This window comes from Adiantum capillus-veneris, chromosome 19, assembly GCF_014529385.1.
Source record: "Adiantum capillus-veneris isolate H3 chromosome 19, ASM1452938v2, whole genome shotgun sequence".
NCBI classification, from domain to species: domain Eukaryota; kingdom Viridiplantae; phylum Streptophyta; class Polypodiopsida; order Polypodiales; family Pteridaceae; genus Adiantum; species Adiantum capillus-veneris.
In genome coordinates this window covers 143,321,491-143,387,707 of record NC_140949.1, presented here as the reverse complement: position 1 = coordinate 143,387,707, position 66,217 = coordinate 143,321,491, and the positions used below count along the sequence as shown (strand labels likewise).

The following is a 66,217-nucleotide window of genomic DNA, read 5'->3' as shown; positions in this document are numbered from 1 at the left end:
TGTGAGTTCTTTTATTACTTCATTTATAAAATGAGTTCCATTGTCACTCACAAGTTCAAAGGGGCATCCAAAACGTGTGATAATGTTCTCAAAGAGGAACTTAGCTGTTGTTTTTGCATCCGCCTTTCGTGTTGCTTTTGCTTCAGCCCATTTGGTTACATAGTCGGTAGCCACAATGATATATCGTGATTGCGTGTTACGTGCAGCCGGACTAATCGGTCCTACAAAGTCTAAGCCCCACTTTTCAAATGGTTGGGTTACCTTGATGGGATGTAGAGGCATCCTAGAACTTCTTTGTGGATTCTTGAAGCGTTGGCATTCATCACATCCCTTTGCAAAAAGTGATGCATCCTTAAACAGAGTGGGCCACCAATAGCCTGACTGTAAGATCTTTCGGGCAGTCAACTTTCCTGAAAAGTGACCACCAGCTACGCCCATGTGTGCCTCTTGTAGAATATATAAATACTCATCCTCGCGGGCACAGCGTCTAAGAACATCATCTTTTCCTCTCTTATAGAGAGCTCCAGCCAGTAAGCAATAAGGTTCGCATTCCTTGATTAATTTTCGAGCTATATCTTTTCGCAGTTCTTTGGGTGGAAAACCATTAACTAAGAAGTTAACAATCTTTTCACTCCATTCAGGCATTGTCTCAACAATGAACAAAGGAGTATCAGGCAATTCATCATCAACCCCCGTAGGAGCTTCGCCATTAGGGATACGAGATAAATGATCCACCATGACATGTTTCCTCCCAGGCCTCACAACAACGGTGAAGTCAAACTCAAGAAGAATTAACAACCATCGTGTAATTCGACTTGTGGAACACGGCTTGTTTACCAAATATAGCAATGCTTGATGATCAACATAAAACACAATCTTGGTAGCAAGAAGGTAATAGCGAAATTTCTTTACTCCGTAAATCATAGCTAGACCTTTGCGCTCTGTAGTAGTGTAGTTCATCTCGGCATCATTTAATTGGCGACTTGCAAAGCTAATAGGATAGTCCAATTTATGTTCTCCTGGTTGAGTTAGAACACACCCAATAGCAAAATTTGATGCATCAATATGCACATGAAAAGGTACATTCCAATCAGGTGTTCGCAGGATTGGAGCACTTGTTAGGGCCTTCTTTAATAACTCATAAGATTGATGACATTCTTCCGTCCAGTGAAACTCGATAAGAAGCTTGTACAATGGACGCGCTATCTCGGCAAAGTTTAAAATAAACCTTCGATAATAACCAACATGGCCCATAAATCTTTGAACTCCTTTATAGTTAGTAGGTGGTGGCAAATCGGCAATGGCTTTAATCTTACTCTCATCTGTGGATATCCCGTTCTTGGACACTATATGCCCTAGAATGACTCCATGCTTAACCCAAAATTGGCATTTGAAAGGGTTCAATGAGATGCGATAAAATCTGCACCTTTCAAATATTTTTCGTAGATATAACAAATGCTTCTCCCAAGAAGAATAAACACAAAGGTCGTCTAGGAAAGCTTCACAAAACTCCCTTAGAAATTCTTTAAACGCAGTGTTTATTAATCGTTGGAATGTAGCAGGGGCATTTGTTAAGCCAAAAGCCATAACACGAAATGCAAACACTCCAAACTCTGTGATAAAAGCAGTTTTAGCTTGGTCCTCTAATGCAATTGTGATTTGATTGTAACCAGAGTACCCATCTAAAAAGCTATAAGATTCCTTGCCCGCAACTCTTTCAAGCACATGTTCTGAATATGGCAAGGGATAATGATCTCTCCTAGTGGCTGCATTAACTTTCTTGAGGTCCACGCACACTCTTAGTTTCCCATTCTTTTTTGGCACAATGACTATTGGAGAAACCCATTCTGAGTGCTCAATAGGGTATATGAATCCACATTGGATAAGTTTTTCAATCTCCTCTTGTACAATTTTGGCGTACTTAGGATTCATTGGATAGGGTCGTTGCTGGACGGGTTTAGCAGTGTCGATCATGGGAATTGTATGTTGCACCACAGAAGGTGGAACGCCCTTCATGTCATGATATATCCAAGCAAAGATATCCTTGTATTCCTTGAGGAGCTCCTTAAGTACAGCCTCTTCCGTTTCGGTAAGGTCTTGAGCAATAAAGACTGGTTTAGCCTCCTCACCTGGTTCTGCTAATTCTATCTCTTTAACTACCGCTGGACCATCATAGACTCCACTGCTTCCATTGGTAGGTATTCGTTGGGCTTTGGCATACACAACCTTTTGCTCCCCCGTGGTATAAGATTTAAAATGTTCAGGAGCCGTATGTAAGTCAGCAGGCTCTTGTCCTGACAGAGACCTTTCTTTTAGTTCTGCCTCCTTTTGTTGTTGAGCTAACTCTCGGTTTTGACGTCTCCTTATAGTTCGACTCAATTTCGGCTCTGTAACCTCCAATTGAGCGAGGTCAATGGGTCGCGGGTTGCACCACATGACACTCTGGAGATGTTCACCCCAATTGTCTACTAGCTTTCGATGAGCATCACATGCCCCTAGATAGCTAAGCCATTCTGCAGTAGATCTTTCCTTGTTTATCCTAGCTCTCACATTTGCTCAATATCGTCGTCTCTTATATGACCTTTGTTTCTTGTTAAGGTTTTGATTTTGGTAAATGTTTGAACTCGACTCGCCTGATAGGTCTTCGCTTGTATCTTCTTCACTCTCATATGAATTACCATAGATGGTCGTACTAGGCCTTGAGTGTTCAGTTTCTATACTTGGTTCACTCGATGTTTCCTCAGGTTCTGAATCCATTTCTTTCTGAGATTCCATTTTCGATGTGTATTGGCCTGAAGCCTTTGAGGAATCATCAATTTCACTCTCAGGTAGGTGTGCCTCTTTCTTATCATCGGATGTTACATGCGCTACACCTAACATGTTTACTGGTGCAATGTGTGGTATCTCTTCCCCATCTGGTGTTACCCAGGTTGTTCCTCTAGCTCCCCATGTATCTATAGTTGCCGCTAGGTGCACCCAATCGACATTGTCTGACTCAGCCATTCCGGGTAGGATATCCATATAAGGAGAGTTCTCCCCAATATCCGTGTCTTCGTTACATGTGTAACAATACTGTAATGGAGCTGAGTGAATTGTTGTGTCTGATCGATTATCAATGATAAATTTATTTCCTAGAGGATACGTTCGACCACTTAAAAGATCAACTCGAATGACAGAGTCTTGGAACTGTAAGTAGATGTGGTTTTTGGACCAGTCATGCACCATTTTTGCTTCCCTCATGAATGGACGCCCTAAGATCATCTCAAATGACATAGGATGCTTGGAAAAATCCATAACAATGAAAGTCTGCCTTACCTTGTGTCCCAAGACCTTGATCCTGAGATCCTTTAGCATTCATAGGCGTAGCAATCGATCCATTAGCCATTTTTACCACTACGCTTGTGGCTTCAAGGTGAGGTCGCCCCATAGACTCCCAACAACTCTTTGTCACCATGCTGACTCCCGCACCACCGTCAAGGACCCCCTTTACAGTTAATCCTTTAGTAGTGATTGGTAGAGTAGCATTAGATTCATCACCTTCAAAGTATTGCCCCAACTTGTTAACGGGTACTTCAATTACAGATTCATGTCCCACTAGGTCAGATGGTGGTGCTAAATGTTCCTCATCATTCATTACCGAGTCAGGTTTGTTCATATGTGCAAACTGTGGTAATCCGGCCTATAATTCTCCATTGAGGAAGGCTTGAAGAGCTGAGACTAGCTCGGGGTCTTTATATAGTTTGGACATGATGGTGGTTCTAACTTCTGAAGACATGAAATCCATCAATTTGGCAACATTTAATGGCATCTTGTGGGACGTAGGACCCTGACAAGAGAATGGTGAAGATGGAATCTCCACTTCCTCAAGGGGGTCGGGCATTCCCTCACCAAACATTCTCTCTAGTAGGAAAGGTGTGTGTCCACTTTCAGATGTCCTACCCTCACTCTCTTCCCGAATGATACTGGGTATAGCTAACGGCCTGTAGTTCTTGTGAGGTTGAACTTGTGTGGGAAACACTGTGTCCGACATATGGATATGTTTGGGTTCAGGTTCTAATGTTCGTTGAGTTTCTTCCACCAAACCCCTCAGTTGTTGGACTCGTTCAATTTCCACTGTTGGGTTTTGATAGGTTCCAATCTTTCTCTTGCAATCCTCATTTTTTGTCTCTCGTAGCTTATCTTGGGGGTTCGCAACTGGGTGGTTTAACTTTGAATACTCTTTTGGTGTTCGTCGTAATTCCCTCTCGTGATCCTCCTCACTGGCTTTTTCCTTTGTAGTAATAGTTTTGGTCTCCGTGGTCTCTATCGAATCTGAGTCATCCTCAGGGTCATTCATATACACGGGATCCTCTCCTGTCCCTATGTTAGTCTTTGAACTAGGTTTTGAGGTAGCAGCATTAAGGGATTTCTTTCTTCGTGTTTTCTTCTTTCTCGCTCGGCCAATGGATGCAGCATCTCTCTCTTCGAGGATGTAATTTTGCTTTTGGAGCATCGACCGTGTGAGTGCATTCACTGGTGCTATGTTTATAGTTGGTGGTGTCCCATCAACAATCTCTATTATGTTCAATGGTGTGATTTTCGGTGCGTTTGGATTGTTAGGACACTGTGCGATCAAATGATCTATGCCACAACGATTACAAGTGAGTATTGGCATTGCAATGCACTCCCTTGACTTGTTTGCATTAGTGCGGCATTCTTTTGCATTCTAATGGGGCACTCAGCTACTCGATGTGGTCCACCACATTCGTAGCACTGAAGAGGTGGTCTCCTGGCAAAACTATTAATGTTTTGGCCTCTTGCTGCTAGCGCAGTAGCTTAATATACCGGTTTGATTTGTCCCCAATGGTCTTCCATATAGTACATGGGACACTCCTCAAGCATGTCGACTCCATAGGTGATACTAGAGTCTATGTCCTCTTCGCAATCTACATAAGTACTAGATGACTCGCAACCTATTTGGTTCATAGGTGTAACTCTTGGATGAGGGGGTTGCGGTCCTAGCACTGGAGGTGGCAACGGTGTGGTTTGGACCACATTTTGGGTTTTAGGGACCATGTGCTGTAATGGCAACTGTTGCTCCATGGGTGGGGTAGACATCAATGCAGGAACTCGAGGTGAGTCTGCCCAAGCTATAGGCGGTCTATTTTCCATGATGCGTTTAAGCATTAGGCAATCCTTCGCTTTATGGCCATACCTACCACACGCGTTACAAGTCCCGTTAAACTTTACTCTGAAAGTAGGGAATTCACTCGTAGTATGTGGGCCCAAGCAAATTGAGCACCATTGTTGCTCCCTTCTTGGATACATATGAGTGTTTTGTGGAGCACGATTACCCCTAAGGCTTTCTTGGATGGCCTTGGTGAGATCTGCCAAAGTCATCTCAGATATCGTTTGCTCTTTCACGATTGGCTTTATCTTCATTGGCTCATGCCCTGACGCTTGCGAGCTACTAGACTTCGGCTCGGCAGACACTCTTTCTCCTGCAATCATTAAATTATCCTCCAATTGGATTGCATTCATGGTGACTGCTTCCCAAGTAGTGATACCTCTAATGACTAGGCCATTATAGATACTTTCATGTCGTAGTCCCCTAATGAATCTATCGAGAAATTGGTTGTTGTTGAATCGCTCGTTTGGATTGCATCGAGAATTCAAATTCTTTAGGCGACTAATGAAGTCTCTCACGGATTCCCCTTCTTCTCGTTGGGCTTTCTGGAGCTGAGAGGCTACACCCTAAAGTACTCCCTCTCGTATGTGTTCTTTTAAGAACAGTCTCCTAAGAGTAGAGTAGATCGTTTTCTCTTCTACTCTTAAGGTTCTATACCAATCTCCAGCCTTTCCGCTTAGGGTCAAACTCAAAGCCTTACACTTATGTAGCTCATTGTGCTCTTCCAAGGAATCACACACATGTTCAAAGACTTCCATATGCTTTCTAGCATCTCCATCTCCACTGAATTTTTGTGTGAGCTTAGCTACTTAAACTGCCTTGCTCCTAGGCTCTCTATCAGGTGCACTACGCATGTTTTCCGCAATAGAGCGACCGATAGTTTGAGCAAATGCTGCCAAATCTCCTATTTGAGTAGGTATAATGGGTGTATGTGCTCCTGGAACCACATGTGAGATGGGAGTTGGCCTTGGCCTTGGCATACGCGCGGCTCTTGGGTCCCATATTTCATATGGTGGTGTACCAAACGATGGTCCAAAGTTTACAGGCGTGGCCCTAGGCATAGGGGGTGACTGATATGGCATGTTATTATTAAATGGCATGGCTCCACTTGTATAAGAGCTTGGATAATGCCATTGTGGATTGTAAGCTCTTGGAATAATCGGAGGTGTAGGAGCTACATGAGGCTGAGGTACGACAGGTGCACATGATTGATACATACATGTAGGTATAGTTGGGGGCACTGTGCTACTAGGCATCGACGCAGTATTAACAAATGAACTCCATGGTGTACTTCTTGTCATGCTCACCACTGGGATATGCATGGTAGCCGTAGTGTCATTAAGAGAAAGATGAGCTAGATCTGGGAAGGTAAAGCTGCCACTTGTGGGCTCAGATTGTATTGAGGCTCCTGGCGAAACAACATATGCAGGATCAATGGGGCTCACTGAGGGAGTCTCCATTTGTGATAGGGTTGGTTGGTTGGCCTTTCCCGTATCCAAGAATCTCATTAGGCCTGTTGAAGGCATGTTGATCCCTGTGTTCTGTCTTTCTAACTCGACAATCCTATGGAGGACATCACAGACTTTCTGTTGTTGCTCATCTATGCTAGTAGCACCCGATGTGGATTGTAGAACATCTAACCAACCCACATGATAGGTGTGTCCTGTGTACCGATCAGTTAAAGCTTCCGCTTGTAGGTCATACTCCCAATTTTTGTTTAGGAATATCCCATCTAGGCCTGGCGTGCTGGAGGTTTCCCTCAAGGTGGAAGCATTATTGCTCCCCATCGCTTGCCCCTCCGTGACTGCTACCTTGGGAGTACTCGGTTTCTCGGCTGGCATGATTGTTGTCATAGGAGCCTTTGCTTTCAGGGCTCGACTTTGTTCTAGCCTTCGTAGGTTCTCAATTTTTCTCTCCCTTGTTGCTTGCATATAGCGTTTGATCTCTTGCACTTCGGCAAGACTCCTACCATCGGGTAGTAGAACCTCAAAGGGAGATAGTCCTAAAGGATCAGGAGGTGCAGTGGATGGAACATTCACATGCACACTCTCAAGAAGCATAGGGTCTATTTTAGGCATGAATGACGAATTTACTTCCCCACTCCCTTCATTTATTTCATTAACCGCATGTTCGGAGCGAGTAGCTCTACTAAGGGTCTCTTTTAAGCGGCTAAACATGCTAGACCCGGGCCGTGGGCCCATGGCATGCATGTCTTGATTTGAACTATCAGGGTTTGGTGTAGGATACCCCTCCATGACTTCGTAGTCAGAGGAAGAATCACTAAACGCGATATGAGGATCTTGGTTCGCGCTACCTTGAGTCCCGGCCGAAGGTTCAGAACCTAGGGTGGAGGAATAATGGGTGCCCGCGTAAATGGAGGCAATACCAATATGCTCGTGCTCTAACACTCGTCCAGAGCGTAGGTACATGTGACCTCCACACTCTAAACGCGTTGGTGAGTGCCCGTGAAGGCCGCTCACTTAGTTTTTTTTTTAAAAAGGTGTTTATAATCCAAGTTTTTCGTTATTCTTGGTTATTCTTTGTAACCGAGCCACAAAATATGGCGTGTAATAGCTCAAGACGAGCGTTTTGGCTAAAGGAACGTGCCGTGCTTTACAGCTCCCTATTCGGCTACGTGAAGCCCTCGAAATCCTAAAAATAGTCTTTATAGTCCTCGAAATCCTAAAAATAGTTTTTAAATATAAAAAGGTGTATAAACTATATTTTAAAATTGAGGACTGAGGTCTGGGTTTGGGTTTGAGCTTGGGGAGTGATCCCCAGTCCGATCCTTCTTTTTAAAGTAATAATAATAATATTTATATTTATTATTATTATTATTTTTAACCTACACCTAACTTATCTACTTACAGCTAATAGAGATATTGTTACACACACTCTAACACTGTTTACACAGTACTACAGTAGCTAACAGATCTACAAAACTAACCTTACAGAACTAACATTGAATCTTACAGAACTAACATTCCATAGCTAATACCTTAATTCTAATAATACATTGCAAAAAATTTGTAACTCCTTCTTTACAGAAAACAAAAAAGACAGTACAGTGTAACAAAAATCTTCTCCACACAACCACACACCTTCCTTCTTCACAAATCCTTCTCCACACAACCACACACCTTCCTTCTTCACAAATCCTTCAATTGAAATTGCATCACAAGAAAGCGTAAAGTGCTTAACCGAGCTTAGTGTAGGGCATTTCCCCGACAGCGGCGCCAAAAATGTGCGCTCCTTGCCGCACTGTCGAAGCAAGGGACTTGCCGATACTCCGTGTGCGAGCCACAAATGGCTCCAAGCACACAACAAGCCTAAACTAGCAAGCTCAAGAGAGCAAAGGGTGTGTCACTCAACGCTCTACGCTCGCCTTCGTGGTGGATTCCTCGCCGCGATGAAGAAGAAGCTGTAGTTGTGCCGCGCTCAACCGCTTCGCCGCCGTCGTGCCTTCGTAATGCTCGATCGCACACACACTCTCCCTCTCTCTCTCTCTCTTTCACATACACACACACACACACACAAGGAGGTGAAGAAGAAGAAGATGGAGATGGAGATGGAGATGGAGCAAAAGCACTTTTCTATTGCACAAATGAGAGAATGAGTGAATTTAAGGTTTAGTTGGCTTTTATATGAGCTCACCCCATTCACACTTGGGCGCCCATGCTTAGCCAACTAATCCTTTGAATGTCCCAGTTAGAGTGCGTCTCTCATCGGCGATCACTCTTACCCTTTTCCTATTGGTTCGACAAGCCCGACACCTGACTCTACCAAATACACAATACACGTCCGTCGTAGGTGATGGGGTGTCCGTGAGCCGTGAGGGTTAACAAATATTAAATTTCAATTTCTAAGTTGACATCCAATAAACCAAACCTGTCAAATCTCCTTTATAAGTTCAACCAATGCATCTATTGTTGAAGAACCCTCCAACTATGAATACCTTATTGTTGAGTCTTATTCATTGTTTGAGTCACCAAGCATTAAGAAGGGCATTACAACTAAGTACTCTAATAGTTTCCAAAGAAATGAGGATTACTAAAATGTGCGACTAAAAGTATAAACTCCTACGACGAAGCCAACCAAGCTTGACTAGTTGTATTAATAGACCCTTCCAAGCCCTTTTGACCTACAAGAGAAGGATGACAAGAAGCTAGTCCTCCTTACGGCATGTAAGAACATAATAATTCCCTTCTCATAGAAGAGGAAAGATTAATGCATCCTTGCACTTGAAGGGAAATCTAGGGGGAGGGGGGTTGTTTAGATAAAGATTAAAATATAAATACTTGCATAATTTCAATGGGAAAGTACATAAATCTGCATTTCAAAAAGTAGAATTATATATGTAAAAGTTGGGATTTACAAGAAAGTTAGTGGCGCAAGAGAAACATACATGCAATTACGTCCACAACTAAATACCCAATTAGAGGGCTTATTAGAGAAGTGCATTCAAGAAGAAAATAACCAGCTCATTGGTCTTCTCAAGAGCATAATACAAGTTGGAGAGCTATCAGGTAAGAGATTGATGTAAAAGTTAAACAAGGGATAGAGATAAAATAACATTTATGTATACTACTATAATGACATCGTGATATGCTCAAGCCAGAGTTGTTCTTTTTTGTTTAATTACTACATAGAAATCTATTTCATTGCTAATTAATAGTAATAATAATGCAATAACATTTGGGTGCATAGCTCAGTTGGTAGAGCATTGGGCTTTTAATCTAATGGTCGCAGGTTCAAGTCCATTCAACATATGATAGGAATGATAATCCCTTGTTAGCTTTGACACGAGATGTTGTGGTTATGATTAATAACAAGAGATTGACGTGTAAGTTCAACAAGGGAGATGAATAAAATAAACTTATCATCTTGTAAGATTAGGAAATGATAATCCTTTATTAGTTTTTTTGCCACGACATGCTAAGATTATGATGGACAACCAAAAGAACCATTCATAGCAACTTAGAGAGCGTGCTTGGATGATTTCCAAATAGGTGCACAAAGAAACCTGTTATAGAGGCAAGAATGGGGTGGCATATGAGTGTACGTTATTGTAAGAACAAAGCACACGAACGCCCATCGGCTTTCACATGGTTCTTGATAATTATTGCTTGTGTTGCTAGATGGGATACACAAAGGGAAATGCTGGCAAACTTGCTGATCACCCAGATAAGCTGTATTTTATAGCTCCTCTAATCTCATATAGTTTGCAATTTTTGCATTTTGTTTATCACCTCCATTTCAGGAAGGGATGCTTACCCCTTTTCGCTCAACTGGCTGAAAAGACCCTTAAGTGGACACCAAGCCGTGGAGAGAGAGCAAGAAAGGGCAAGAAGTTGTGGCAAAGCTTGGCTCTTGACCATACATGATGCCATCTCCATAAGTGACCCGTTTTTCCTACACCATTTTACTGAGGGGTATACAGCACTATACATTGGTTGTTTATCCTACAACTCGCCAAAAAATGTATCAAATTTGCTTACCCCCCCCCCCCCTCCGACCAGAATGGAAGCAGCCTCAGAACCAACTTGTAAATAATGAAATGTGAGAACATGTGGCTTCCAAAAAGGTGCAATTCATATTTCACATGTATAAGCCTCAAATCCTAGCAAAATCATTGCAGTCATGCCAATGAAGAGGAGAGAAGATCTTACAATACTCTTAGGAGTATGCAAGCACAAGTTGTCTCAGATTTTGCTTGATCCTAGGTCGGAATGCCCGACTGTCCCAAAAATATGTTACAAGCTTCATGGGTCCAAAATGATACCAATTGCGTATAGACACGCACTCCCAACAGTGTATGCAGAAAACCAAATCATCTTTGCTGTTGTCAAAACCAATCTTGGGCTTCTCTCCCTTGTATAACCCTCAAGTAGCAGCCAAAGTGAGTGACAACCATACAATTGTGTCATAAGAGCCTTGGCACTGAGCCGCTTTGTGTCAAAAGATAAAATGCCCCTGACAATTGGCAAAGACACATTCACTAGGATACATAATACTCTAAACTTATCCACAAGGACTCCATAATGCAGGCTTCCTCCCCTATACAAGGGACATGCTTACAGATGCAGCCAGCTCATCAAGCAATTCCTTCTGCTCCAAAGCTGCACAAGCCTTCCAGCCCAAAAAACAAGTCAACATTGAAACCATTTCCCTTTTGCCAGTAACAACCATCACATAGTAGAAGAATGGTTTTTATGTTTACCTGAACAGCTTGCTCAATGTCGCCATTCAAGACGGTTGTCAAATCAAAGTTTTGCTTTGTACGGTGATCCGACACTCTATTGTCCTGTCATACAAAAGAACATTTATCAGAAGTTTTCACTTGTACATTGAAGAGAAGAGCATTACTATGAAGAGAAGACCCATTTCATATAAAACTACCTTGTAGTTATAAGTCCTTATCTTCTCAGATCGAGCCCCTGTACCCACCTGCGAGGGGAACACAATTAAAAGCCATGCTAGAAAGGAAACACCAGGTAGTAAACACTAAAAATAAGGAAAGATCGAGATTACTGCAAACGACTTTCTGATATTAGGGAAATGAGCCACTGAAAATACAGGTACGAATTACCAAAATACACTAACCCAAAAGGGCAGAGGGTGCATTCTCCAACCTATCTAATGAAGAGATAAAGCCCTTAAACGTGGAGCACATCCAAGGGTGTTGAGCAAAGAAACATGCTTTTCTGCAGTAAGAGCACTTCATCAAAGAAGAGATATGCAGATTCCTGTATAGAGAAAGTATTTGACTATTGTTAAGAACACTTTGATGGTTTTGGGTGGCACCACAAAATATTGGTAGCTACATTGGCCAATGTGCACGCTAGCTGAAACCTGACCTTACTTTCCCATGTCACAAGCATGACCCTGGCAAAAACAGGTGACACAAGCCTCGAGGCTAGCCACCTACATATATTAGAAAAAATTACTACTTCTACGGCAATGCCTCTTCTGAAGAAACCATCCCTACTCATAATTTCTCCAACTGACAACCTTCAAGAGATAGTAAAGCTTGCCTTGATCAAAAGACATTAACATCCTCAGTGGTACAAAGATCGGCACAACAGAAATGAAAAAGAGTGTGCTAGCAAATTCTTTTGAATATACCTGAGACTTGCGCCGAGAGCTTATTGATTCGTGCTGTTCCCGCATCTTTATCTCAAAGCTGGAAATAAAAACGACAGGAAAACAAAATTGATGATAGCACATCTTCTCGCCTATTTTGATCATTGTTTTGTCCCCAAGTTGACATTTTTCCCCCTTCCATGGAAGAACTCTCTCTCTCTCTCTCTCTGCTCGAGGAAATCAAGGTCATCAAGGAACATGTACGGATGATCAAAGAGGAAGAGAAACAGAATGGGGCAAAGACGTCTTCGTGGGTACATTGGATTATGTTATGGCTCCGCCAAGACTCATTCCTTCCTTTCACGATTTCATGGTGGGAACTAGGCTAGTTGGGGTAGCAGTCGATCATGCTATCTTGTCTTTCACTCTATCGTTCCAGTTCAACACAGCTCCATTGGGAGAGGCTTCCACACGTACTCGAAGAAGAGCAGCAAAGGAAGACTAGAGCTCTGCACATACGAATAACCGGTCTAAAAGACCGAGATGATGTGGAAGGGGAACTTCTCCGCATGATGGGTAGTGAGGGTACTCATACAAAGGCATGGAGGGTAGGGAAGAAGAGACAAGGAAATGGGGAGACTTCAAAGGAAAGAGCTCTAATCATGCGCTTCCTATCCATGGAGGCAAAGAAGGACTTCTTGAAGAAGCGTCCTACACTAAAGAAAACGGGCATGTTTCTTGGAGATGACCTCACACTCACACAGCTTGCTCATATGAAAGAAGTTATGCCCGAGATAATGACAGCTCGAGAGAAGGGGAAAGTGGCCTTCTACTACAAGGATGGACGAATGGTTACTCTGGAGAAGCGTCCCGCATGACGGTGTGAGACCTGTGGGACCACACTCAGAGTGGCTACATGGAATTGTAATGGATCTTTGCGCCTTGATGTAGGGGCCTTTGAGGATAGTCTCACAGGGAGAGACGTCATTTTCTACTCTGAGACGCATCAGGCCCCGGGGCAGTCCATGCCCCATGTGAGCAGATACAGATGGGAGACAACTTGCAGACAGGAGACTCGATCAGAGCATAGAGGACGAGGTTCAGGAGGAGTGGCAGTCTTATTCAGGGAGGAGCTACAATCTCTGATACATATAGCTCGGAGGGATGAGCATGCTAGGTACATGAGGGTGAGACAGAAGGCAGAGACACGCAGATATCTCTACATCGCTAGTTGCTATTTCCCTCCTAGATATGCATCACCTAGAGGACAGTCCCCCTTCTCTATTTTGGATGATGATATATGGGAGTTTTCCACAGACGGCGACATTATTATCTTGGGGGATTTCAATGCTAGGACTGCCCATCACCAGATAGTATTTTATGATACCTCAGAGGAGTTGATGCGAGAGCTTGATATTCCAGAAATGGGCTTGTCTAGATTATCACACGATGAGGAGCACACTGAGTATGGCAGATACTTGATCGATATGGGGACTGCACATGGATTGGCCATTTTGAATGGCCTACAGAGATTCCCTGCAGCAGGTGGTTTTACATGCTTTCGACATCGGCATGGCGCTAGTACATTGGATTATGTTATGGCTCCGCCAGGACTCATTCCTTCCTTTCAAGATTTCATGGTGGGAACTAGGCTAGTTGGGGTACCAATCGATCATACCTTCATGAGGGAGACGGATCCCGTGTACACTGATGAGATATATAGGAAGCTACGCACTGACGAGCCAGGACGACCACTAAATGAGCTCACCCAGATTCTGACAGAGACGCTCCACGATGCAGCATCAGAGGCATATCCCCACAGCCAGCCTACACGCAGACGATCTGGGAACTGCCTCAGTACAATTTGTATGATGAGGAGTGTAGAGAGACGAGGATCAGATTACAGAGAGAGGTGCTCATGGGTACTACTACACATAGACAGTCATGGATTATCTTTCACCGCCTAGTGCGATGAAAGAAGAGGGCTTACCTATCTCAATTAGAGCGTGATCTGTATCAGTTGTTTATGAGTCACGACTCTAGTGAGGCATGGAGGCTTTTCAATGAGCACACTCCACCGCCAATCATCACTTCCACACAGACATGGGGGAAATATGCTACATCTCTCTATACAGCATCGGGGCAGCCACCTTTTCTTGACCCTCCAGAGGCATGCCCAAAAACATGTACTTTCTTTACCGCTGGGAGGGTAAGGAAAGCCATTGACAAGATGAAGACAGGAAGAGCACAGGATCACGATGGTCTGGTAGCAGAGCACTTTATCCATGCCTGAGATATGCTTGCAAAGCCTCTTGCTATGATGTTTAATAGAGCCATGTACGAGGGTTTCCCTAAGACTTGGAGTATGTCCACTATTGTGCCTATCTTCAAGTCGGGAGATCCTATGCTTCCCGGGAATTACCGAACCATCATGGTTGGTCACACTCTGGCTAGGCTATATGCATCAATTATTGAGCATGAGTCGAGTGGATGGGCAGAGAGAGAGGGCATACAGGGGGCAACATGACAAGCAGGGTTCATGAGAGGTTTCTCCACTATTGACCAAATTTTGACACTTAAAGCCATTATTGAGGAGGGTCGACACCATGGCAGGAGGATATATTGTAGCTTTGTGAATTTCCGCAAAGCCTTTGATACAGTGCCACGAGCCATACTCATACGCAGATTGCGAGAAATGGGGGTGCCCACAGAGCTGATCTAGGGGATCTTAGCTTTATACAGGACAGTGGTAGGACAAGTACGCACTACTCATGGCATGTCCGACATGGTTCACTCCACCATTGGGGTGAAAACAGGGTTGTCCCCTATCTCCGACTCTCCTTGGGGTATATGTAGATGAGTTTTTCAGATTATGTACAGGCAAAGGGTGGTAGAGGTGCTCAACTTGCAGGGACATGGATTCCGTTGCTATTATATGTTGATGATAATGTGTTGATCTCACATTCTCCAGAGGGGATGCAACATCATTTGGATGCATTGCACGTATTTGCACGGGACAGTGGATTGTCTGTGAACCTTGGTAAGACCAAGGTAATGGTGTTTAACACCACGGCGCAGTGGGTAAGGAGAACTGCTCCTGCTTTTACATATGGTCGAGAGACTGTGGAGTATGCAGATACATACACTTATCTTGGGGCGGTTTTCAGTGGTCTAGTATTTTCCCTGAGGCCAGCAGCAGATACGCGATTGACCAGAGCCTATGCAGCATTGGGGAGATTTGAGAGGATATGTTCGCAGGTTCAGTTCCAAGAACCTCGGACAAAGCTTTGGCTCTTTGACACTTTGGTCACTTTGGCCATGCGGTACAGAGTGGAGATATCGGGCCCCTCAGTTGATCATCATAGCGGCAGTAGCATGGCTACCTCCAGCATGTTGAAGTCACCCCCAATGCACCATTGCTCTGCATGCGGCCGAGACTCTACAATGTGAGACCAAAACTCTGCACGTTCACTTGCCACATTGGGCGCATAGATGTTCAAGAAGCCTAAGAGGCAACCTTGAACCTGCATAGTAATCCACTGAGCCGGGCCAAGCACAATCATACATCTGTTCGCAATGGCCTGCTGCCAAGAGTTCGCAATAGTCATACATACCCCTCCCTGGATACCTGCAGCTAGCCAAAATGTCTCATATCGCCCACGCAAAAGTTGACTAAGAGGGCTTGGACACGCAAGTCTAGAGGCCACTCTGTGAGTGGCCTCTAGACTTGCTCAGCTTAGTCGGTTCTTTCTTCAAAAGTCTACGGCCCGCCTGGCTGTAGCGAGGGAGGAGGAGCAACGTCTCCGATGAGGCATTGCTTCCTTGCAAAGGATGCAAGAGTATCACCCGGACAGTCCATGGTTGGAGGAGCAGTTGCAGCAAGCTCGCCAGAAGCTTGCTAGCATAGAGGAGAGGCGTCATGAGTTTGCTTTCCATCGACAGACATCTCAGTGGACCCAGGTGGGTGACAGAGTGACGGGGACGTTCTTTGAGATAGTTGGACCCCGGCACGCGCACCCCAGTGTCGGCCAGTTGAGGAGGCATGACGGGTCAGTTGCTTCAGAGCCAGAGGACATGCGTGCAATTGCTACTGACTTTTACCGTGACCTGTTGTCTGCAGAGCCTCAGTCAGAGCGTCGGGATGCATGCAGAGAGCAAGTTTGGGCACAGATGCCTTGTCTTGAGACTGAGGAGATGCGCCAGAGGCTTGAGTTGCCTCTTCAGCTCGAGGAGCTCCATACAGCCCTCAGAGCACTTCCCCGTGGTAGCTATTTTGGTGAGGATGGTTTGACTCCCAGTTTTTCTATGAGTACTGGGACTTGCTTGGCTCAGACCTCTGCAACGCTTTTCACTACATCTTATACACAGGAGAGATGCCTGACAGCATAAGTGAGGGCTTGATCTACCTCATTCCCAAGGAGGGTGGCTCCTTGGATGAGATTCGACAGTGGCAGCCCATCACCATCCTCAACTCAGCCTACAAAATTCTTGCCAAGGCTCTAAGTTCGAGGATTCAGCCACTTCTAGAGAGCATTATACATGGGACCCAGACAGGTTTTGTCAAGGAGCGCAGTATCCTTGACAACATCCTCACTTTTTGGGAGGCATTTGCCCTCGCGCGCCTCCGTGGTGAGGATTTGGTGATACTTCTTCTCGATTTTGAGAAGACCTACGATAGCACGATAGAGTCGATTGGGACTTTCTGGAGGGTACTCTACGCAAGATGGGCCTCTCAGATGCTTGGATCAGAGGTGTGTCAGCTCTCTACAAACGTGCACACAGTCAAGTGCTTTTGGCAAGAGGTAGAGGAGATTGTTTCATGCTCACACGTTCAGTAAGGCAGGGCTGCCCTCTTGCCCCCTTCCTCTTTCTGTTCTAGGCTGAGGCGATGAGCAGATTCTTGGTTTCATAGCACGTGGGTCTACGTGGCATAGCGCTCCCTATTTGGGGCGCTGAGCTACTGGATGCTGAGTTTGCAGACGACTCAGCTTTGTACTTGGATGGCCAGAGAGCCTGTGTGTGGGCGCGCAAGCGCGTGCACACGCACGTGCAAAGAAAGAGGCTGATTTCTATTACTAGAAAAATTCTCATAATGCCCTAATGGTGCCAATTTTAAGGGCAAGTACATCATTGATTACAAAGCAAGCCCGAAGGCGACAATCTGGGTGGACAAATGTAAGGGCCAGCTAAAAATTGGTGGACACAACTTCTAGCTTCATCTCATCACAGTCCCAGCTCCTATATGACCCCTGTCCTTTTCTCCCCAAGTAAACATGGAATCCTTGGGGGTCCTATTATGTAGCAAATTAAATCATTTGGAAAGTAACTTTTTTCACTCAACATTCACCTTCTTAAGATGTGGAATGTTATCTTTCTCAGTTGTCACTATCCCTACTTTTGAAAGCATTCCACCCAAGTCTTATTTCAGAAAGAGTTACCAGGTGATTGCCATTTTACATGCATAATTTGCGTCAGAAACTTTTTGGCAGCGATAAGACTAATAACCCTTTTGAGCTAAGTGGATATATTTAATTGAGAAACAATTAGAAACCAATACACCATAGCTAATGCAAGATTACATAACATTAAGGTGGAATGACTTCTCAAAGCACACATATCCGATACCATGAAAAATATATAAACAGTATCAAAAAAGACTCACAGTTTTGCCCGCAAAAGTTGAAAAGCTCGAGTCTTGTTTTTTAACTGTGTACGCTCTTCAGTACAGAAAATCCGTATACCACTAGGCTTATGAAAGAGGTCAATTGCAGTCTCCACTTTGTTGACGTTTTGACCTGCAAGAAAAAGCTGCTTATAATGACACATCAATGTGACTGACATTGAGAAGGCACTGTACATGAATACAGACATGATTTTATCTTCTTGTGCTGGATACTCGTCCATGGAATAAATGTGAAATAGGTGGATCATTAGGGGAAAATGAAAGATATGAGAATTGAGGAAATTGCGTAAATTTGGAAGTTCAATTTTTGGGATTTAGGAAAACAAAAAATGGGGAGAATTGGCTATTAAGTATCAGTGACTAATCAACTTGGAAAAGCTGAGAAAATTGGGAATCAAGAGAGTTGGTAATTCAAAGAATGGAGAATTGGGCATTAAATTATGAGAGCAAAATAACGGGGGTACAATGAACTGAGAAAAACTGAGAACATAAGCTAGGTATGAGCCCATTCTCTGCGAAAAAGGTTGTGATATTTGAAGAGGCACAAACAAACATTTCTTGTGCAATTCTCAAGAGCATTGATAAAATCCAATTGTGTTACTGTTCAGGAGCTAGTTTTGTTACCAGAACAAACCAAAAAAAAACGCAGGAGAATTAAAAGAGAGATGAAACTCCGGGTATATAAGCTGCATATGACATCATCTTATATGCTTTCTGACTTTTAGCTAAATACAGTAAATGATGGTCAGAAGCTGTACCTCCGCCTCTCCCCCCCCCCCCCCCCACCCCCACCCCACCCCCCCCAAAAAAAAAAAAACAACGAAGACACTAATCCTGCCTCTTCCTGACTGTTCACCTCTCACCCTCCGTCATGCGTTATCACTTCCCAAGGAAGCTCTGTGCATAGGGCATTGAGCATGAGATGATGCTGCCATACTCAATGCTAGAATCAGAACAACATGAGGGGTTTCGAAGATATGGTTGAGATGCCTTTGTGGGTCAACATATGAGCCCATTTTGAAGGTTAGGCACTTGATGCATTATTGCACGAAATTAAACGCTGTCTTAATGTTGTAAAAACCAAGGAACCCATCTGCACTTTCTTATGTGATGAAGTACATCTCGCAGTTGAGAAGCATACCTCCAGCACCTCCTGATCTGGCTGTTGTAAGTTCTATATCTTTAGGGTCAATAACCACCTCAACCTCATCAACCTATCACAAAAAGGAAAGTTTGTAATGCTGAACTTCTACCATCTGTGAATGTTTTCACAACAGTGAAAAATTATAAAGAAATTGGGAAGCTTTAGTTTCACACACAGCTCAAACTGCGAAGCCCAGAGTAAACCCTGCCACTCTGTTATCTTTACTCATTGAAACGGCCCAGTCAAAACAAGGTCTCTATTCATTCTAGCCTTTCAAGACCATCACCCCCATTTCCATCCAGGTTACAATAAGCTGCAGGAACCAGTACTATTCTGCCACATCAAATTAGTTCTCAGGTACAAGTTTGATCTAACAAAAATCATTTGTTCTTCTGCATCTCCTCCCCAAAAAAGTTAGGCTAGGTGAATTCTGTAACTATGACCTTGCACAAGTCTGGAGATTTTATTTCTTTTCACCTCAAACATGTCAAAAAGAGATTAAAGATCTCAAGTTACAAAAAACAATAGCTCCAGGCGAATGTGGTGACGTGTTTCTAGTCCTACAAGTCTACTTAATGAATCCACGTCAAGGTTTACCATCAGGAAAGTCTCTCAGAAGTTACTGGAACACTGGATCACCTTCTGAGCTATCAAAGTTGCAAATAAGTGAGGCCCATTTCATATAACATTAGAGTAACAATGTACTAAACCCATCAGTCCTTGATCAAGAACACACGTTCAAAAGAAAAAATAGGCTCACCATATGCCTGAGGGAAAGCAACAAAGTGTACGCTAGTAAACCTTTCCAATCAATTTCTTCCTCCGTTCTAACTATCATTAAAAGTTCAGATAATAGACAGCAGAATACTCACCTCAGGCATAATTGCCACAGTGGCAGTGGATGTATGGACCCGCCCCTGTGATTCTGTCGCAGGTACTCGTTGTACTCTATGCACGCCTGCTTCATACTTCAATTTACTATACACACGCTCCCCAGTGATTTCCATGACATATTCTTTGTAGCCCCCTTTCTCTGCCTGTGCCATTTAGTTGTAATGATGAGCGAATGTTGATGAGTGCTCCAAACACATGCACATACATTATCATGAAAGCCTGACAAACCTCTGTGCATGAGAGAAGAGACCATTTCCAATTGTTACGCTCAGCATACTTCTGATACAGTTTCCCCTGTGAAGCATGATCATAGAGTGAGTCATCATTTTAGGCAAAACCCACTTAAAGGACAGAAGAAACAATCCAGGTCAAAAACATCTGAACCTACAGCGAGAGGGGGAGAAGACACAAAATGTGTACAAGCTTTGAATTAGGAAATAAAGAATACTTCAGACATAGAAATATAGCTTAAGTGAACATAAAATGGGCAAATAAATGCCTGGCCTGAAATCTCCCTTAAAAATCGAAGAGCAGCTCAAGTTCTTTAAGCATCAAATAATGTTGCCAAACAAAGATGTGTACCTACAAGATCTCCAGCCCAGATTCCAGCTTCATCACCACCAGTCCCAGCTCTAACTGAAAGCAGATGCACAAAACAAGGCAATCACCAATCTAGCTTTGTAGACCATGAAAACATCAAAGAATGGTCCACTTTAAGATGACTTAAACTAAATGCATGCATTTAAGAGAAGTGAACTACCTTCCAGCATTATATTTCGTGAATCCAGAGGGTCACTAGGCAAAAGCATGACCTGCAGCATCAGGTCATATGCAAACTAATCATATTACAAGGCCCTCAAATTTTGCAAATTTTAGAATTCACACAACAGAAACTTGTTAACCAGCAGAGCCAGGTTCTACTTGTGAAATTTGTACATATCAAGAAAGTTGTTAAAAAGCAGCATAATGGACTGCATAAAGCCTGTTTTCAGACTTGCTCATTGTTGGGTTAAAGGCCCAAATGGCCCCCTTTGTGTATAGTTTTGAAGGTTATTAACCTTTGGCCAAGTTCACATTGAACTTGGCCACTAACTTTAAATTGGTCCTAATGTGAACTTGGCCACTAACTTTAAATTGGTCCTATACATTTTAATAAAGGGAATGTGAGTCAATTTTTACTCACTCACTTATTTCCCCATATCGTGTAGCGCTCCTGCTCTCTATCCCTCTTCGTTCTGCTAACGCCCACCTCTCTGCTTGCACTCGCCCCTCTCCAAGGTACACACCCTGCACATTTCCTCGTGCTCTTTCACTTGCACACACCACTTCGTGCTCATCAACTGGTATCAGAGCCCAATTAGGGTTTGCCCCTAACCTGCAAACGTTGATTTTCAGCCAAGGAGGTCAACTTTCACGCGAGATTTTGCAATTTCATCGCCAAAGGACTCGTCCCCGGACACTAAAGAGCTCCCGGCAAGCCAAATTGACCTAAAACAAGCTGAAATTAGGTCAAAATCAGCAAATTACAGGTTATGACAGCAAAATACAGGTTTTGCAAATCATGTGTTAAAGTGTGGGAACATCTTTACTAAGTCCCCGCTACCCGAAAACATTGAAATTGCCGAAAAACAAGTCCCAAAACAGGTGTTTTCAGCAAATTTCAGATTTACGCAGGTTTTTGCAAGTGTTTTTATGATGCGAATACATTGGGGAAAGTGCAAATTGATGCAATCTATCTACGCACGTTTGACAAGTTTTGGCTATGTATGACCATTTGTGGCTCAATTTCGTGCAATTTGATGTTACAAATTGGGGCTTTTGCTCATACATGCTTCTAAAAGCTGTGCATTAGCCTTATGTATGTTTTGTGAGGCTAAAAACAACTAAAATTGTTGTTTTTGAGCACAAATTCGCTCGCTGAAATTTCCTGCGAATAAATTTCAGAAATTGTTTTTTGTGCCTAAATCGACCTATTTTGCCCCAAATTGCTCCTGTGACCATTTGCAGCTGTAGTGCACACCTCTGTGAGGCTATACTTCGGTTTTTGTGCATTTTGCCCAAAAATTCAACGTTTTAGCCCTCTTATTCGTGCAACTATGGCCTCATCTTCTTTGGATGTGAAGAATCTCTTCGAGATTAGGAGGTTCGATGGAACAGGTTTCGACCTTTGGAAAGACACGATCCAGGGAATCCTATTTCTTAAGGATTGTGAAGGGGCACTTGAACAGGTAAAGCCACAGAATATGACGGATGAAGCATGGGTTAGCCTGAACCAGAAGGTTGTTACATACATTAAAATGGCCATGACCAATGAGACGGTCATTGATGTGAAAGGTCTCACAAATGCTTTTGATGTGTGGGAGAAGTTAAAGGGAATGTATGAGAATACAACGCCTGTCAACCAAGTGCATTTGATGCGAAAACTTGTTGGCATGCAACTAGATGAGTCCAAGAGCGCTGCAGAGCACTTGTCATTGTTCGCAGATACTTTGTCGCAGTTACAAGATTCAGGCTTGCCTCCTTTTGATGATAAACTGAAAGTTATCTTCTTGCTTATGACCTTACTTGAGTCATGGGAAACATTGGTAGTTTCATTGTCCAATAACCCTTGACCTTTGATGGTGTTAGGGGTTCTATCTTGAATGAGGAAATTAGGAGGAAAGCAAGTGGAGACGGAGGCAATTCGGCCAACATGGTTAGAGGCAGGATAGAGAAGAATGTCTATGCACGAAGGAGTAAGAGTAAGAGTAAGAGTAAGGAAAGGGGAAATGCCAGCAAAGGCAAGGGTGATGTGACTTGCTATCAGTGTGGCAGGAAAGGTCACAAGAAACCCGATTGCAGGTACTATAAAGCCGAGTTAGAGCAGAAAAAGAATGGCTAGACAAAAAGAAAGAGAAGAAGGAAGTCAAGACAGATGCACAGGATAGCTTAAAGGACAAAGAGAAGGCCAATGTGGCTTCTAGTGTTGTGATTGAGGAGCTGTCAGATGTAGAGGACATCTTGTGTGCCACTTTGTCAGATGATGATGCTTATGGCTTTGATGCCTCTCTTAATGTTCATTCACAGGACATGCAGATCACCAAGAGTGATCTTATTGATGCTTTGTTGACTGTCAATGATGCATTATGCCAAACTTGGATAGTTGATTCCGGTGCTTCATTTCATGTGACTCCTATCAAGGAGTGTTTCTCTACTTTTGATGCAGGCAAGCGTGGCCATGTATACCTTGGAAACAATCATGCATGTTCCATTGAGGGTATTGGCACTGTGCATCTCTCCATAGATGGCACAAATGAGCTTGTCTTGCATGATGTTAGATACGTGTCGGGAATCAAGAAGAGTCTGCTTTCTGTTGGTCAGATGGATATGCATGGTTACAGCATCTTGTTTGAGAGAGGATCATGGAAAATGACTAAAGGCTCAAGGCTGATTGTAAAGGGCACAAAGAAAGGAACACTTTACTGCATGTATGGAAAGGCCGTGTTGGTCAAGTTTATTGCATTGGCTAAAATTAACTCTCACATGGAGTTGTGGCACAAGAGGCTTGGCCATATGAGCCAAAAGGGCCTTTCTAAGCTTTGTACTTTGAACAAGCTTGATGCTAAAGGCACAAAGCTTGACTTTTGTAATGAATGTCAATATGGCAAGCAAGTAAAGCGTTCTTATTACTATGGTGTCTCTCGTAAATCTTGTGTGCTTGATCTTGTACATTCTGATGTATGTAGCATGCCTACTAAGTCTATGCGAGGTGCATGCTATTTTGTCTCCTTTGTTGATGATCATTCTAGGAAAATTTGCTTAAATCTAAGGATAAAGCCTTTGCTGCGTTTAAGAAATTTCATGCATTTGTGACCACCCAAACAGGTAGAAAGCTAAAATGCTTGCGTACGGACAATGGGGGGGAGTTCACAAGTGCTGAATTTAACAAATTTTGAGAAAATTTGGGCATTAAAAGAGAGCTTACTGTGCCATACAGCCCCTCTTCTAATGGTGTGGCTGAAAGATTCAATAGGACACTTTGTGAGAGGGTGAGATGCATGCTATCCACAGCTAATCTCTCTCATGGATTTTGAGGAGAAGCTTTGAAAACTGCAGTCCATATATGCAATCGATCCCCTCACATGTCTTTGAAAGGTGACATCCCTGAAGAGGTTTGGTCTGGCAAGCCTGCTTCATATGATCACTTACGCATTTTTGGTTGCGAAGCTTTTGTGCATGTTAGACCTGAGTTGAGGAGTAAACTAGATGCCAAATCCATTAACGGCCTTTTCATGGGATATAGTAAAGAAGGCGAAATGGGTTACAGGATTTGGTTATCTCAGCTCAAAAGAGTTATACGCAGTCGGGATGTTGTTTTTAATGAGGCAAGGCTGCTTCAAAACAATTGTGCCTCAAAGCATGACCATAAAAGGGTCAAATTTCAGCATGACCAACCACCTGTTAGGCCTATTTTTGACCCTCGGGATGCACCACATATGGCTGAAAATGTAGATGATCCAGTGGTGTTTGAGCCAAATGATGTTGAGCAGTAAATTGAGGCTCCTGAAGGGCATTTGCAGCCACGAAACAATGCTGAAAATGATGTACAGCAGCCAATTGTTGATGATTTTATCATGCCACCTGATGTAAACCCATTGCCGGATAATGTGGATCATTGGGTGAGGCGGTCTACTCATCAAAGACGGCCTGTGAGCAGATATGATCCCTCTTTGCATTACATTATGTTGACAGATGAGGGAGAGCCTCTTACGTATAAAGAGGCAAAGACATGTGAGCACAGCGACAAGTGGGAGCTTGCTATGCAGGAAGAGATTAAAGCTTTGCATGCTAATCATACTTGGGATTTGGTGGAATTGCCCAAAGGAAGGAAGGCTATTCCTAACAAATGGGTGTATAAAATCAAGACTGTTGATGCAAAACCCAAGTATAAGGCAAGGCTAGTTGCAAAGGAATATGTTCAAACCAAGGGCATAGACTTTCAGGAAGTGTTCTCTCATGTTGTGAAGATGACCACTTTGCGTGTATTGTTTGCCATAGTGGTTGCTCTTGATTTGGAAATGGACCAAATGGACGTACATACCGCTTTCTTGCATGGTGATGTGGAAGAAGAGCTTTACATGAAGCAACCCGAGGGTTTTGTTATTCCTGGCAAGGAACATTTGGTATGTATGCTCAATAGAAGCTTGTATGGGCTGAAACAATCATGTAGGCAGTGGTACAAGAAGTTTGATCACTTCATGCTTAAACATGGTTACAAAAGAAGCCATGCAGGATGAGGATGAGGATACCAAACGTGATGAGGATGGCAACCCTATCATTCTTGTGCTCTATGTTGATGATATGTTGATAGCTGCAAAGAAAAGAAGCACTGTTGATGCTCTTAAAGGGCAGCTGAAATCTGCATTTTCAATGAAAGACCTTGGGGCAGCTGAACATATACTTGGAGTGCGTGTTAGAAGGCAAAGAGACCAGTGCCTATTGTACTTGTCGCAAGAAAAGTACATTGAAAAGGTGCTGGACAGATTTAACATGGCTCAAGCAAAGCCTCTTGGCGTACCATTACAGCCATATGTCAAGATCTCCAAGGATGATTGTCCCAACTCAAAGGAAGAAGCCAATGACATGCAAAGTGTGCCTTACGCTTCAGCTTGTGGTTCACTTATGTATGCTATGGTTGCTACTAGGCCTGACATAGCCCATGCAGTGGGAGTTGTGAGCCGGTTTATGGCTAATCCAAGCAGGGTGCATTGGGATGCAATGAAATCCATTATGAGGTACTTGAAAGGGACTAAAAACAAATGCCTCTGCTATGGCAAAGGACCATTGGAGTTGAAGGGATTTTGTGACTCTGACATGGCTGGTGATGTGGATACACGGAAATCCACAAGTGGCTATGTGTTTACTCTTGCAAGAGGTGTTGTTTTCATGGTGTTCTAGATTGCAAAAGATCGTTGCGTTGTCTACTACAGAAGCTGAATATATTTCAGCCACTGAGGCTTCCAAAGAAGCCATTTGGTTAGCACGTCTATGCAGCAAGTTTGTTTCTAGTAACTTATTTGTGAACATCACTTGCACAATTTGTTTATTACTAAAGAGCCAATGAAGGTCTTGTTGCTATTCATAAAAGCGTGCCTAATATGTCTCTAGCACCCTCTCTCTTTCACTTTCGTTCCCTGATTGCTATCACTGATGTGCCACTGAAAACTGGTCTTAAACCTCAAGGTTGTGAATTCCTCCACATAGGCAGCCTCTCTTCCTCCTCTCATCGCTTCTATAGATTCAACAACCTTTGCAATGTTGCATTAATCCTGGGCTTTCTTTCTAGGTTTGGAAACTCACTATCACCTGGCTCTCCACCTTTATGGGCTGCTTGTCCCTTACTCCCTCTCGCTGTTCGCTGAGCATCAAAAGAAAGATTTCAGACTGTTATAGAGGTCAACTGCCAAGGACTTGCACTTCTTCAGATTTGACATAAAATTCAACTTTTTGTGTCTATGAGGAGGTGTTGAAGGAATGGAGGAGAACAGATAGAAGAGACAAACTGTCACATGACGTGGCATGCCCAACTGGAAGAGAAACGGCCGAGTGGACAAGAGGAATTGAACCTGGAAGATAGGCCGTGGGCCTACCAACTTGAAGAACTGATGAAGCACTAGCCGAGGGGCCTAAAACCCTAAACACCCCAAAGCTCGACCCTCGGAGTCGATTTCCTAGAACGAGCTGCCATGCTGACGTGGCCACTTGTATGGAAGCTAACGTGGTAGTTATTGTGATTTTTTTTTGCAAATTGCACACGCTGTGCCACATGGCAGAATGTATGGATTTCCGTGATTTGCGCAAGCAGATTTTGGAGTTCTAGCACTAAGAAGCAGATGTTTTTGGGGTTTGGTGCTTTTGGGTGAAGTACTTTGGGGCTCTGCTTTTGGGCAACCTTTGTACTGTTTATAAGAGCCCCTGGGGCCTCACTTTGCAGAGCATCTGGACGCACAGTTTGAAAGCAGAGGACCCTCGGGAGTTGTACTATTGCCAATCGTAATAATAAAGAAATATCGAAAGGGACGCCAGTCTTTGGGGCCAATGCATCTGGGCGTAGAACTCCATCATGCCGTCTCTCTCTCTCTCTCTCTCTCTCTCTCTCTATTGAGAGGAAAAAAGTTGTATTGTTGCTTTGTGGATTTCAAGAAAGCTGGAAATCTTTGGAGACGAATGCAAAGCCTTGAAGTGGCGAGAGAATTTATCCATGTAGTCTTTCGCATCTACCAAAAAGTGATATGTCGACTACGTATGGGAGATGGAATTTCAGAATTTTTTGCAAGCACCATTGGTGTCAAACAAGGATGCCCACTTTCCCCAACCCTCTTTGGGCTACTCATTGATGGATTGGAATGCATGGTTCTTGATTTTATGCAACAAGAAGGCATAGAAGAGGTTAAGATCAGAAATGCGGTGATCATGCTTTTGCTTTATGTTGATGATGTAGTGCTCTTGGCACATACCTTAGAAGACGCGCAAAGCTTATGAGTGTCTTGGAACGCTTTTGCCTACATAGCAGGCTGATCGTGAATGGATCCAAAACCAAGGTTATGCTTGTAAAGACCCTCAATGACAAAAATTTATGCATTGTATACAACAATGAGCAACTTGAAGTGGTAGATAGCTTAAAAGTACCTTGGCCTTGAGGTTCCATCCTATCAAAAATGGAAGGATTGCGCAATGCGTCACTTGGAAGCCGGAAAGAGGGCTTATTATGCATTTGAGAATATGTGTAATGCTGGAGAGATCAAGTGTTGGGCTCTCAAAAAGTACCTTTTTGACACATTGGTGACATCGGTGCTTCTTCATGGAGTGGAGGTGTGGGGTGGTAGCATCGGGAAGTCTACTTGGAAAGAGTTTGAGAATGTCTAAAAGCGTTTTCTCACCAACTTTCTCCAAGTCAAGACACAAACACCCTACAGGCTCTTACTTCTTGAGTCCGTATCACTTCCCATTTGAGGTCTTGGGCATGCAAAGGGTTGTGGAGTACATGCTTAAGACACAACGTAGCCCTTTGTATCGACTTCCTAGAATCGCATATGAAGCAAGTCAAAAGGTCCAAAAGACATGCAAGAGCAAAATAATAAGTTCAGGGTGGATGCTTGACATCAAGGAATGGTTTGAAAGATGGGATGCATGTCACTTGGTCAAGGATGCGTCGATCGACTCCCAAGTTAATGAGGCCTTCTTACAACGCCAATGTATCACGGCTTGGGAGAAATCCAAAGGTTCTCGCTTCAGTCATTACACCACACACATTGCCCCAAACTACAAATCTCTCTTCTTCTCCGAGCGAGGTAACCGAACCCATCCCTCCATCCTTGAGCCCATCCCATTGAGTGCGATCCGCACCATTGCCTCCATTCGTCTTAGCTCCCATTCTCTACGCTGCGAGACAGGACGTTGGGGCACTGGTGAGAAGTCTCATCGACTTTGCACTTATGCCCTCGTCAAGTGCGAGAGAGAGAGTACCACACACTACTCGAGTGCTCAGCTTTATCACAAACTGCTGACGTGTCAAAGCCCTGAAGAATGGAGCCAACTTACAGATGCCAGCCGAGGGGCCTAAACTTTAAGAAGAACAAGTAACAGAAGAAGTCCTCCCGACTTATGGGGACCCCGTTCGATGGGGTCCTAGTGACATAAAGGAATTAAAATAAAGCAGGCTGATGACGTGGCAGATTTCTGAAAATCACGCTTGCTGATGACGTGGCAGAACTGTACGGATTTCCGCTTTTCAAATTGGAGGTGCTAACATGGCAGGACTATATGGATTTTCATAAATTGTGATGGCAGCTTTTTGGCTTTGCTTTTGGACCAAATGCTTTTGAGTTTGAAGGCTTTTCACTGTAATTGCTTTTTAGGCCAAGGGCCTTTAAATATGAGGTTAGGGCTCATTCTCTGGCATGCTTCCTGGAGAAGGTGCAGAGTCTGGAGTACCAGCTTGTATTGTGTTGATGCAATATAAAGAAATACCGAAAGGGACGCCAAGGTTTGGGGCCAATACTCTCTGGGGTGGAATTCCGCCACTCCATGTCGCGTGTCGTCTCTCTCTTTCAGTTCAGTTGTTATTGAAGTGCTAAAAGCATGTTCAGTCTGTTCTTTTCTATCGGCACGTGGTGCCCGTCTTGTGACAGTGGTATCAGAGCATCGGGCGTGTGCTTTTCTGAAAGCATACCGGTTCTACAAAAGAGCAGACAGAGCTATTGGAATTTTATTTGAGGTATCGTCGGTCCACCAACCCCGGACTTACTAGGCACTCCCACCCTTACTTCATCGCGCATCAGGCACACTCTCGTCTTCATCGCTGTGTCTTACAGGGCATAAGCCATAAAGAATCCAAGACCTGAAATTCATGGATTCAGCAGAATATTTGCAGTTTCTCCTCATTGAACTTCACGACATTCTTTCGCGGCATCCTGAGCAGAATCTTCTGATGCTGCAAAGTTTTCAACAATGTTTGAACTACATGATACCCCCTCTGATACCCCAGGTGGTACCTCCTCCTCCGGCATCAGAAAGTACGAGAGCTTCCAACCTACAACCTTCTCAGCCGTCTGTTCTGATCGGGGGAGTTTTCAGGAATATGGTGCAACCATCTGACCCTGATCCAGTACAACCGCCTTTGCCACCGCCTTTCACTTTTTCCGGGGTGAAAGATTGCAAGAAAGCATTGCAGTTCCTACAGCAATTCGACAATATCTATGCTTTACGGAACTATACAAAAGAATCCAAGATTTCTCGAGCAACGGGATTTCTTAAAGATAATGCTATGCAATGGTGGAGTTCAATCGCGACACAACCGCATGCTCCAAGGACCTGGCAAGCTTTCAAGACGGTCTTTGCACGTAGTTACATGACTTCTATGTTTGAAGTCCGGATTTTGGCAGAGTGGGGCAACTTGAAAATGCTTGCCACCGAAACCATGGACGAATATAACCAAAGGTTTCTCAACATGTACCTTCCGGTGTCCTTTAGATCTGTTCCCTTGGAGGCCCAATGGGAGCGATGCACCATTGGACTACCATCACCATTGCAGGAATACTGTCTATCCAAGCAAATCTCCACGATGCAAGAACTTATGGACCATGCCACAGTCGGCTACAAACTAATGAAGGGAAAGCTACAGTTTACCACAGAAGAATCTCCGACCACTAACCACAACTCTCGCCAACAAAGAACAAATTCTCGAGAGTCTCCTGAAAGTCAATCACAAAGGCCTCGTTTGACACCTCAACAACGAGACACCTTACTACAAGAAGGCCAATGTTTTGGATGCTTTCAAACGAGACATAACTATTTTGGTTGTCCCCAAAGCACTGACAGACCCGCGGAGCCGACTCTCGCGTCGAAGATCGACAGAAACCCAAGATCATCTCCAACCAAACGAGCTAAACCGGCTATTGGATTAGTTCCTGGCATCTATGGCATACGCCTTGAAAGTACAAATGAATTGTGTCGAGCATATGGCAAAGTCAATGGCTTCAAAGCCCTTATTTTCTTTGACCCCAGAGCTACAAAGAACTTCATCCATCCACGATTCTTAAAGCAAATGTACTTTGATTATGATGCAGAGGGTAGAGAAATTGAAGATAAGCTAGCCACGAGGCAAACTCAGAAAGTGGTACCGCTCATTGGTGCTCTTCCAGTGACTATTCAAGATTATCATGGAAAAGCTGATTTCCACATCATGAAGTTGGGCAATTGTGACGTTCTATTAGGCATGCCTTGGCATGACAAGAATGATGCGACTCTCCAGGTTCGGAACCGAACCATCGCCGTGATGCAGAAGGGCAAGCCAGTCGTCCTCAAAGTTCGGTTGTCCGAACAAAACCCTGAATAAATTCTCTAGTTGTTTTATAGTTAGATACTTTTGAGCTTTGTTTGAGAAAGTATTGTTTGAAACTTTGTTTGAAATGGATGGTATCTGTTTTGAACCTGTCTTGGTGCCGATTTGAAATGTTTGACTCTGGTTTAATACTAGTTTCAATGATTGGTGATTTTATTCCCGGGTGGAGGGTGAGAAATGATGTTTGAGAATGCTTGTTCATACTCATAGCCCGGACCCTTGTGGTTATTTGCGGGGGAAGTATAGAATGATTGAAAAGTGTTGTTACTCGTGGCCCAGACCTACATGGTTATTTACGAGGGGGTTTTGAGGAGTCTGAGTAGTGGTTACTCTTAGCACCTCCAAACGACGTAGGCTGCGGTCTGGGGGGCGTTTGGTTGTAAAAGGCCTCTATATCTCATGGCCCGGACCTTTTTGGGTTATTTGCGGGAGGAGTGATGAGGGAGTCGTTGAACAGCTCGTGGCCCGAACCTGAATGGTTATTTGCGGGGAAAGTGTTCATCGGCGGCTTTATGTTTCTATGTCTTGTAACATGCATATTGTAAGGATTCTAGTCGCTAATCCTTAATTAAGTACTTAAACTCATGATTAAGACTTAAGAAACTGAAACTGAACTTAGAACAAGACTTAGAAGACTCTGTGTTTGATTGATTGGAAGTGTGATACAAGGGTTCCTTTTATAGGAATTGAATAGTCATCAGTGAAGAGGCATGTCTCTTTGTGAAGAGACATGACTTTAGGCGAAAAGACACATCCTTTCGGCGAAGAGCTACAACCATTGGGTGAAGAGTCGCACCCGTAGAGCGAAGGGGTGTGACCAGTCGTCGAAGGAGTGTGGCTTTTGGCGAAGAGACGCGTCCTTTGGGCGAAGGGGTGTGACCATCCAAGCGCAGGGGTCCTCCTTGGCATGGCACTTCGCGTATCTGCAACTAGGAGTAGATGTATTGCTGTTAACATAGTCACAATCGTGACATTCCCTCCCTCTTTAAATAAAACCCAGGGTAGTTGTAGAAACTCCGCGAAGAAGGAAATGTATTGAGCGACTAAAGTCGTGCTGCAAGGGTCTGTATGTTCTTTATCCTTTGCACCGCTGAAGGTAAGGATTGCAATCTTCAAGTTTGAAGAATTATCATTCACCATAGCATCTGGTATCTGTTTAGAGACAAAGACTTTATTCTGCAAGGGCAGTGACTTCGCCTGGATCACGGCCAAAGAAGGGGTTATGTGTTCGTTGGTTGTCACATAAGAACTGGAATCATCTAAATCTTCAGCTTTCTTAGCGGGTATTAAGGTTTCCAATTGAAAAGGGGGAGGTTGAGAGAGTTGTCGCCTCTTAGACCTCTGAAGGATCCTCTTGCACAAGGAAAGGATCAATAAATCTTCAACTTTACCACCATCAGATAAGAAAGACTTAAATGTAGGGCATGGCTCACGAGGGGGAACTTGTCCAACGTCGCAGCATTCACGACCGAGTACTCGACTAGGGTCGAATATCTGTGCCACTAAGTAAGCCCATCTTGATATCGTTGTTGATCCTTTGGAAGCTTCATATTGCTGCTTTTGTTGTTGATGATTCGAATAAGAAGTTGGTTGCTTAGTACTGTAACATTTCCAAGAATATTCATGCTGAGACTGTTGCTGCTCGCACGAAGTACTTTGCGTCTAGTTGTCTCCGAGAAACCATGCTTTGGGTGAGAAAATTTGAGTTCCGAAGGCTTTTGTTTGAGTGATCCTTCCTGGTCGACCACTGAAGCGTCGGAAGAAGATGCCTGTATTGTCCGAGAAGCTGTTGGTTGTCTCCGAGAAGGGGTTTGCATTTGCATCTAATCCAAGCGAGTGTGAATCGATGCGAGGCTTGATGAAATTGTTGCCATCTGCTTTTTGAAAACTGCTATCGGGTCCTCGGGTAATATATTGTCGTCGCCATCTTGTGATTTGGCCATGCCAACTACTTAGAGGGAGTAGTTGATAACTTGGAATAAGCTCACTCCGAGGCTCGAGAACCGGAACCTGTGCGGGAGTAGGTGATGCTACAGAAACAGGTTCTTGGTTGGGAACATATTTTGAAGTTGGAGAATTGGGAATGATGACCACCTCGTGTGTAAAGAACTCTCCGACAAAATTTTGTTGGGAATCTCATCCAAGTGCAGGTGATAAGGAACGCACACTATCGAATAATACCACACGCAAGAGGAAGACAAGACGCCAGCTCTGTAGGAAGAGAAGGGAGCTAATATGTTGCAAATGTCTATTCCGGCTGCTGGTATTTCTTAATCATGGGATCTTCTGTGGGTTTTTTTTTGAGTCATGTGGTTTTTTTTTTTTAAGTCACATGAAAAGTTGTTGTCCTTTCACACTAGGTAATTTGGATTTAATTCTTTTTGGAGTAATAAAGGCCAGGTAGATTAAAAATGTTGTAGCGCAATGTTCTGTCCAGCGCAACACAAAACTCCAGCGTGGGTGTACTTGGCATTGTAAAAAAGGAAACAGACCAGCGCGACGCTTCAGCCCAGCGAAGTGCGCAAAGTGAAAGCTCTCCGGCGAAGAGGTGCGAGCATCGGCTGACAGGGTGGTGGCTTTTCATACGAAGGGGCAGCCAGCGATTGGGTGCAGCCAGCAATGTTGCAAAAATTTAGCCCAACGTTGTAGAATTCTCAGCCCAGCATGTGAGGGAATTCAGCAGAGGGGTACAAAGGCGAAGAGGCACACCTATATACGAAAGGGTGCCAGCAAGGTGAAGAGGTGTTGCCCGTTGATGTGCCTGTTCGCGGGAAGGGGTGTGGGTTCGAAGGGTTTCCACCCGAGAGATGGGGTACGCAAAGAGTCACCAGCATGAAATTTTTCCAAAAAATCACCGGGTACGTGGCACGCCGCACACACACATCTGCGTGTCTGTCTGTTATTTATGTAATTGGAACAGAAAAATTCATGTTACGTCATGCTCGGGGGTGTGTGTGTACACCACATTTCTTCTGCTTCCATGCAACTGTCGGAAGGGGGGGAGAGGGTAGCGGCGAGGGTGAGAGGCTCACAACCTTCAGGTCCCGGGAAAAAATTTGCTCTGATACCACTGTAAGGATTCTAGTCGCTAATCCTTAATTAAGTACTTAAACTCATGATTAAGACTTAAGAAACTGAAACTGAACTTAGAACAAGACTTAGAAGACTCTGTGTTTGATTGATTGGAAGTGTGATACAAGGGTTCCTTTTATAGGAATTGAATAGTCATCAGTGAAGAGGCGTGTCTCTTTGTGAAGAGACATGACTTTAGGCGAAAAGACACATCCTTTCGGCGAAGAGCTGCAACCATTGGGTGAAGAGTCGCACCCGTAGAGCGAAGGGGTGTGACCAGTCGTCGAAGGAGTGTGGCTTTTGGCGAAGAGACGCGTCCTTTGGGCGAAGGGGTGTGACCATCCAAGCGCAGGGGTCCTCCTTGGCATGGCACTTCGCGTATCTGCAACTAGGAGTAGATGTATTGTTGTTAACATAGTCACAATCATGACACATATGTAAGCATTTGTGTTGCATTGTGATGTACCAACTATTGAATATTCCTAATTGGATGAGATTGCTTGGGCATGTAATTTGAGTACATCAAGACACCCGTGGAAGATCAGTAGTACGGTCTAGGTGTGATGGCTACTTTTACTACGCCGGAATATCAAGAGTTCCGATCTGGACAAAAGGAGAAGCTAACTCCTTAACAAAAAGAGTAAACTGATTCTCCCTCGGAATGACCCTAAGAAATTTTTTTGAGCTAGCTTGAGTTGTTTTGCAGATATGCTGTAATCGCCGACGATTACTCTCTTTCAAGAAGGGGAGATGTCACAAACTACTGACATGTCAAAAGCCCTGAAGAATGGAGCCAACTTACAGATGCTGGTCAAGGGGCCTAAACCCTAAGAAGAACAAGTAACAAAAGAAGTCCTCCCAACTTGTAGGGACCCCGTCCGATGGGGCCCCAGTGACATAAAGGAATTAAAATAAAGCAGGCTGATGACGTGACAGATTTTCGAAAATCGCGCTGACTGACGACATGGCAGAACTGTACGAATTTTCGCTTTTCACGTTGGCGGTGCTGACGTGGCACGGCTTTACGGATTTTCGTAAATTGCGCTAGCAGCTTTTTGGGTTTGCTTTTGAACCAAATGCTTTTGAGTTTGAAGGCTTTTCATTGTAATTGCTTTTTAGGCCAAGGGCTCATTCTCTTGCATGCTTCCTGGAGAAGGTGCAGAGTCTGGAGTACCCGCTTGTAATGTGTTGATGCAATATAAAGAAATACCGAAAGGGACGCCAAGGTTTGGGGCCAATACTCTCTGGGGTGGAATTCCGCCACTCCGTGTCGCGTGTCGTCTCTCTCTTTCAGTTCAGTTGTTATTAAAGTGCTAAGAGTCTATTCAGTCTATTCTTTTCTATCAACACATGGTGCCCGTCTTGTGACAGCTTTTGACCACATTAGGTCCTCATTTCCCCATATATTCAACCATGAGCTCTCCCTATGTCACGAGGACGTGGCAACTGCTAACCTTAGTTGTTGGTTTCTTTCCAATGATTTTTGTTTTATTTTTGAGACCCTCTTTTTGAAGTTGCAAAAGGTCGGACATTGTATGGCCAATGTGAACGGTAGTTTCACCCGCAGACGGGAAGTTGGTCGGCACTGGAACTCGTAAAGTAAAAGGATGTCTAGGCTCAGTTCAAGATCATTTAGGTACCCCCGTCGCACTTAGCAAGTTGGTGGATACTAGGAAGTGAACTCAATAAAGGCATAAAGTCAAGGTGGGACTACCAACAGAAAGTATCTGACAGTTGGGCCACATTGCACTTTTGGATGCGGTCCCAATGAGGATAGATGGTCAGATGACCAGTGGCAGCCCAACGGAATCATTCCTAAAATTTAGGGAACTGCTATTTTGGGCCGTGAGTTGTGTTCGCGTCATTACCTCAGGTATAACTAGGGGAACATTTTACAACTCTGCCGCGAAGTCAACTCATGCACCAGTTCAGAGATTTTTAAGCAGGAAGCCCAATGCGAGGAAATTGCATGTATGAGTGCCGAGTGGCACTTTTTGGCCAATTTACCGAGTTTGGAGAAGAGAACTCGTAACTGACTTTCTGGAGCGATTTTGGAGGCTGATAACTGTGATTTTCAGCCATTTCTCTCCATTTTTGAGCTTCCCATGGCCTCACCTAGGACCAAGGAGCTCATTTTCAGCATTGGAAGGCATCAAATGCGTGTTTATAGGGCTATTTTGCTGCGTTTTCAGCGATACACACGTTTTGGCAGCCATGGAAATCTTCCCCTTTTTGTATCTATTTGTTCACAGATGCATTACAGGTTAAGGACAGAAGAGGGGGCACTCGATTTATGATGGGGGGATGCTTCATTGAGAACCTGTCTCACAAGTCAAGAGCTATGGAGTGCTTTCTTTCCCTCTCATGTACAGTGTAGTGCTAGGAGTGATGCCTTGCACGCTACACACTGCTCTACGTGCAGTTATGTGATGCCCCACAAGAGGGCTCTTCATTTGACTGATGTACAGCTGTGTGGGTTCATGCTTTTGTGCTGAGGCAAGAGCCTCCTTGAACAGGAACAGGGGTAGCTAGCTGCTACTCCAAAGCAGGCACCGGTGAGGGTCATAACCTCACCGTACAGGTGCAAATTCAGCGCTGTGTATGCGCAGAAAACTAACTGTTTCTCAACCATACGGACGCCAGAACCTTTGGGAATCGTGCCCCACTAGCAGAGAACAGTTCGGGGACTGTTTAGGGCTGAAAACAGGGCAAAAACCAGTAAATACAGCGAACTGAATTTACTGTTTGCGGGCAGGAATCAGAGGGTTTACGCCAGTGCAAGTGAGATCCAGCAGGGGAATTGATTTCGCGCGAGTTTTGGAGCTGTTCTGCTACCGAAATTTGGCCAAATCAGGTAGTATCTAGTGTGATACAGGTAAAGGATTCCCAGGACCTTACTTTGTAATTTACCCTCTCAAAGAATAAAGAAACACCGAAAGGGGCGCCAATTTTGGGACCTACAGGTTGTCGGCGTCTGCTCGAGGCATTCTAGCTTCCGAGCTGAGTGTGTATTCAAGTGTTAATTCCCATCGCAGGTTCTCTTTGCAAAGTGCTCTGTGTGTGCGTCTAAAGTAAAGAATTTCGGGTGAGAGCCAATGCCTACCGCCCCACGGGCTAGTTTCATGGTTCCATTGCCGGAATATCAATCACTTTTTCCTCAAAGAGTGAGCCTCGGTTGTTTTGGGTAAAGACACAGAGTACAGGAACGCGGGATTACACTATGGCCGACAAAGGGAAGGGCATTATGGAAGAGGGTTCCTCTTCACAGGACATACAAGAAATTCCGCATGTATGCCTTGCCAAAAAGTGGTCAAATTAGGGCTGATTTTTTTGCAAGTATGAACCAAGATGAGATAGGGAGAGGTCTCACGATGGTAGATTGGCCACTAGATCTCTTGCGAGAGTGATGTGGGTTAGCCAAGTGGCACGCTGCTCGCCAATTCTCTGAGGCGACTGCTTGGATTCTTTGACGCATTGGTAAATCATCTTGAAATTTGAGCTTACTTGGTCGTGGTTAGTACGCTATAGTGTTGCGGAATTATGCTCGTTTGCAGAGGCAAGAGCCTCTTTTACTAGTAAAAAGTTAAGGGACAGGTTGCAAGATGCTATGTGGTGAAGTTCAAGAACTATCCACCTATGGATGGAAAGTGGATTGAAGAGCATGAACTATCAGAGTCACCAAATGTATTGCAACTTTACCTTGAGGCCTTTGGGTTACTGCCTACTTATGCCCCAACCCAATGTGTGCAAAGGAGGGGCAAGGATAGAGCTAGCACATCAAATGGGTACATATGAATTCAATGTAATAGATGGAAATGACAAAAGTATGAAGGTCTCAATAAGTCATTTGTATCTATGTGTTACGACCTTTCTTGCGGATACATGCGATGATAAAAGAGTGCTAACAACACAACATCATCAGTGGCATGTATTTATGGTATGCAATCGAGGACGTTTGCGATTTCAAGAGGGGGGTATGTCACGAGGACGTGGCAACTGCTAACCTTAGTTGTTAGTTTCTTTCCAATGATTGTTTTATTTTTGAGACCCTCTTTTTTAAGTTGCAAAAGGTCGGACATATATGGCCAATGTGAACGGTAGTTTCACCCGCAGACGAGAAGTTGGTCAGCACTGGAACTCGTAAAGTAAAAGGATGTCTAGGCTCAGTTCAAGATCATGTAGGTACCCCCGTCGCACTTAGCAAGTTGGTGGATACTAGGAATTGAACTCAATAAAGGCATAAAGTCAAGGTGGGACTACCAACAGAAAGTATCCGACAGTTGGGCCACATTGCACTTTTGGATGCGGTCCCAAAGAGGATAGATGGTCAGATGACCAGTGGGAGCCCAACGGAATCATTCCTAAAATTTAGGGAACTGCTATTTTGGGCCATGAGTTGTGTTCGCGTCATTACCTCAGGTATAACTAGGGGAACATTTTACAACTCTACCGCGAAGTCAACTCATGCACCAGTTGAGAGATTTTTAAGCAGGAAGCCCAATGCAAGGAAATTGTATGTATGAGTGCCAAGTCGCACTTTTTGGCCAATTTACTAAGTTTGGAGAAGAGAACTCGTAACTGACTTTCTGTCTGGAGCAGTTTTGGAGGCTGATAACTGTGATTTTCAGCCATTTCTCTCCATTTTTGAGCTTCCCATGGCCTCACCTAGGACCAAGGAGCTCATTTTCAGCATTGGAAGGCGTCAGATGCGTGTTTCCAGGGTTGCTTTGCTATGTTTTCAGCGATACTCGAGTTTTGGCAGCCATGGAAATCTTCCCCTTTTTGCATCTCTTTGTTCACAGATGCATTACAGGTTAAGGGCAGAAGAGGGGGCGCTCAATTTATGCTTGGGGGGATGCTTCATTTAGAACTTGTCACACGTTAAGAGCTATGGAGTGCTTTCTTTCCCTCTCATGTACAGTGTGGTGCTAGGAGTGATGCCCTGCACGCTACACACTGCTCTCTCTCCCCTACGTGCAGTTATGTGATGCCCCACAAGAGGGCTCTTCATTTGACAGATGTACAGCTATGTGGGTTCATGCTTTTGTGCTGAGGCAAGAGCCTCCTTGAACAGGAACAAGGGCAGCTAGCTGCTACTCCAAAGCAGGCACCGATGAGGGTCATAACCTCACCGTACAGGTACAAATTCAGCGCTGTGTATGCGCAGAAAACTGACTGGTTTTCAGCCATACAGACGCAAGAACCTTTGGGAATCGTGCCCCATTGGCAGAGAATAGTTCGGGGACTGTTTAGGGCTGAAAACAGGGCAAAAACCAATAAATACAGTGAGCTGAATTTACTGTTTTTGGGCAGGAATCAGAGGGTTTTCGCCAGTGCAAGTGAGATCCAGCAGGGAAATTGATTTCGCGCAAGTTTTGGGGTTGTTATGCTACCGAAATTTGGCCAAATCAGGTAGTATCTAGTGTGATACAGGTAAAGGATTCCAAGGACCTTACTTTGTAATTTACCCTCTCAAAGAATAAAGAAATACCGAAAGGGGCGCCAATTTTGGGGCCTACAGGTTGTCGGCGTCTACTCGGGGCATTCTAGCTTCCGAGCCGTGTGTATTCAAGTGTAATTCCCGTCACAGTTCTCTTTGCAAAGTGCTCTCTGTGTGTGTCTAAAGTAAAGAATTTCGGGTGAAAGCCAACGCCTTCACCCTACATACCTTGCTCTCCCAACCACGATGTGGACTCTCTATTGCGACGCTCAATTCAACCATTTTTTGAGCATCGAGAGTCGCTTGTGACCTCCACTCACACCACGTGACATGTTCATTTGATCCCATAGGTCATATTTGACCTCCAAGGACGATAATAAAACTCTCTCTCTCTCTCTCTCTCTCTCTCTCTCTCTCTCTCTCTCTCTCTCTCTCTCTCTCTCTAAAGTTTAGTGATTTTGCAGTTTCAATTCGTATGTTGCTATTGACTTCTCACTTGGTGTGTCCAAGCCTGTGACAGTGGTATCAGAGCTCAAAAAGATTCTTCTTCTACGTAGGATCCGATCCCTTCTGCAGCGCGCACAGATTCTCGAGGAGAATCTGGCAGAGCAATCAAGATTTTGTTTGTGAAGGAATCTTCAATTCTGTGTCTCTGACTCATTTGCCACTCCCACCCTTAGTCCATCGTGCATCGGACGAGCTTCCATCTTCATTGCTCTATCTCGAGAGCCATTAAACCATGAAAGAGCCACAGAGTGGGGGCCACCTTGTAATGCCAGCCCACGGACAAATTTCTAGCGGGGGAGTTTGACAGAGCGGAAAACAAACATCAATAACAGGTTGACAAGTGTATGAAAAGATTAAGGAAGTACTCCCACAACCCGAAATATGTGAAGTATCTTAAGACTTACCCGATGGATGAGATTCACGCGAGATGGCGAGAGGCCATTGATTCTCCTCTCAAGTCGGGAAGAAAGCTAAAAGGACAAACGAGTGAAGAAAAGCAGAAACTATACTCGCAGAAAGAGTTGGACAGAGCTTTGGACAAGAAGATGAACCAAATTATAAAGGCTTGAAGCACTCTCGGAAGAAGAGGAAATCGACGGATTTCCCTAGTTATTTGGGCCGGAAGTCGACTTTCAAGGTGGCAAGCAGATCCAAGCAGCGTGCTCGTTTCGAGGATGACTCAGATTTTTCTTCGTCTTCAGAAAGTTCCGACAGTTCATCATCCTCTAGTTCTAGTGAGGATGAGAAAAGGCGGAGAAATCGAAGAAAAAGCAAGAAAAGCAAGGAAAGCACATTTTTGAAAAAGCCTAGAAGGCATGGGAGGCCATCTAGCAGTTCAAAGGAGGAGAGCTCGTCCTCTTCTGACGGTGAATAGATGAGCAAGAGGACCAAGGAGTTCAAGGATAGGAGTCGGGCCGTCATGTTTGAGACGTTTGCACGCTACCAGGACACCCATCGAGCCCTTGAGTTTATACAACAGTTTGGTGTCACCTTCTCGAGAGGTTGGCTCACGGAATGCTCCAAGGTGCAAAGGACGGCATCTTTCTTGAAAGGAAATGCACAGACATGGTGGTCTACTCTGTTCTATCGTAGAGAAGCACTCGCGACATGGGTAAAATTAATGTCGACTAGGATATTAGGCGAATATGAAAGAGATGTCATTAGGCTTGGCATCGACTGAGGATGACTAAGATTTTGGATCCTTCGCAAGGTTGATCATCATCTTTGTCGCATCGTCAACTAATTGTCGACGTTCCATCTCTTCAATCTCCGCTTGAGTAGGCCTAGGCAGGCCGTACTCTTCGTGAGAATCTTCTTCGTTATCTCTTCCCACATCCCCAGATGCAGAGGAAGTCGACTGTTCGTTGTTGGAATCTATAAGTGCCGCGAGAAAAGGATCGGATTTCCCGGTAGAAGAGAAATCGAATGCACTCTGATACCATTGTAACAAACTTGGACACTCCAAGTCAAGATTCTACCGCGACACAACAGAGGTTCACTTCATAATAGTTCACAATTGATTCGACACGGCCTAGAGGAGTTCAGTGCCTAGAGATATTGGCCCCAAAGACTGGCGCCCCTTTCGGTATTTCTTTTTGTATTAATCTGAGTTCAAAGTACAAGGGAGTGGGAGGGTTCTCACTTTCAGACTCTGCGTCCAGATGCTTTGAGTTGTGAGAGCTCAACCCACTTATTTATTGATTACAAGGGATGCTCAAAAAGCAAAGCCCCAAAAGCTGCCTTTTTAAAAAACTTTGTAAAATAAAGCAATTTTATCCAAAAAGCTTCTCAACATGCTTTTCCCACGCAAATTCAACGCAAAAAGCGGAATTCCATACGCTCAGCCACGTCAGCACTGCTGCCGCAAATCACAGAAAACCGTACACTGCCACGTCAACAACTCAGCGGGTTTTCCGGGCCTGTTTTCCGGCTGTCCACTGCTGCCCCACTTGTCCAAGGCCATGACATGTCACCAATTTGTGACAGTTGGCACATTGCTTCCTCATTATATGGTATGGCGTTGTTCTCATGCTCATAATTTTTTCATAAGATTACACAAAGGCTGCAATATCGTTTCCCTCACTGCCGTTTTGGAAGACTCTTCTGGACGTTTGGCCGATTGAATCCACCATTACAATAGTGCAACTACATTCTTTCTTGGGTGCAATTCAGGGCCCTTTGGGCTGTTTATCATACATGCAGTCATCTTCAGCAAGCTTTTCGTTGTGGCAGGTTTTGTTGGCTTAGTGTCTCTTTGTAGGGAAGTGGCAGCAGTTTTAACACTTCATCAGTAAAGAGGGCCATAGATAGAATTGGCATCCTAAAATGCTAATAAAACAAAGCATGTCTAATAAGAAAACCAACCTTAAGCTGTTGCTCCAATTCTTGTAATTTTTCTTGGTGTACAACTAACTCTTCAGCTGCCAGTTCAGCCAATTCCCTGTCACCTGACTCCTTCAATTCTGAAGGGTTCATAAGCAACCACAAGTCACACTACGCAAAAGCCGTCATTGCAGACCCTGCAAGACTTTGAAAACAATATACCTCTACTTTCTTTGAGCTGCACTTGCACATCCTTGAAGCTCTCATACGTTGAGACAACCTAGAAAGATGAATGAATGAGTGCATTGACATGCTAATTACCGTGGCATGCATGTGATAAAATGCAAGAACTAACCTCTTGAAGTTCAGCAACCGATTTTGCAATTTTTTTATATTCGCTTGGGTTTCCAGCCACATCTGGATCAGCAAGCCTTGTCTGTATAACCCCAAAAAGGACAATAAGCATCACAAGAGAGCTTGTTTTTGTTAGGATTAACTTCGTATGAATGTGAGGCAAAAGCACAAGCAGAATTGCAGGTCTTACCGATAACTCTCTGTAAGTGCGCTCTGCAGATTCCAGCTTTGCTATGAGGAAAGGTTCCTGCGAAATAAACTCACAATAAGAAGCTTGTCATGTATGAAATTGAAGCCAAAGAAGTGTGAGCAGAGAACTGACGGCCATGCAAGTAATGAGGGCGTGATGATGGCTAGATGAGGGCTGGCGCCAAACTTGATTGTGGATGTTCGAGAACGGGGAAGCCCGCATGGAAGAAGAGACGGCGCTGCTGCCACTGAGGACCCGGAGATGTGAGCATAGCGCACTTGGGTATGCAGCTGCACAGGAGAAGTGTTTCTGCTCACGACAGCAGCTGCAGCTGCTGATGGAGAAGCAAGACCAGCCAGAGACTGTGGCCATCGCCACCTTCTTCGCCCCTTTGTGCAAAAGCTCTATCCAACAAATATCTGTGAATTCGTTAGGTAGTGGCACTCGTTCTGAATGGCAAAACTATGAACTGGCTTTGATCTCCATCGTCCCGTCTTGAGTTCAACACTCATCACATATATCTTTGAGGTCTCTTGGGACTGTTCCTACAATGTGAAAACTTCTCTCTTCTCCCTTCTTTTGGACGGGGTTCTTGGCTTCGATCTCCATCGTCAATCGCCCACATAGACACAAGCGGTCTTGAGTTCAACACTCATCACATAGATCTTTGAGGTCTCTTGGGACTGTTCCTACAATGTGAAAATTTCTCTCTTGTCGCTTCTTCTCTCTCTCTCTCTCTCTCTCTCTCTCTCTCTCTCTCTCTCTCTCACACACACACACACACCATTGCCGTTGTTAAATTGTCAACTAGTATGGTGGGAGGCCTTGTAGACAAAGAGGGGTATGTACTCATTATGAGATGAGATAAGTGTCTCTTGCTTGTTGATATTAATATTAGACTAGATATATGCAGAGGCACACAATGTTTGAGCTGATGTCATTTCTTGCCAATTCTTTGATTGTGTTGCCATACACACGAAGGAAGAGATTTATCCTACCTATGGTGATAAATAAGAATGTTTGGCTTTTTTCTACATTTGTACAAAGTGTATGGGACACCTTTTTCTTTATTCTTTTCATAGGTGTATGAGAAGTGCAAAAAACCGATCTTTCACAAATGTTTCCTCATAACCCAAACTTGTTCATTGTCATGTATTCTGAGAGATACACTTATTGTGGTTGAATTGTTATAGATTGCTTTGATTGTACTTCCAAAAAAAGAGAAATGCATCTGGATGCTACAACCATTTTGTCTTTTGTAGTTTTTTGTTTGCATATTGGATTGGTATACTTGTAAATGAAGGACACCCCTATGCAAGAACCAACAGACTTGAGAACAAGGAGAGGATCATATTTAGATGCTAACGGAAACTCAAATGGTCTATCTCATGTAGAAATTCCTTTAAATCCAAAGCAATGAACATTTACAAAGTAACACAACAATAGACTTTACGTTTCAAATTCTTTATAGCAGCGACACTTAGATCTTAGTAATTTCTCCTTTTAAACACTTCGATGTTACTACTCTTTTTAAGATAGATAAAGAAACGACATATATCTTGGTTGTGGTTACCCATGTAAGATATAAAGCCCATAAAATTTGTCATAGCTACAGAATCAAAATTCAAGTGACTTGTTGCATATGATCTAATCATGTTGTAGCCCACATATGCATCAAAGTAATTGTGGTTCTTATTAAAGCTTGTACATAGTGATGTATGCGGCCCCATGCCGACTCACTCTCTTGGTGGCGCATCTTATTTTGTGGACTTTCATAGATGATGCAACACACAAATTTTGGGCTTATGCATTAAAGTCGAAGGATGAAACATTCTCTTACTTCAAGAGATTCTTGTCAATTGTTGAAACTCAATTTGGTAAGAAGCCCAAGGCTTTACATTCAAACAATGGTAGGGAATAGAGTTTGCCGATTACTATGCAAGAAGGGAAATTAAGTGTGAGTTCTATGCTCCTTATAGCCCATTTTAGGACAGTGTTTTTGAGAGAATGGATAGGACAATTCAAGAGAGAATTATGTCTATTCTACACAAGCAAGCTTAACACAAGGTTTTGGGCAAAAGCGCTTTACACAATGGTTTATTTGATCAATAGATCACCACATGCATCATTGCAGTGTTATGTGTTTAAGGAGTTATGATCTAGACATAAGTTGTCATATGACAAACTCGGGACATTTTGTGGGATCTAGAGAGTATGTTCGTTATTTGTAGTAGTGATGTTTTCATTAAGACTAAGATGCATAGACAACTAGTAAACGAGGGTGAATTCTAGAAGGTTATATTCTCCAATGTATCACCTCCTATGGAGACAACTCAAGAGCCTATTGTTCTATGAGTGAATGCTCCATATGATAGAGATACTGAATAGGCTAGTACTAGTTAGTCAAGGAGATCTCAAAGAGCCTTGCATCTGCCATAGCGATTTGTTTCTAGCATGGATTTTGTGTTGCTGACAAATAGTGGTGAGCCTTCTTATTACAAAGAGGCCATGTTAGCCAAGGAATACTTTGGGATTTGGTTCCATTGCCAAAAGGTAAGAAATCATTGCCTTGTAAATGGGTCTACAAATGGAAGTTTTCATCCAATGTTGGGAAATACAAAGCTCAATTAGTAGCTAAGGGATTCAAGCAAAATTATGGCATAGATTTTGAAGATCCGATGATTTTCCCAAATCCGATGGGGAAACGGATATGATGGCTAAGGCTCCTTATGCTTCAACTTGTGGCAGTCTCATGTATGACATGGTGCCTATGAGACCTGACATTGCATACGCAATGAGAGTTGTCAACAAGTATATGTCCAATCCTAGAAAGAAGCATTGGGATGTTGTCAGATTGATCCTCAGATACTTGACTGGTCCAGTGGATAGAAAATTATGTTATGGTCATTGAGATTTATCCGTTCGAGGATATATTGGCAGTGATTATGAAGGCTATGTTCATAATTGTAAATCAACAATTGGTTGGATCTACACTTTTTCTGGTTTTGCTAGTTCTTGGAGATCCGTTCTTCAAAATTATATGTCAATATTAACAACAGAGGCAGAGTATGTTGCATTGAGTGAAGCATGCAAAGAAGCTATATGGCTTACTCGTGTAGTGGGAGATATTGGACTAGAGCAAAAGATACTAGTTCTTCATAGTGACAATCGGAGTGATATTGCTTTGGCTAAGAATCCAGTGTTTTATGCAAGGACAAAATACATTGATGTGTGTTATCACTTCAACCTCAATTGCCTAGCAAACAAGAAGCTTGACTTGGTGAAGATACATGCATCAAAGAATGCAGTGGATGTGCTTACTAAGAATCTCTGCAATAATTAGTTTCAGCACTATTGTTAGTTGATGGGAATCAACAATATTCTTCACTAACTGCGTAGGTTGTATAATTTTACACCCTCCCACATTGGCCATCAACTAGGAGAATGTTGGGTCACTGACCATGTAGGTCGGCCCATCGCCCCCATCACTAACTTATGTCCACTAATCTTAAATTGTATAGATATACAATTTATGAGCCACACACAAAAAAAAATATAGGCGCTATAGCACACTATCGTGAAGAAGAGGGCTAGCTCTCCCTCACCGTATTTGTGTGTCATGTGCTCTCTCTCTCTCTCTCACACATCCAACTATGCCCTTCTATTTTCATTTTAAAAAAAAGATTGCCCTTATGGATGAAGTTACTAATGGTAGTGCTAAATGTGTCCCATGATGCAAGCAAATAACGTAGCAAGAAAATGGCTTTCATTCTATCATCGAAATTGAGTTCCTTGGATGTAAGTTCTCAAAACAAGCTGTTGAACTCATTCAAATGTGAAGTGGCATTGCTGCCTTCTTTCAGGTTCAAATGCATGAGTTTTTTCATACACAAAACTTTGTTTTAGACACTCTTGTCATCCCAAGCTGAGCATAACAAGTCCCACAAATTCCTTTGCAATGGTCTTTTTCATAACGGTAAAGAAGATAGACTCACCAAGGTTCAGGTGAATGGTTGCCATAGCATGTGCATCAAGCTTTTTCAACTGATACGCTCTTTCAATGGCGTTGAAAGGCCCTTATTGACCAAAACATCAAGCATATGATGCTTCTATATCATGAAGTCTGTGCCATCAAACTTCTTGATATAGTATTGTTCTTTCTCTAAAGGTACAATCATAACTGACAAGAACAAAAGCAAGAGAGTGAGACTAGAAATTTATGGAGAAATTTTTGACAGAGTCTCCTCTAGGGTAGGAGGGCCAATAATAGTACGGGGTCCTATAGAATGACGCTTCCAACCCCATTAGATTAACTTGTAAGGACCAATAAGGTAACACACAAGAGCCAGTGCTTCTGTGGTCAGTGGGTGTTGTAGTGAATCTAAATCGTTCGATCTTTAGTTCAAGCCTTGCTTGCTGCAGTGACACATTATACCCCCCTCACGGTGTCTCTACTCGTACCCTATATTGTTACATAGGAAATGGAGAATAGTGTCAATCTCTGTCGCTTGACTATCGTCTCGACTGAAACTTTTGCTACAGATGTGCCTCATGATGGGCTATTCATTTGCATCACTTTGTACTTGAAATGGAGCAACACAAACTTTAGGCGCATCATTTTTTCTTACACGTTCCCCTACTGGCCCTCCTACCCTATACATAGATCAAAATCTTAAACCAAATCAATGCATAAATTGTAAACAATGTGTTGAAAGTGCATAAAAAATCATAGATGCTGCTCAAAATCGCTATCAAGAGATTGCCAACTTGGCATCAAAGCACATATACCCTTCTATACATATGATATAGTGAGGCCACATATAGGGATCTCTGGCAACCTAATCCTTTGAGTCAGCCCCTAGTGTTTGGCCTCATGCAATGACCCTCACAAAAAGCTATACAGACACAATCAGCCATAGTTTCAGAAAGGGATCTTCCAGATTGAGTCTTAGAAACGATCAAGACTGCCAAAACAAGGCAATGTTGGCTGCACAAGGGCGTATAAAGGTAGTATCCACAACATAGCATACATGAATAGCCATTGCTAAGTGTAGGACATGCGCTCAAACAAGCACCAATAAAGTAAGCAAGCAACATCACAGAACCAGCTTTCTCGAGGGAGTGTAACGCTCTCAACAAAGCACGAGCACTCTCAAATGTCAGTCACGCATAAACCATATGCATCCAAGCTCCCAACAAAATTGTAATGGATGTCATCACCAAAGATACTTGTAGATCTGCTATGTCCATGAAACATGGTGACTATCACTATGCATGTAAAATTATATTTGAGCGTTGTCCTTGAGAAGCTATCAATGGCTACGCATAGGCAATAGCATAAATAACATACATCATGGCCAGACACATATGGCAATCCAAAAAAAAAAGTTTCTCTCAAAACGCATGAAACTGTTGCTAGCGACAATCTATAACTTGTTGACAAACTATCTCTTTGTCTTGCTCTTTACGATGCCAGAGAGCATGTCTGTGAGAATTTGGAGTTGATGTCGCCAAAGTCCATGCCGAATATCTATGATGCCAAAAAGTTGTGTGTCTAGACTTTCGCCGCTAGACCAAAGTGTGTGGCTAATGTCGGATGCCGAGAAAGCCGATGTGCTCTCTCTCTCTCTCTCTCTCTCTCTCTCTCTCTCTCTCTCTCTCTCTCTCTCTCTCTCTCTCTCTCTCTCTCTCTCTCTCTCTCTCTCTCTCTCTCCCCCCCAAAAAAATCATGTGTGTGCATGCGTATATGCGCGCGCACACACACACACACACACTCTTCCTTCTCTTCTACTCTATCCAATGTCGAAGAAGAAACACGATAAGTTTGTCTCTTCTCTCTGTGTGTAGCACTATAGTAAGCACCAACCATTTGCCAACACCATGCTTTTGTGTCCCCAGCGATTCCAAAGAAGAAACAGGATGACTCCGTCTCTTCTCTCTTTGTGTAGCGCTACAGTAAGCACCAACCATTTTCCAATGCCATGCTTTTGTAATCCTAGCACTGTTGACTACACGACTTAAACTTGTTGTTGGATCCAACTTTACCATTTTTTGTTGCGATGCCTTCTAAAATCACCAACGCTAGTTGTATGTTTCTTGTAAAGCCCCAACGCTGCAACTCATGTTGTGCTTGAAGCTCCTTCTACAACAAATCCCTACACACTAAGGCTCAATCTTTAGCTCATTTTGAAGACCGTGTACACGTGCCAAAAATAGTAAGGGAAACTGTGGCTTTGATACCATTTGTGAGGACCAAGAGCGATGCGACCATTGCATGCATGCAGAGAGGGAGACTGAGACATGATATGGGTGGAGCGCAGAATGAGGATAGCCAATCCCTCACCACCCCTTATTCTATTATGCATTATGAACAAGGTTAATTTGGCTAGGTTAGTTGTGGGAATTCACTCATTGGCTAGTTGGCTTGAACCCCAATATGGCGGAGGTTTTCACAAAAGTAGTGTTGGGGTAAAGGCGTTGTGCCTTTGCCCGAGGCCGAACGTTCGGTGTCTGACCGCCCACCCACCGTGTGTACACACCCTTATTCTTTCATATACAAAGAATAAGTAGCTACTCATTTGTACTACTTCCTGAGGTTGCTCCACCCACACTCTCGTGCTTTCCCCTTCCCTGCATGCATCGCACCACGCACTCACGCATCCACGCACACGCGACCTCACAAGTGGTATCAGAGCTAAGGCTTGGCGGCGGTGGCAATCCCTCAACAACGATGAAGCTTGGATAGAGCTTGACGCTTGGCGGCATTGAATTGGCACGGATTCGGAAAGCTTTGGCTGCACCTGGAGGAGATCCAATAGATCTCATCACATTCGTGCGTGCAGCCCCTCTCGAGCATGTGGGGAATCTTTGAGAGAATTAGGTATCTCTGTAGAAAACAGAGCATGGGAGCTTCAAGGCATCAAGTGCAAAGAATCGGAGAACAAGAGTCCAAAAGCAATTGATTGTACCTAGGATCTCGGGAAATAGAGCAACATGTCAATTGAGCCAATTTGGGCAGCAATTTGCAAAAGCAAGCAAATTGTATGAAAGCTTGAGATGCGAGCAAAGGCAGCAACTGCATAGAATCAAACAAGGAAGCAATTGAAGCCTTGCCAAGTCGACCAAGCAGGAGACTCAAGGCAACACTGTTAAGGTGGATTTCGGGAGCATGTAGGCTTACCAGAATTTCGGCAGCGCTTGGTCACCAAGCGGGCAGCAGGGCTTGGAGGAAGATTCAGTAGCAGATTTGCTAAAAAAGAAATTGCAAATTGAATGCATTAGCCAATCGAAGAGCAAATTGAAGCTTGTAAGTTCAGTACCAAGTGTGGGGAAGGTCTCCGGGCAGTATTAGGCCACGGGCCAAATATAGCGGGCAACCTTTGAGAGTCGTATGCACTTGTGTTGCACATGTTGGAATTAGGGTTGCAGAGAAACGCACACAGCTTGGAGAAGACGAAGGAAGCTCAAGGCACACAAATAGAGAGTGTGTTACTTAGTGTGCAATGGAAAGAAAGATAGCCCAAGAGTGATGGGCGTATATACAATGCACGGGGGAAAAAACCTCCCAAAGAGGGAAAAAATGCCCCGGCGGTCCTAGTGTGTTCACACACATCACTACCACATGTATATGGTAACAAATCCCCCCTGGAGTGATGCGGTGAACGAGAGCTGGCACATGAGTAAAGGGAAGTGCCATGCCCTGAGGACATGATCGGTCCACAAAGGGGAGTAAGCCCAAAGCTTTGCGGAAAGCTTCAAGCTTCTCACGAGACAATGCCTTTGTGAAAAGATCTGCAAGGTTGTCTTGTGTTGGCACATAAGCCAAGCTGGTCTCTCCTATTGAGAGCCTCTCCCTGACATAGTGGTAATGCACCTCAATGTGCTTTGTGCGAGCATGAAAAACTGGGTTCCTTGCAACTGCCAATGCGCTCTGACTATCAGTGTAGATAGTGTTGGCAGTGTCCTGTCCAACACCCAAATCAGCCATAAGGCGTCTAAGCCATACACACTCAACCATAGCTGTGAAGACTGCCCTGTACTCAGCCTCACAACTCGAAGTGGCCATAGTAGGTTGCTTCTTGCTCAACCATGATATACATAAACTGCCAAGCATGAAACAAAAACCACTTGTGGACACTCGCATGTCAAAACAACCAGCCCAATCTGAGTCCGAAAAAGCATGTAAGTCTGATGGCAATGATCCCCCCTTGGGGTAAAACAAGCCAAGATGTAAAGTGCCACTAAGGTAGCGGAAAATCCTCTTGACAGCTTGCCAATGCTTAGACCCTGGGCTCTGCATAAATCTGCTGACCTGTGAGACTGCAAACTGAATGTCTGGCCTCGTGTTGCATACATAAATGAGGCAGCCAACACCAGTTTGGTAAAGAGTGACATCAGCAGGATCGCCAGCATCATGTAGACTCAACTTCAAACCTGTTTTCATGGGAGTGGCAATAGGTTTGCAATCCTCAAGTCCAAACTTACATAGCAATGTCTCTATGTAACTTTTCTAACACAAGGCAATACCACCATCACACTGCTTAAACTGTATACCCAAGTAATGATGCAACAGTCCCAAATCTTTAATCTTGAAAGTAGCATTCAAATCAGCCTTAAATTCAGCAATATGTCTCTCATTTGGTCCAGTGAGATCAGCAAATCATCGACATAAAGAACCACAATGAGAAATACATCATCCTCACGCTTTACATACAATGTGCTTTCTGTTGGACTGTTACGAAAGCCTCGTTTAACCAAATGAGTGTTAGCTTTCTCATACCAAGCACGAGGAGATTGCTTCAACCCATACAAAGCCTTCTTACATTTGCACACTTTGTCCTCTTGTCCTTTTATGACAAAACCGCGACTTCCTCAAATATATCACCATTCAAGAAAGCAGTAACAATGTCTGATTGATGTACATCCCAACCAAAATGAGCTGCCAATGCACATAGAAAATGCACAGTATTCATACGACAAGTGGGAGCAAAAGTCTCTTCATAATCAATGCCTTTTTGCTGTGCATAATCGTTTGCAACAAGTCGAGCCTTATGGAGGTCGATCTCACCATCCGGCTTGCGTTTCAACTTGTAAACCCACTTCGTACCAATGGCCTTTTTGCCATGAGGAAAATCACATAAAATCCATGTATCATTTTCTCTAAGTGCATCATATTTTGATTGCATGGCAGCTATCCAATTTTCTGAATTCTGTGCTTCATCAAAAGACAGAGGCTCCTCAACATCATGTAAGCTAGACACAGCCAAAGCATAACAATCTGATGCATAAGATGCATGGCGAGAGCCTGAACGAGTACGGCTAGACAAAGGTGCATCCAATTTACTATCACGCAAAGTGTGCACCAGCCATTTTGGCATACCTCTAGCCTGCTCATTTTCAGCCCTTTCCTCATCAAGTACATCATGTACATCTGCATCAGTAATAGGCTGATCTGTAACATTTTCAAAAACCCCCATAGGCTGTACATTTGACTCATTGGAAATTACATTCGTATTTCCACCACTGAAAAGAGGCAACAAAGTGTCATAAATGTCATGTGAGCTTACATTAATATCTCTAGTACATGACAGCAAGAGCTGAACAGAATCTTCCACAAACACTACATCCCGTGAAACCAAAATACATTTTGTTTGCGGATGATACAACCTGTAACCTTTGCTTTCAGCACTATAACCAACAAAAATACATTTGACAGCCTTATCATCCAATTTTCTGCGTTGTGTTCATATGCCAAACAGCCAAAAACACGCATGTGCTCAATAGAAAGCTTTCTATCATGCCATGCTTCATATGGAGTAATAGACTGCAAAGCTTTCATAGGACACCTCTTAAGTACATAAGTGGCACACATGATGGCCTCAAGCCAAAAAGAATGCGGCAAAGCTTGACTTTTGACCATACATCGTGCCATTTCCATCAGTGACCTGTTTTTCCTCTCAGCAACACCATTTTTTTGAGGTGTATAAGGCACTGTACATTGGTGTTTTATCCCACGACTAGCCAGAAATGCATTAAATTCATGAGACATATACTCCCCCCCTCGGTCGGAACGGAGGGTGCTCATATTACATTTCGAGACATTTTCAGCCATAGCCAGAAATTGTTTGAAGCACATAAAAACTTCGGACTTTTCTTTGAGCGGGACTACCCATGCATGCCTGGAGTAATCATCAATGAAATTCACGAAGTACAGGTAATTGCCCAAGGACGGAGTTTGCATGGGCCCACAAACATCACTATGCACAAGCTGCAACCTACATGTGGCCCGAACTAAACCATCCTTTGGAAACTTAGAACGCTGCATCTTACCCAAATACAGCCTTCACAAACATGTTTGACAGGTGCTTCAAGAGGTGGCAAAGAAGCAACCATATCAGATTTTTGCAAATGCAGCAAACTGGCAAAATTCAGATGACCAAAACGTGCATGCCAAAGTTTTGCATCTGAAATAGCCCTTGAATCTGCAACTGCATTTGCAAAATTTAGTCCACACTTGTCATACAAAGTGAGCTTGTACAGCCCACGGCACAAAAGGCCAGATGCGACAATTTCATCACCAAAACTAAGATCATGAACTGTACATCTGTCATCCACAAATTTGACTACAAGTCCAAGTCTAGCAAGTGTGGATACAGACAGGAGATTCTTCTTGATCCCAGGTACATAAAGTGCATCAACAAGTGTGAAAGAACTGCCATTAGCAGCAGTAAGCACAATCTTTCCAACTCCCTGAACTGGATAAGAGGCATTGTTGGCACAAGTGGCTGAATTCCCATGAGGGACAGACTCGAGAGAGGTAAACAATTCACGATGTGAGGTAATGTGCTTTGTAGCACCACTGTCAAAATACCACACATGTGAATCTGCAGCAATTGACAAGCATGCATCATGGACAACAGGATTGTAAGTGCACTCTGCGCTAAAAGCCCATTCTGCATCAACATCAGCATCACAGTCTCCTTTCACAGAAGACTCAACAATGGCTGCATTTGTAGTGGAGCCAGCATTTGCAGTGGAACCACCCTCTTTCTTCTTAGCCTCTTTGGCCTTCAACTTAGGACACGACTTGATCAAGTGATCATTAGCTTTACAATAATGGCAGCGCATCTTCTTTTTGCCCTTATCACCAGAATTTCCAGACGAATTGCTACCGGCAGAAGCATTAGGAACAGAATTTTTGCCACTCGCAGCAGAACCATAAGAAGTGGCTGCATTACTGTTACCACCCTTTCTTTGAGAAGCAATAAAAGCCCGTTCAATTGCATGCTGTCTAGTCTTGTTTTTTCTGGAAAGTGACTCTTGCAACAGCAATGTGCATAATGCATCAAACTTGACAACTTCTGGATTTCCTTGAGTCATAAGTCTCCAAGTACTAGCAAAAGTCTGGTAAGAATCTGGTAAGGCATCAAGAACAGTCTGCACAAGGGAACTGTATGAAATGACTTCACCTGCAGAAATAAGCTGCTCATTGATATCCTTGACACTAGCAAGGAAAGTGTGCATATCATCTTCCTCATGCATAATCTTTGACTCCAGCTCTTTACGCAGCAAAGCAATTTTAGCCTCATTGCGGGGCATAAAGACCTGCTAGAATATCCCAAGCCTGTTTTGCAGATTTTGTTGAACAGATGTGAGGAACAATGGTGTGCTTCACAGACAACGCAATCAATGCATGAGCCTGCGCATCCTTAACATCCCAACGAGCTTGTTTTGCCGTAGGCAAAACAACTCTAACAGCAACAATCCTTGCAGCAAGACCTGCAACATCCTCAACATCGCCTACATCCTCAGAACCAGGACGTACATCAATGCCCTGCACAATATTCCGGACGCCCTTTTTATACAAGAACGTGTTGCATCATATAAGCTCACATAGGGTAATTGTCCCCATTCAACCTGTCCTCAACAGCAAACATCTTGAACACATCTGTGTTTTTGTTGTCAGCTGCACATGATGTGAAAACTGCCCAAAAATAGGAGAAACGGAGCGAGAACAACACGTCTATATAGCAGAAACCGTAGAAGACTATAAGGCACCTGTTATGCAGAAAACGGCACTGACAGAAATTCTGCACAAAATGACGAAATAGCCTGTGCAGACCTCCATGTAGTGGAAACGGAGGCCGAAATGAACGCTCGCCAAAGCTCACTGAAATCAGAGAAAGTGAGCAGGCGTGTACTGGAGCAGCTGGCGACTAAGCTCAGGAGGACGCAACCTGAATCTGATACCAATTGTTGGAATTAGGGTTGCAGAGAAACGCACACATCTTGGAGAAGACGAAGGAAGCTCAAGGCACACAATAGAGAGTGTGTTACTTAATGTGCAATGGAAAGAAAGATAACCCTAGAGTGATGGGCGTATATACAATGCAAGGGGGAAAAAACCTCCTAAAGAGGGAAAAAATGCCCCGGCGGTCCTAGTGTGTTCACACACATCACTACCACATGTATATGGTAACAGCACACACACACACACACACACACACACACACACACACACACACACACACACACACACAATGTTTCAATAGAGCCTGGAATGGCGGATTTTGACAATCTTGCAGAGGACTAAAGGATTTTTTTAAAACTTTGACCACATACTTAATTGTGTGCAAGTGGCTGCTCCCACAAGAGTTGTCGGCTCGCGTACCCAACAACCTAGTTCCTCGCTCACAAAAGCCCGAGAGCGAGAGAGACAACAAGATTCTTGTCATCTCTTGTCTCGACGGCTTGGCGTCGACTTGACTTATTGGCATATCCGAAGCAGATTGGCCCCAAATATTGGCTTCTTGACATCGACCCAATGGTCGGGCAGCTCTCGAATTCGATGTTCGGTGAGAGATCCCCACCCAGCCATTTTCCTCTACGACTACATATTGGCTCGGCATCCATTTTGACATCAATTAGGCGGCTATTTGGCTAGCGTGCTTTCGCCCGACGACAAAAAATGACATCGAGTGTTTTCTTGACTTCGAGCACAGGCAGGTACGGCATCAGCGCTTCCATTCGGTAGAGGAAGGTGGCATCAACGATCTTTCCTCGGCTTTGACTTAGCGAGAGTGAGCCAGAGCGGTTTGGCTCTCCTCCGATGTAGCTTCGGCATCGGCTTCCCTCCCATGCCCATTCCAGAGCGGATTTGGCTCCGACTGTTTCCCCCAACATCCTCAACATTTTGACTTTGATTCGACCATTTTGGCTTCAACAGTTTTTTAGTTTTCAGCTTCGACAAGACACATTCGACTCCAACGGCCCATTTAAGAGCAGGCTTTTCCCTCGAGCGCGCTGAGCTCTTGAACGATGTTTTTGATCGACATGTTTACCAACGATGAGGTAGTGTGTGCCAGTTTCCCAGTAGTTTTGCTCACATGTTGCACAGTCTTTCCAACACATGTAATGCTCATGTACGATTGTGTGGGGCATTCTAGAGAGCAGTTTTTTGCACGATTTTGGTGCAGTTTCATGCTATGTATGCATTTGCGGATATATTTTGAGCTAGCTATAGCTCACAGATACCAGGTTCACAGGTTTGCAGCTTTTTAGATAGGTATAGGTCCATATAGCCACTTGTTCAAGAGTGAGCAAGTTTGCCAACATTTTGGCAGTGCCATGTATGCCATTTGTGGATCTCTTTACTGAGACACTAAGTGTTTGTTTTTGGTGCAATTTTTTATTGAGATCTTTTGAGATTTTGCTCAAAATATAGGGAAAACTCCGTCCATTTTTCTCCAGATTCTCGCCATGGTCTATGCGTATCCACACTTTGCTCTCTGATGGTTTAGTGGTTGAGTTTACTCCCTCTCTGGCATTTATTTTCAGTTTTTTGGCTTGCAATTTCCGTTGCGTTTTGGCTCATTTTGCGAAGGAAACTCTGTCTGTTTTCCGCTGTCTTTCTCATCATAAAAGTTTGCAGTGAGTGATTGATATATTCCCACTTTGATAGCCATCGTGCGTTTACTCTCACTTTGACGGTTGGACCCATTATGGTGTTCTTGTACCGACTCGCAGGAGTGAGGATTGCGTATGCTTCTGTGGCTACGGATAGACAGTCACACGGTTCACAGGTTTTTGCAAATTTTTGCAGGCAGTTTCTCTTGTGGGATGCATTTTGAGCTAGTTTGCTCTCTACTTGTGTACATGGTTGAGCAGTTTGTCCTAGGTTGTGTGCTTGCAAAGTTTGTAGATTGTGGAGATGGTTTTATGCATATGCGAGCATCAGTTTTGATGCGATTGGTCATGGTTTTCATGATTGTGTAGTGGTGGAGTGATCTCCCACTTTTGTTGCCATTTTGGTATTCACTTATGGCGATAGACAAGTGTGACACTGAGAGACGACGGTCTCGTTCTTGCCGATACATACGACGTTGGCATTGTGGTCACATCGGGCACATTATGTGCCATTGTTTTAGATGTATGAGATAGTAACGAAGATGTATGACACATATTAGAGAGGTAGTTACAGTGGCAGTCTATGCCAGTGACAGTGACGACATGCTTGCCTTGAGTGTACATCGTGGAGATATGTCTATGGATAGCACACTTTCTCCACAGTGGTTACTAGACAGCGATGTTGCTTTCCACGTCACACAATGTTGTGAGTGGTTCAACACATTTTCTAGTGGGAGACTTGGTTGTGTGCACTTGGCCGATGGTTCAGCATGTGACATAGAGGGTGCATGAGATGTTTGTTTTCTTTGCCCAATGGTGCATCATATACTCTACAACATGTGCGTTATGTTCCTCAGCTAAGACATAGCTTGATCTTAGTGAGACAGTAAGCAAATTTTGGGTGTCAAGTACTGCTTAGAGAGCAGTCTTTCCAGATGCATTGCGGTTCATTAATGATAGCCATAGGAGCCCGTAGTGGCTTGGTATATCCTATGCATGTGTCTGAGGTTCGAGACGGCATAATCTTGGTTCTGTTGTTGGCATGCTTTGAGCGAGACACGAGACGTGTCTCCTTCGTGGGTGAGCTCCACCATGCTCACGAGATAGAGCATTTTAGTTGTGCAGGACGTATCAATAGACTTTATAGAGATAGAGGTAGAGTGGCAGTGCTCTAGTGAGATACAACAAGTGTTGTTAGAGTTTGTGGAGGCAGAGGTAGAGCATGTCTGCTCCCTAGAGACACAGATAGAGATGAAAAACATGGAGTTCTTTGATATGCTCATGTTAGAGGCTGATGAGTTGGTACTAAGATGCACAGTTTTGCCTTTGGGTGACAAGGACATAGCCATCCCAGTGTCGACAGTGACACATTCATATGTGATGAGTAGTCATGATGATGTAGTGCATGCAGATAGCACACGAGAGGCTAGGACATCCATGTTTGTGCAAATTTTGTTAGCGTTCGGGCGTCTCCTGTATGACCTACTACTGTAGAGGCCCGACCTAGTAGCTGCACGTGGAGCATTTGCAACAGGGATAGTCAATCCTAGGAACCTACTACTGTCGAGGCCTGACCTAGCAGCTGCAGTGGGAGCATTTGCAACAGGGATAGTCAATCATACGATGTGACTAACACTAGCATGATGCTTCATGGAGCTTTACAAACCATACAGAGTTGTCTGCAGGATTTACATGCAGGCTCTAGCGTGGATACGCACACTCGCCTACCACTAGAGCCAATACAATTGCATGTAGATCAACTGAGTGAGCTAGTGGGCATAGGTTGAGAGAGTCTCTCACCTCATTTCTTGTATACACTAGTAGTTTGGCTAGTGGGTCTCACTTATCGACGTATGACCTTTGAGTGGGAGTTTGTTGGGGTAAAGGCGTTGTGCCTTTGCCCGGGGTTGAACGTCTGATGTCCGGTCACCCGCCCATCGTGTGTACACACCCTTATTCTTTCATATACAAAGAATAAGGAGCCCCTCACTTATACTACTTCTTGAGGTTGCTCCACCCACAGTCTCGTGCTTCTCCCCTTTCCCGCACGCACAGCACTGTGCACACACACCCTCACATGTAGTATGTTGAGTAGTGAAGGCTTTAAGCAACTATTGAAAGAAGGCTTGGAGGGTTGTCAATTTTCTTTATTTTTTAAATATTGTTCATGAGTTTTTTTTAAAATGCAAGCCAAATTGATTAATTGAGAATCTCTTGTGGCCTCAAACTTGTGGAAGCTTATTACTCAACCACAAGAATAGGAAGAGCTTTGAGGTACTCACAATCCTTCGTGGAAATATTTTGTGTATTGTACGACCTTGCATAATAACTTTTACAGCATGGGTAATCAATTTTACAACCCTTTACACTCAGTAAGGTGTTAAGTATGGAGCCTGATTTACCCTTGTAATTTTCTGTGGTAAAAGCGCACATTTGTAAGGCCCCCATTATGAGGAGAAGCCATCGTGCGTGAAGGAAAATCACTCACCGGAAACCAGAATTTTCACGGACAAGAATCAAGGGCAACTTTAAAGGCCTCGGGGGCGGAGGCCCCCGAGATTTTTTTTTTCGCCGGAATATTATGGCTGGGCGGCGGCGGGAAAGTGGTCGGAAAACAACCGGTCGGTTGGCCGATGGCCGGTAGTCAATGGCCGATGGCCGGTGGTCGGAAGTCAATGGCCGGTGGCCGAATTCAAAAGCGGACTTGTCTTCTCAAGGGCGGCCACACATGGGCGGATTGGAGGGTCCGATTTGGACTTATTCGCACAAGGGAGGCTACACATGGTTGTCTCTCATAAGAGAGGGCAGCCCTTTTGGCCTATAAAAGGAGGCCATTTCTACACACATTTCATAGTCTGAAGTTGATGCAACAAGGTGAGTGTGAGGTGGTGAGAGTGAAGCAAGGCGGGAGCTCCATTAAGGGTATAATCCCTTTGTAAACTACTTCTTGTTTTGAAGTACTAAAGCCATTGAGCGGCTGCTTTCCCGTGGACGTAGCCCACATTGGGTGAACTACGTATATCGTGTGTACTCTCTCTCTCTCTCTCTCTCTCTACTCTATAATCTCGTGTATATAAATCTGTTTCTCTCCATTAAGTAATCTACTCAATTATCTATTTAGCTACGTCTTATTTCCTAACACAAGGGTGTAAGTGGATTGTAAGCTAAATTCAAGATGCCATGATGATTGAGTTAAAGTCTACTTTTGGATCATGAGGCAAGGGTATTAGCTATCTAAGGTTATATGAAGTTGACGTTGGAGTGCATCTACTTTGAGACTCAGAGATAAGGTTAAATATTGTTTTTTAGGAATCAATACATGCAATATTTGCAAATTTTTATACAAATTTGTAGCTATATATGATGGTGGTTGAATTTCAAGGATTCTAAGAGATCTTGCTTTGAAGGTTCCCTATATAACATGTGATCAATAAGAGTTGGGTATGATTTTGGTCATTTTTTCCATTATTTCTACCATCGGACAATCTATGTTTGCGATATTTGTAAATTTTGCAACAAGTAGTGATTACGACTAAGTTGACCACATGATGGTGTTATATAAGTGATCGGCCGATATGCCACGATGGTGTTAGACAAGGATTTTCCAAGAGTAGTGGCACAATCTAGTAGTGAAGGCTTAAGATGGTTTTTTAAGATCAAAGAGGTAAAAATTAAACAAAATTGCAAAATCTTGTTGCTACTTTTGTAGAACCTGCATGCAAGGCATGACAATTTGGTGGGCTTAACTTTACACAAGACGTTTGTTTTTTACACTTTCGCTACAATGCATGACACTCGACAATTTGCTTGATGATCGACAAGGTCAATTCTAATTAAGATATGAAAGGCATATAAAATGGTGCATCAGTATGAAGGTTTTCTGTTACGACTTTTTGGAAGAGGTGCTTGTGGAATTATCCCTATGGGTGAACACAATGTTTTTGGTTGGCATTTATTTTTCCATGTACTCATTCTCTATTATGTTTTGGACATGGATACTTCTTGTAGGCATTTATGTTTTCTCTATGAACTAACAATGACTCATTCATGATTGAGTCTAATCATTCCTATATGCACGCAATAGATGTCGTCTTTTCCTATCAACAAGCGTGGCTACAAACCATAGCTAGTCAATTTAGGTGGCATTTATTTTGCTTGATTTTTTCTTTCCATATTTGGTACAAGAGGACACTAAGTATATGGAAAATAAATGGCTAAGAGCAAGTATAACGTGTGCTTCTAGTTTTGCTTTTCAACAATTTTTTGGTAGTATATCTACGAGATAATGGTGCAAACCAAGATCATTTTTACTACATCAAGACACTGTGTGTGTAGTATATGTGCTTTCAGTTTACTTTTCACACCAATGTTTCCCTTTCATAATATTCTCATGTATATATGTCAATGAGCAAGTATGAGCTATGTGGTTAATTTTGAAGTTTCTAATTAGCATCACTACAAATGTGTAGTTTAAGTTGGCCGTGATCATATCTAGGATCGCATTTTGCTACTCAAACAAGAGGCAATGTGCATCCGCAAGGGCACACAATTTTAAGCAAAGGGATGTAGGTTCAATTCTTATGCAACCATGATTGAGCGCACACCATACCATTCATAAGAGAGTAGAGTTAGAAGTTGAGGGATCCTGTTCAATTAGCCAAAGAAAGTCCATAGAAAGCTCTTCTTCTTTCACGAACAACAACACCAATTTGGGATTAACTCCACATGGGGAGAGTAAATGTACCCGTGGACTTGACCATTGGGCGCCAACCGTTTGTATTTGTCATAGGTAAGTCCAAATGCTCATCAATTGCTCGACTGATTTGCATTAGTAGGAAGCATTCCAATTTTTGGAAGGAGTTTGTTGATAATAAAGAGAAATTAGTTTTGATTAGTAACAACATCTTGCTTGTGATAGGCTCTACTACAATTGAGAAGATAGAGCAATAAGTTTTGCTTTGTTAGAGCATCTTGCTTAGGGTAGGCTCTACTATTAGTTAAGCAATGAGAACAATAAGTTACCTCAGATAAAGCATCTCGCTTGAGGAAGGCTCTACTCTTAGTCTGATATCTAAGTAGAGAGATCTAATTAGAGGTTCCTTTTGGCCAAAGGAACGTTCTCTTAAAAGGATAATCGATTACAATCATTCAATTTAGATTTTGCTACAAGCATATAATTCGACATATGAGTATAAATTTGGTAATTATCAAGTGGATCAATTGACCTAATGTAGGTATAGTAAGGAGAACATTGATATTCTTACAAAGAGATGTTTCATTGGTGTTCTTGAAGACAAAAACTCTTCTTCAAGGGGGCAGTAATATCGGGACAAGGGTTGGACCAAGGGGCATGGTCTTTAGGCAAGGCCGTTAGCTATAGGCATATAGGCAAGGATCTTTTAAAGATGGAGCTAGGGACCGATAAGAGAAGGTGGTTGGGTGGAGATGAGCATGCATTAGTCACCGCCCCTCACAATAGATGTAGGATTTCCATTTGCATTTTAGGTTTACGTGTGGCTTTAGGTTTACGTATGGCGATTTAAGTTTATGGTTTGTGTTGTAGGTTTAGAGTTTAAGTAAAAACTTTATATTAGTTTTTAGATTTTCGCTTTAGGTTTAGAATTTTCTTTTCAAGTTTGTGTTGGTGTTTGAGGTTAGGTTTTTCATTTTAAATTTAATTTTAGGTTTGCATTTTAGGTTTGCATTTTAGGTTGACATTGCGGTTTATGTTTATAGTTGTTTAGGATTTGAGTTTATGTTTGCATTTTGGGCTTATGGTTTTCACTGCAGGTTTAGGATTTGCATTTGATTTTACTTTTATGTTTGCGTTTAAGACTAAATTTTGAATTTAAGTTTATGTTTTAGGTCTATGTTGTGATTTATGTTTGCAGTTTGCATTGTAGGTTTATGAGGCTTTCCAATCAATGAGCAAAGAAAACCGAGCAAAGCTAATTTTCGAGCAAATATGAGCAACACCCTTGACAAAGTGATGCGAACGTAATGTAAATTAAAAAAAGTAATCATGTCATGCTGGAACACCACAACACAAAAGGGTCATACATCTAAAATTACCACAAAGCAGTGGAGGCTTCAAAATCTCAAACCTTCTTACATGTTGAGGCCCTAACAAAATTCCAAGTCACACAGTATCTCTAGGTATTTCATAAACCTTGCTACCATAGAACCTTCTGATGGATGCCATGGAAGAGGTGTTGCACATGGAAGTTTCTTCAAATTCAAGGGCACTATGTTCTTTGGGTATTGGTTCAACGAAGCCTCGGTTAAGCCATGTCTCTATTGCTACGGGTGGATTCTCTCAAAGGAACTTTTGAACCTGGGGGTAGGGTTGTTCCAAACCTTGATAACATGTGGGTTCCTATTCTATGGATTGCTATGAGCAAATGCAACACTTCTTTAAGGATTTTTTAAAGTTTTTAATTGTTTTTAGATTTTTAAATCTACATGCACAAAAAGAAACAAAAATTATAAGACAAAGTGGGCCTTGGCTCCCTTTTTGTGACGGAGATCAGTGGATAGTTGCTTAGATCAATTATGAGCCTCTGGTCCTTAGATTGATAAAGAGCCCTTACATCAATTTATGTCAAAAATGAATTCCTTGACCTAACAAAATATTTTCAAAGTGATCAAGTGTCCTTTCCTTAGCCAAAAACTAGTTTTGTCCTCATAGATCTAAGCTAGACTGATGGAGGAAAACTGGTCTTGAACCTAAGAGCAGGTTGCATGGTGAGTCTAGACCTGTGGGGAATCACTTGTATAGTCAAATTTTGGAGATAAACCCTTAAAATGGCTCAAATTGGTGAGTAGCCCCTTGGGCTAAAATTGATTCAAAGCAACACCAAATGTGTCCCCACGTGCCAATAACAACCCTTGGCACATTTTTTAAAGCCTGAAAACAACAACTTTGTCACCACAAATCCGAGGTTGTTGGCATCCATGGGCGTGTTTGTTGAGAACCGCTAGCACTACAAAGAACCGCGTTTGCTGCTCTTAGACAAGGGTACGCAGCTGGTGGTAGCATTCATGCGGCTCAAGGCCTCAAGATGACGCTCAAGAGAGGTTGACAGGATGTGGATAGCTGGATTGTAGTAGAGACTTGATTTTGCATGGGTGCTGGCTCATTACATGTAGAGGCTCTTGCATGAGCTACAAGATTTCAAGAAAGACCACTTGTTGTAGTAGGGTGAGTTCGGAGGGGATATAATATATCAAAACGGTAGCAGTGGTATAGGCTACAAAGGATAGAAAGTGAGTCCCACAAGCAGGCAGAGAGGGCAACATTTCTACAATCGTAGGCAGGGGAGCATGACAACTTCGGGTGGCATAGATGGAGTGAGTGATCTCAGGTGTTGGCTGAGGGTGGTAAAGCCATGGCTATGGAACTGGGGCATTACAAAAACCTTCCATTAAGACAACTATATTCCAAGGTCCAAAATGTAGGCTAGAGCCAAACTGTGCGACAACTTAGGGCTCATTCAGACTGCCCATGAGACAAACATCAAACAAAAACAAATGGCCACCATGAAGTTCACACTGCGCAACTTTGCTGAACACAAAAGCTGACAGCACTATAGATCACACGTCCCGGGAATGCGTCCACGCTCAAACTACGCAGATGCATTTCCCGCTTTGCAACAAGATGGAAACCTCTCGTGTCCGAGGGCAAGGATGATGGGTCCAAAAAAGCTGTATCAATTCGCTGACAAACCACTACACGACACGGCACCAAGTCGCCCCTGTCTCAGTGGGTTGAGCACGCATTCTGAACCGAGCTGCGCCTGCTAGGTACTCACGGAGGAAGATGCGACAAGCATCAGCGTTGCTCCCAATTTTCCCATCATATCCTGATCTGTTACTGTATGCATCCACCTTCAAGACATAGGCCTTGGAACATGCAGGGGAGAGGCGGGTGCCTTATCTCAGCCTATCATGGCTTCTTGGGTTGACTTGCAAAGGTTGAGAGCTCTCTTAAGAGCATGACAAAGCTCTGCTTCCTGCTCGCATAGCAGACATAGGAGTTCCTCCAACTGCCTTGTGGAACTTGTCGGAACTAGTCCGTGCCGGCACGGAACAGTTTGGGAAAAATGTGTCTCAGTGTAATATCGTGTCGTTTTCAATTTCAAAAATGCCGGTTGAGCGCAAGGGGAAAAGGAGAAATTCCGCCCCAAAATAGAGAAAAATAGTGTAAAAGTCCCAAAAAATAAACTTAATTTTCTACAATTTCCTCTCAGCAAATTCAAGAAAAGGAATTTTGTATGTTTGAAAAAATGTTTTTTCTCGAACACTGTGCCTAGCCCAAGCTATCCCGATTCCTGATTCCTCGCTTCTGTCGCACCTAATTCTTTTCAGCTGGTATCGTAGGGCTAGAAAAATACAACCGATGAAAATAAGGACAAACATGAAATTCTCCCAATTATTAGGTCTAAATTTGAAACTTTTGCCCATAATTACAGTAAAACTTTTGTACATTTTCCAGGTTTTTTAAAGGAAAGCTCAAAATCTAATTGGGATTTTACAATTTCAACCTTAAAATACACTGCATCTCAGTTTTTTCTACACGTCGCCTTTGTATGACTTCGTGATTGTAATCGAAACCAATCCATGCTAGCGTAGGCCGATTTCAGCACGGGGCGATGCTACCTTCGGTGATGGAAAATTTTAGCACTATTGCAATGGGGTCGGACATTATTGTTGTAGATTTTAATTTTTTTAATGAATCAACAGCTTGTTAAAAGTGGGTACCACATACTTACTACATCTAAGTGTAGATTGAATCATAGGAATCCCCTAAGATCCGGATTCTCATCTCTCACGATCTCATATGCAGTTGATCATATGTAGCGGGACTTGCTCATTTCTTTCATCGCTCGAAAAAACTCGCTCGCCCTTTTGTAAGACTCTAAGTTTATGGTTTGAAATTTTTTAGTTTTAGGGTTGTGTTTTGAGTTGAACACTTGAATTTTAGTTTGAGTTAGGACAACAAGTACTCTAACCTTATTGCAAGCAATCACCCTAATCCCAAGCAATCACCTGAGTCTGTGAACACATGCGTTATGAGTAGTGATGACAATGTACGCATTAATATCATGATGCCTATCTCTTGGCCATGGTGTCATGTCCTTGTAAGCAATGCAAAAGGGATGCGTGTCAGACTCACATGTTGTAATGCAACACCTCCATGCCTTTAATCCATCAATTATAGATCAAGTTGTTGCCACTCACACTTCGCTGGTATGCATGGAAAAAGTTGTATGACATGCCTTATGTATGTATTCTATATTTTGTGTACACTTTGAAGGTGGACATTAAAAAATAATTCAGCAACCTGAGAAGGTGCATTCACATGCGATCTGCCCAAACAAAGACTATGACATGTATGCTTGAATTGCCATCGAGATTGAAGGGTGACAGAGGTGATCAATGCCCCTTGAATAGGAGCGTGTCTGTATCCATGATTGCCACAATCATGGACACAGACACGCTTGCCCAAGATGACATGATGCGTGAGGCCAGCACTCCACTATATGCTAGAGTGTCTAGATTGAAGACACTCTTG

General features: G+C 43.4%; 1 protein-coding gene across 8 annotated transcripts; it reads right to left on the bottom strand.

The window, feature by feature from the left end:
- Positions 1 to 10,739: 10,739 nt before the first annotated feature.
- Positions 10,740 to 43,230, bottom strand: APG3 (Peptide chain release factor 1). Of its 8 annotated transcripts, none has more exons than XM_086491361.1 (15): positions 42,871 to 43,229; positions 42,739 to 42,795; positions 42,550 to 42,630; positions 42,417 to 42,474; positions 42,237 to 42,334; positions 20,732 to 20,783; positions 20,558 to 20,607; positions 20,200 to 20,265; positions 19,950 to 20,114; positions 19,075 to 19,147; positions 17,913 to 18,045; positions 12,293 to 12,350; positions 11,567 to 11,614; positions 11,388 to 11,471; positions 10,740 to 11,296 (listed from the first exon to the last, which is right to left on the bottom strand). In XM_086491361.1, exons 1-15 carry the CDS (start codon positions 43,108 to 43,110, stop codon positions 11,225 to 11,227), a joined length of 1,335 nt encoding a protein of 444 aa, XP_086347487.1. In that variant the 5' UTR covers positions 43,111 to 43,229; the 3' UTR covers positions 10,740 to 11,224. The 8 variants fall into 8 exon arrangements, 2 of the variants coding, with proteins under 2 accessions (XP_086347487.1, XP_086347489.1); XR_015185404.1 differs by lacking the exon at positions 10,740 to 11,296 and adding an exon at positions 11,800 to 11,871 and having other exon boundaries at positions 11,387 to 11,471; positions 42,871 to 43,230; XR_015185403.1 differs by lacking the exon at positions 10,740 to 11,296 and adding an exon at positions 11,771 to 11,871 and having other exon boundaries at positions 42,871 to 43,230.
- Positions 43,231 to 66,217: the final 22,987 nt, after the last annotated feature.

What these genes read in the sequence shown, in the direction of transcription:
- APG3 (XM_086491361.1), bottom strand. Translation starts at nt 43,110, where the DNA reads ATGGCCACAGTCTCTGGCTGGTCTTGCTTCTCCATCAGCAGCTGCAGC. An exon ending in GCAGCTCAAAGAAAGTAGAG is followed by an intron (nt 42,335 to 42,416) that starts GTATATTGTTTT and finishes TGAACCCTTCAG; the next exon opens with AATTGAAGGAGTCAGGTGAC. An exon ending in CAGATCAGGAGGTGCTGGAG is followed by an intron (nt 18,046 to 19,074) that starts GTATGCTTCTCA and finishes TTTTTCTTGCAG; the next exon opens with GTCAAAACGTCAACAAAGTG.